Below are 72,089 nucleotides of genomic sequence, written 5' to 3' on the forward strand. Positions count from 1 at the left end.
GAGAAAGTTTCTCATTATTTTGAGATACTAAGTCATTATTTTGAGATACTAAGTCATTATTTTGAGAAAGTTTCTCATTATTTTGAGATACTAAGTCATTATTTTGAGATACTAAGTCGTTATTATGTGAAAGTTTCTCATTATTTTGAGATACTAAGTCATTATTTTGAGATACTAAGTCGTTATTATGTGAAAGTTTCTCATTATTTTGAGATACTAAGTCATTATTTTGAGAAAGTTTCTCATTATTTTGAGATACTAAGTCGTTATTTTGTGAAAGTTTCTCATTATTTTGAGATACTAAGTCATTTTTTTGAGAAAGTCTCATTATTTTGAGATACTAAGTCGTTATTATGTGAAAGTTTCTCATTATTTTGAGATACTAAGTCATTATTTTGAGATACTAAGTCATTATTTTAAAAAGTTTCTCATTATTTTGAGATACTAAGTCATTATTTTAAAAAGTTTCTCATTATTTTGAGATACTAACTCATTATTTTGAGATACTAAGTCATTATTTTGAGATACTAAGTCATTATTTTGAGATACAAGTCGTTATTATGAGAAAGTTTCTCATTATTTTGAGATACTAACTCATTATTTTGAGATACCATTATTTTGAGAAAGTTTCTCATTATTTTGAGATACTAACTCATTATTTTGAGATACTAACTCATTATTTTGAGATACAAAGTCATTATTCTGAGATACTAACTCACTGTTTTGAGATACTAACTCATTATTTTGAGATACTAAGTCATTATTTTGAGAAAGTTTCTCATTATTTTGAGATACTAAGTCATTATTTTGACTAAGTTCCTCATTATAATGACTTACAGGATCTTTTTTTTTCATCACACTGGCGGAAATGGGCTTCCATAGTTTTGTGTTAAAAAAAATGGAAAATTTCAGCTTGAAACCGTCGACAGCAAGAACAAATCCTGTACCCCTCTGAAACGGCGTTTCTCGGGGCACGTTCAAATGCCCCAAAACGTAGCAAACGGGAAGTTTAAAAGGAAACGGTAGTGCATTGAACGTCCTGTTGCAAAGTGTTTGTTATTACGCGGTGTTAGTGGCTGAGACCATGGGCTGAGACACGATTCAGGCGTGACGGGCGTTTGTACATAGCCAATGAAAATGTCACCCTGCACGGGGTCAAACCGGTGCAAAACGTTTCACACCTGTTGGGAGTAAACGTTTTGCACCGTAGCAAAACGGAGAAAACGTTGAACGTGCCCCAGCTGGAAGGCGCGATGTATGGCACTCGCAGAGGGTGGCGGTAATGTACTTACAACGCTGGTTGCCAACCGCCGTTAAAAGACAAGAAGAAGAAGGAGGAGGAAGAGGAGGAGGAGGCAGTGGACAGCCAAGAGGTTTTGGGTTTGGCTTGTTGGCGAGTGCTACAGGAGCCAACTGGTGCAGGTATTGTTATTGCATTTCTACTCTGTGGCAAGGTTGGATGTGAAACTATTATAGTACTAATTTAGTGTCTAAGTTACTTAGGATAAAGGTGGATATGAAAACAGCTCTCGGAAAGGAAGGGAGCCATAAGATCTGGCTCCCTTCAAAGAGCCGTAATTCCCATCACTACAGCCTTGGACCCGGAGGCCGACAGAGAGAACTTTATGGATATAGCTAGCTAAACTAAAACCTCTACTGGAGCTAAACTGGTTGAATGTTGAGTGTATCGTGGGCTGCCAGTTCCTTGTCAATACACTGAGTGAAAGTGAACAAATATGGAACGGTTTCACTTCATGTTATTGAAACAGTGCTGTTTGAGTTAGTATCTCAAAATAATGAGAAACTTTCTCAAGAGAGACTTAGAGAAAGTTTCTCATTATTTTGAGATACTACGTCATTATTTTGAGATACTACGTCATTATTTTGAGATACTAAGTCATTATTTTGAGATACTACGTCATTATTTTGAGATACTAAGTCATTATTTTGAGATACTAAGTCATTATTTTGAGATACTAAGTCATTATTTTGAGATACTAAGTCGTTATTATGTGAAAGTTTCTCATTATTTTGAGATACTAAGTCATTATTTTGAGAAAGTTTCTCATTATTTTGAGATACTAAGTCATTATTTTGAGATACTAAGTCGTTATTATGTGAAAGTTTCTCATTATTTTGAGATACTAAGTCATTATTTTGAGATACTAAGTCGTTATTATGTGAAAGTTTCTCATTATTTTGAGATACTAAGTCATTATTTTGAGAAAGTTTCTCATTATTTTGAGATACTAAGTCGTTATTTTGTGAAAGTTTCTCATTATTTTGAGATACTAAGTCATTATTTTGAGAAAGTCTCATTATTTTGAGATACTAAGTCGTTATTATGTGAAAGTTTCTCATTATTTTGAGATACTAAGTCATTATTTTGAGATACTAAGTCATTATTTTAAAAAGTTTCTCATTATTTTGAGATACTAAGTCATTATTTTAAAAAGTTTCTCATTATTTTGAGATACTAACTCATTATTTTGAGATACTAAGTCATTATTTTGAGATACTAACTCATTATTTTGAGATACAAGTCGTTATTATGAGAAAGTTTCTCATTATTTTGAGATACTAACTCATTATTTTGAGATACCATTATTTTGAGAAAGTTTCTCATTATTTTGAGATACTAACTCATTATTTTGAGATACTAACTCATTATTTTGAGATACAAAGTCATTATTCTGAGATACTAACTCACTGTTTTGAGATACTAACTCATTGTTTTGAGATACTAACTCATTATTTTGAGATACTAACTCATTATTTTGAGATACTAAGTCATTATTTTGAGAAAGTTTCTCATTATTTTGAGATACTAAGTCATTATTTTGACTAAGTTCCTCATTATAATGACTTACAGGATCTTTTTTTTTCATCACACTGGCGGAAATGGGCTTCCATAGTTTTGTGTTAAAAAAAATGGAAAATTTCAGCTTGAAACCGTCGACAGCAAGAACAAATCCTGTACCCCTCTGAAACGGCGTTTCTCGGGGCACGTTCAAATGCCCCAAAACGTAGCAAACGGGAAGTTTAAAAGGAAACGGTAGTGCATTGAACGTCCTGTTGCAAAGTGTTTGTTATTACGGGGTGTTAGTGGCTGAGACCATGGGCTGAGACACGATTCAGGCGTGACGGGCGTTTGTACATAGCCAATGAAAATGTCACCCTGCACGGGGTCAAACCGGTGCAAAACGTTTCACACCTGTTGGGAGTAAACGTTTTGCACCGTAGCAAAACGGAGAAAACGTTGAACGTGCCCCAGCTGGAAGGCGCGATGTATGGCACTCGCAGAGGGTGGCGGTAATGTACTTACAACGCTGGTTGCCAACCGCCGTTAAAAGACAAGAAGAAGAAGGAGGAGGAAGAGGAGGAGGAGGCAGTGGACAGCCAAGAGGTTTTGGGTTTGGCTTGTTGGCGAGTGCTACAGGAGCCAACTGGTGCAGGTATTGTTATTGCATTTCTACTCTGTGGCAAGGTTGGATGTGAAACTATTATAGTACTAATTTAGTGTCTAAGTTACTTAGGATAAAGGTGGATATGAAAACACGACCCGTTTGTTGTCGAGGCGTCTTTACAAACCGAAACCATGCTAACGCTAGTCGCTAATTTACACTAACTCTAACGTTAGCTGGCTGAAATCAATATAATCTACTCAGTGCTAGCTGTAAGTTAAGGCAGGCTAACTCTCTTTACAGAGATTTCAGCCTACTTAACGCTTGGTTCAGACTAGCCCCGTTGAGACTGGCACTACACTGCGTATGGGTGCCAGTCCTGAGGCGTTCCATTAAAACACCGGGTTTATAGAATCTTTGCGGCACTTTGACTTAATTTAGGCAATGTTTCCAGACCGAATTTTGCCATTCTGACAATCTTTCTGAAGTCCTCGAACCCTCTTCTGTTACCCGCGGAAATCGTATTGTTTTAGTATTTGCAATAAAGTATAGAATGTCACCTTCGTGTGGCTTGCCCTAGTTGTTTTCATATGCATGTCACTTTCATATGCTGCCACTCTTCTTCTACGCCTCTTCCCTGTCAGCCTTTTGGGAACAGGGAAGAAGCGTAGAAGAAGAGTAACGGCTCTGTTTAAGACGTACATATAAAAACAGCGGGGAGAAGGCACACAAAGGTGAGATTTTATTCTTTATTGCAAATATTTTCACACAATATGTTTTACTTGTGTAACAGAAAAGGGTTCAAGGATTTCAGAAAGCTTATTAGACTGGCAAATTTCGGTCTGGAAACCTTGCCTGCGTGAAGTCAAATTGCCGGAAAGATGCGACCAACACAGTTTTTTAACGGAACTCCTCGGGACTAACGGGGCTAGTTCACATGCAGCTTTAAATCCCCAGTGCACAGTAATGCACAGTATTTATTAAATGACTCGCTTTTATTCAATGAATCTAAGATAATGCATTTAAAATTGTCCAAAATATGGATTTATTTGTTCCAAATGGTGTTGCAAAGATATGGAGCCACTTGAAAAAAGTTTTGCCAGTTTTGCTGTACTGTGGGTGATGTGGGCACCAGGGCTGCAACTAACGATTATTTTCATTGTCGATTCATCTGTCGATTATTTTCTCGATTAATCGATTAGTTGTTTGGTCTATAAAATGTCATCATAAAATCTCATAAAATGAGGTATGGTAGGAATATTATTTGAATATTTCTGTTGTGTTTGACATCACACCTAACATTACCATTCGGTTCAATGAGATGAACATTCATTTGATTATTTAACGTGATTTTGCATACATGAACCATATCGTGATATATATTGATACTGAGAAAAATCCTTATGATTATCGTGATATTGATTTCAACCATATCGCCCAGCCCTAATATGAGGCTACAATTTCACAGTACGTCCACCTCCTTAGACTAGACTACACCACTGCTAGGTGTGCATTGTACCAGAGGTTCTCAACGTGGGGTCCAGCGAATTGTTAAACTTCAGCATTATTTCATTTACAAGAAGTGAACACAATTAGAGAATGTAGAAGAATGACTGTTTTGATCATAGTTTTTCTGTTATCTCTCAATACAATACAGATGGAATTCTGGACAAAATCATATCTAACAATAAAAATATTCTCAGATTTGGGTTCGAGAGACAAAATATAATCAAATGGGGCTCCGTGGTTCTATTGTGGACTAAATTAGGGGTCAGTGATATGAAAAAGGTTGAGAAGCACTGCATTATACCATTTCTTAAGTGCAGCAACAAGGGGATTAATTGGTTGCTTGTGTTCAAGGCTTAAAACAATTAATCTGAGTATAAAATTTTAACATTTCTATAGGTAATTCATGTAAAAATTTTAGCCAGCACTGGGTGGACACTGCTGTCACAGTGGTAAGTTAAAGCATTTCTGTCTTGCAGTGCATCATGTCACATCACGGTACAGCCTCGCACAGACCGCCTAAAGGCCAGAGCAGATCGTCTGCGGCCTCCATTTCCAAAGGACTCAAAGACATCTGCATAGATGAAGAAGTCAAGATAGGTGTGACCCTGTCTCTGGAGAAGTTCCAGTACAGTGAGCAGAAAGGTACTTGAGAGTGACCAGTGTTTTTGTTGTTTTTGTCATGGTGCTCAAATTTCAAAAATGGTCTTTTTTTTTATATTTAATTGTTCCTCCTCCTATTGAGCAGAAATGGAGTTTCCCTCCTCCCTGTCCAGCACTGAGCGGGCCTTCATTCATCGCATGGCACAGTCTTTGGGTTACATCTCCAAGAGCAGAGGGTAGGTTCTTCCGTCAGATCAAGTTTGCAGGGTTCCTACGCGGGTCTGGAAAGTCTGGAAAAGTATTGATCATTCCCAGGTCTTGAATAGTTTGGGAATTTGAAAAAAAATGTCTGGAAAAGTATGGAAAATGTTGCGGTTCAGGTCCGACGCACACATAATTCTAGCTTTTATGTTGTTGTAGAGCCACTGTGAGTCCACAGTTTTTGTTGATGTGAAGAATAATGTTCAGATAGAGGGACGCTCTTATTACCCAGCCGCTGTCAGCATGCATTATATCAAATACCCACCAAAATCAAATCCGGTCAAGAACATAGGGTCTGGGAAAAATATGGAATTTTAAAATGGAAATCGTGTAGGAACCCTGCCAATCATCTCACATATTCTGATATTTGTCGCTGTGAAGAACAGTCTTCATCTATACAGTGATATGACCTAGTTAGCAGGGGCAAGATGTCTATCTGTGTAAATCATATTGAACACCAGACAAAATCTTCAAAACAAATCAAGGTCTGGAAAAAGCATGGAATTTTTGAATTGAAAATGTGTAGAAACCCTGAGTTTAGCCAGTGCCAATTTTTTCTCTGGTTAGGGTTTGCCTCAGAGCCAGAAGACTTCAGTGATCTAAATTTACTTCAGATGAATGAGCGGCTCTGATTTGCCGTCTTCATTTGTTTCAGGAAAGGATCGAGCCGGTTCCTCACCATCAGGAAGAAGGACGGTTCGGAGAAACCCCGGCCCGCCATGCCGCTCACACTCTCCCACAATTCAGTGTACGCCATGCGCAGCCTGCTTCAGAAGTTTCCCGTCACCAATAAGGAGCGCGCCGACCTGCAGCCCCACGCCGAGAGCGGCATGTCTGTGACCGCGGAAGCTGGTGAGTGTGTGTGTGTTTTGTTTGTGTGTGTGTGAATGGACAGAAACTAGGGAATCTGTGTACATACTTAAATACCTCAAATACCACTGCTCATCTGAATACAGTGTTATTAGACTTAGGGCTAGGGCTGAACGATTTTGAAAAAATATCTAATTGCGATTATTTTTACTGATATTGCAATTGCGGTATGATTTGCGATATTAGAGGGAATGATCATTTTTTACATCATTCTTCTCATTTTCATTGAAAAACGTATTAAAATGATTACGGTGTGATTTTTGCAGGGGATCTGTACCAAACAAAGATGTTTTCTTAAGTCTGTAGAATATGATGTGTAGGCCAGGACATCTCTGCAGCACCACAATATTTTATTTAAAATGGTATTTTGACACATTTCACCTTTAACAAATATTGCGCCTCCTGCGATTTGAAAATTGCAGTAGGCCAGATTGCGATTTCGATAAAATTTCGATTAATGGCAAGTTTGACTGTGGTTGTTGGCCAGGGATATTCAAGTAAAATTCCAGCAGGTCTAGTCACACAAATGTCCTACATAGTGGTGAAAAGTAGGGTAGTGCACTGCTAATCGGCTATTGGCTGGTGCCAGGTGATGTCACCACCTGTTGTACTCTATGGAAGGTGGCATCATCTGGCACAAACACTATCCAATAGCAGATGAGCAGTGTAGTACCCTACTTTTCACCATTAGGTGTCAGGCTTCACCACAGATTTTGGTTTGGGGTGTAGTTACTCCTTAAAGTGGATACAGACAACTTTTCAACTTTCCCCCGTTGTCCCCCTGTAGCGTTTCCAAGTGGTATTGTTGTTTGCGCTGCTGTTGCAAAGACAACCGGATCTCTTTCTGTTAGAGCCTAGCTCTGTGCAATAGAACAAACCATCTGTCTGCTTATCAACTCCTTGATCATAACACAATATAGTAACTTTCACCACTGCTCATTTTAGAAAGGCCACTGCAAGAAAACCTGTTCTTTGTTTAGATTATCAAACAGACAATGGATCATTTGTTTGTTTCTGGCTGCTAGCGTTAGCGTTAGCTAGCGTTAGCAACATGGCTAACGTTGCTAACGCTAGCTACGATAGCTAACGCTAGCAGCCAGAAACAAACATAGTTAGATGTTTGTTTCTTTTGTTCTAGAAACAAACACAGATGTTTGTTTCTGGCTGGTCCTGGCTTCCTTGTAGCTCCTGGCTACTGTCCAAACTACTACTGTCCAAAGCAAGAAACAATCCCAATTTGAACTAGAAACCCTGATCTCAGTGCTATGATAGAGGGTAGAGTTTCCACTGTCACTGCGGTTGTTCCACCGTCCGCCATTTCCGCTACTGGGGATAGCTACCTTTTTTTTTTTTTTACTAGGGATAGCTATCGGACCTCTGTTGGTTGCGCAATGGATGACACACTTCCTTTGTGCCGTAAGTCGAGCCTTCCTTGTCCCGGCAGATCGTACCCGGTGGCAGACAGAATTGCATAGTGAAAGCAAGGCTTATAGGGAACCGATCTAAATGCCAATGGTGTCATTATTCTATAGCCGTTACACTGTCAATCATCATTTACTTCATAATGATAAGTTAAAGCAAAAAAGTTGTCTATAGAGTCTTTAACAATTGTCAATATTTTTTATAATTGATAGACCTACATGGTTATGGTATGTATCAAAACATTAAGTGAAACAAACTTGGCATATCATCTTTTTTTATTGTGAATGTTTAATGTACTTTCTTGAGTCAGTGCAGAAGTGCAATTTTTAATTGTAGGAAATAAGTAAGGCTAAAACAAAAATATTATAACAAATAGTAAAAAAGAAGCCACAAATGATAAATATAAGAACAAAGTGAAAATTTAGTCTTCTCAGCGCGAGACCTTGAGCCTAAGTTTTGTTAGCCGGTTTATTGGTCTCAAAGATCTAGTCTAAATGAAGAATGATAGGCTTGGTCCGGATATTAAATGACAACAACCTAATTAACAGTTAAGCATTAACTTATGATGGATATATGAGGCCAGTTTATGAAGGCGGATATTGAAGTGATGGCTCACACCAGCATGAATCGGCTTATCAGCATATCCAACCTGCAGGGAGACATCAAATAACCAATGTAGGCTGGAAAACCAAAGCATCAAATCCACCCATTCTAAGATTAACATTAGGATGCACTTTATTGATTGATTATTCTAGACTCATTCACTCCTCAGGACTGTAAAGGAAATACACAGGCCAGTAATTGTATCCACATCACATTCGATTTTTCAATTTCTGATATTTATTAAAATTCAGAAGATCACATTCGACATTTGCCAAACTTTCTTGTAACACAAGCTGGTCCAGCTTTGGCATGTTACTGTCCTTGTCAATAAAAAGGCCTCTGCTGGTGTATCTTTGAGGGTTAAAATGTTTCACATTAGGAGATGCACACATTTTCATGACTGTACCTGAAATGGGACATGAAATATGCTTGTTCAAATTCTAGCTACTTTTGGCATTTCTAATTGAACACATTTATTAAATCTGGTGTTATATCAATGCTCTCTATCACCTTTTAAATGCAACGGTTGCATGTAACGTAAAAGATCCACCAGTAAACCTGATCCTGGGGGAAGTAGATCATCTCTCCTTTAATATATTGGTCATATTGGTGAACAACTATGATCTGTAAGTCTGTAAATATACCTCTTATTTAGCATTTGCTCAAATCGAGCTCAAAAAGAAACAATATATTTGTTAGGTTTATATACAGTAGATTAACAGGATATTGCATTCAAAATATGAATTAATGTTCTTGAAATTCTAATACGCTTGCCAATTTAGAAAAAAAATAAAGGTCAGCTTAACATGACGGCGTTTCAGCCTTGATCATTTTTTCTACTTTAATCCCTGTACACAAGAGTTAATACATAGGAAGCATAATGTGGTACTATAATCGAAAACAGAATAAAAAAGATACAAATTCAATGAACAATATTCAGTACCGCGATAACATTTACAAATACCAAGGTGTACAGTAATATCAGGACACTGACCGATCCTCAAATGGAAATCGTCGTCAAGTGTGTATGCTTCTGCAACAAAAAATCGGAGAAAGCCAGTCATGAAGTGTATGATGTCCAGTCTTTTCACCGTCTTGTAGTACATCCCCGGCTAGGGCTGAACAATTAATCAAAATTTTATCGAAATCGCAATATGGCCTACTGCAATTTTCAAATCGCAGGAGGCGCAATATTTGTTAAAGGTGAAATGTGTCAAAATGCCATTTTAAATGAAATATTGTGGTGCTGCAGAGATGTCCTGGCCTACACATCATATTCTACAGACTTAAGAAAACATCTTTGTTTGCTACAGATCCCCACAAAAATCACACCATAATCATTTTAATACGGTCTTCAATGAAAATGAGAAGAATGATGTAAAAATGATCATTCCCTCTAATATCGCAAATCATATCGCAATTGCAATATCAGTCAAAATAATCGCAATTAGATATTTTTTCAAAATTGTTCAGCCCTTCCTTCTCGTCACTCGACACAGTGGTGGAATGTAACTAATTAAAGTCATGAACACATTAATGCATCAATAATATGAATACTTCTTCCACCACTGCTCAGATAACAGCCGGGACAAGAACAGGGCAAGCGGGTGCCTGAACAACGGCATTCCCCAGGTGCCCCAGAGGAGGAGTCCGTCGGAGCTGGACGGCTTCCGCCGCTCCTTGCCCGTGAACGAATGCCAGGAGGAGATCGTCCAGCTCATCAGGGACAATAAGGTGGTCCTGTTGGTGGGAGAGACCGGCTCTGGGAAAACCACCCAGGTAGGAAATCGAGGGGACTTCACGACACTTAACGAGATGTTAATTATGTCATGTGTATGTAGTGCTGTTTCAAGCACTAGGTTTAAAAACGGTGTCAAACATAGCTTGAAATTACCTAAACAAAGATGCCCAGAATATGAAGACATGGATGTGACAGTAAAGGTTCTAAAGCGACATGTTTTTGAGGGACACTTCTATTTCTCCCTGTGGGTGAAAACAGGGAAATAACGATAAAACTGAGAAACTTTGACTAAACCAAATTAAGGCTTTATCTTTACTGTGTTGGATTATCAAGTCGGGGCAATTTTCAAGTCTGTGGAAGTGTTTTTTCATATTGTACAAATATGAAATGATATACTCTAGTAATGATACTAGAAGGGCACTCGGAGAGCACAGACCAAAATGTAATGGGTTCTTCCTTGGCCCATGCTACACCCTTCCACCAAGTTTCATGAAAATCAGGCCAGTAGTTTTTCTGTAATCCTGCTAACAGACAAACAAACAAACAAACAAATGGCACTGAAAACATAACCTCCTTGGCGGAGGTAATTAGGAATAATGTAAAAGTAGAGGGGCAACTTAGATAAGTATGAACATATTAAGGAAATCCATAAGAATGAAAATATGAATGAAGAAGAATGAATATGAAAATATATGAATACGAGCATCTACATGGTGTGCAAAACGATCGTTTTGGAACATACTGAGACCAAGAAAAATACATTCTGTATGATATGAAAATCTATGAAATACATAATATATACGTATAAAAATGTAGAGCTGTATGGAATACATGACAAATGAGAAAACATAAACTGTATGAAAAATGTGAAATTACAGCATTAATGGAAAACGTGCAAAATCTGCGTGGAAAGACAATATCATACATGTGTCATCATACATATGTATACATGTTTGCGAAAGTGAAGATCTATTTTTCGTGTTTTTTAACAAAATAAACAGGGTTCCTACGCAGGCCTGGAAAGTCTGGAAAAGTATTAAAAATGAATTTGATCATTTCCAGGTGTTGAATAGTTTGGGAATTTGAAAAAATGTCAGGAAAAGTATGGAAAATGTTGCAGTTCAGGTCCGATACACACATGATTCTAGCTTTTATGTTGTTGTAGAGCCACTTTGAGTCCACAGTTTTTGTTGATGTGAAGAATAATGTTCAGATAGAGGGACGCTCTTATTACCCAGCCGCTGTCAGCATGCATTATATCAAATACCCACCAAAATCAAATCCGGTCAAGAACATAGGGTCTGGGAAAAATATGGAATTTTAAAATGGAAACCGTGTAGGAACCCTGCCAATCATCTCACATATTCTGATATTTGTCACTGTGAAGAACAATCTTCATCTATACAGTGATATGACCTAGTTAGCAGGGGCAAGATGTCTATCTGCGTAAATCATACTGTACACCAGACAAAATCTTCAAAACAAATCAAGGTCTGGAAAAAGCATGGAATCTTTGAATTGAAAATGTGTAGAAACCCTTAGTGTAGCCAGTGCCAATTTTTTCTCTGGTTAGGGTTTGCCTCAGAGCCAGAAGACTTCAACTTTTAACTGAAAATGTGTAGGAACCCTGAATAAATGAATTTCATATGCTGTCCCAATTCTTTTACCACCAAGTGTAGAGTTCATATTTGTTATCGCTTTAGTTATGCTGCTGATGTGACAGAGAACACATAAGCTTCATCGCTGAATAGAAACTACCTGTTGACTCGAGTCAAATTTGCGGTCCTCAGATCCCGCAGTTCCTGCTGGACGACTGCAGTAGGAACGGGACCCCCTGCCGGATCTTCTGCACTCAGCCCAGGCGCCTGGCCGCCATCGCCGTGGCCGAGCGGGTGGCGGCCGAGCGCGGCGAGAGCGTCGGCCAGACCGTCGGCTATCAGATCAGACTAGAGAGCAGGTAAACTAGACCAGAGAGACCCTTACCAGAAACTCCCACAACGCAGCCAAGGGGTTGCTCCTGTCGTGGAAAAACCTGCAAAGAAGTCAGGAGATTTGGGAGTTGTAGTTACGCTTCAGGTAGCTGATGCACATTCTCACGTTGTCGAAAACACACAGGACAGAGCTCATCACAGCTCAGTATCCCATGCTTTTGCAACCAACAGTTTCTCCCCAATAGTGATGTTTGAGGAAGGAAATAAATGAAGCCAATGATAACTGTTTATTTGGAGTATTAAAGAGTAACTAAACCCCTACCCCAACTCTTTGGTGAAGCCTGACATATAATAGTGAAAATTAGGGTACTGAACTGGTCGTCTGCTATTGGCTGATCTTTGATGCCAGCTGATGTCACCACCTGTTGTACTCTATAGAAGGTGACATCAGCTGGTACCAAAGACCAGCCAATAGATAACCAGATATCACTAGGTCGGCAGGCTGGTGGTATTTGGACATAGTTTCAGTATTCGGATACCTCGCTTTTTATGACAAAGAGGTGGGGTTTTAGTTTTGATTGGCTTATTTTTACTAACAAACATTTGGGATGTATTTATTTTTAACGGAGTTGTTGGCCTACCTATTTTCTCCACACCTCCCCCACTGTCAGTTTGTCTTTTAATGTATTAGGCTGCAGGTTGCTTAAAGCTTGCAAAGGTTACTAAGGTTAATTTAGGGCTGGGCGATATGGTTGAAATCAATATCACGATAATCATAAGGATTTTTCACGATGTCAGTATATGTCACGATATGGTTCATGTATGCAAAATCCCTGATATGGAACTTGCTGATCCCTGATATGGAACTGTTAACTTTGAATCCCGCAGGGTCTCTCCTAAGACACTTCTGACCTTCTGCACCAGCGGAGTGTTCCTCAGAACCCTTATGGCTGGAGATGCCAGCTTGTCAGCCGTCACACATGTCATTGTGGTGAGCACCCCGACCAGTGGCATATGTATAGGACATGCAATCTCTAATAACTGGGTTGGCTTTGTCCTAATGACAGGATTTCACTTGTGTCAATTGCTTTACCCTCCGATGGAAGTGCCTTTTGTTTCTAACGAGACAATCCCTCACCTATATCATTCTGTTGGCAGAAGCATTGCATTGCCCTGGAGGTATCGCATGCGCTGGATGGTTTTCTGCGTATGCATCAATAATGCATGCGTGAACTAATATTGTTCTGCTGCAACGATAATTGTTCTGCTGTTACGACAAATAATTATGTCTAACCAGTTTCATCTCAATATGTTTGAGTCATAGGATCTTTGCATAGAACTCCTGCAGCAACAGATTAAAGAGTAACTTATCCTAAAACCCAAATTTGTGGTGAAGCCTGACATCTAAAGGTTAAAAGTAGGGTACGTAACTGGCCGTCTGCTATTGGCTGGTCTTTGGTGCCAGGTGCTGTCACCACCTGTTGTACTCTATGGAAGGTGACATCACCTGGCACCAAAGATCAGCCAATAGCAGAAGGCCAGTTCAGTTCCCTACTTTTCACCAGTAGATGTCAGGCTTCACCAGAAATTTGGGTTTGGGGTTTAGTTACTCTTTAAGTATGATTCCAGTGATAGACTGGTAAAATCTCACAGACATGAAGTATTTCAGCTGGGCCTCAGTCCAAACCTAGGGCTTTATCAGTTTTGAGAAAATCTTAGTGGGACTTTTGTTTGCACTCAATGAAAAGAGATGAAATGCGTCATGTTAAAGTCACTCGCTTGGTGTTCAACCAGGACGAGGTGCATGAGCGCGATGGTCTCACTGACTTCCTGCTGACCAAGATGCGGGACGTGCTGCAGAAGATCCCCACTCTGAAGCTCATCCTCTCCAGTGCTGCAATGGATGTGGACCTCTTCCTTCGCTACTTCGGTTCCTGCCCCATTATCCACAGTAAGGCCCAGTTACCTTGATTCGTGTGAAATGTATAGCCGTATCAACTGTTACTGTTTTAGGAATTTACATCAATATTATCACGTGAAAACTAGCTTAGTGTTAGTTGACAAGCTATGGAATAGGGCTGGGCAATATATCAATATTATATCGATATCGTGATATGAGACTAGATATCGTCTTAGATTTTGGATATCGTAATGTCTCAATATGGCATAGGTTTTGTCTTTTCCTGGTTTTAAAGGCTGCATTACAGTAAAGTGATGTAATTCTGAGCTTACCAGACTGTTCTAGCTGTTCTATTATTTGCCTTTACCCACTTAGTCATTATATCCACATTACTGATGATTATTTATCAAAAATCTCATTGTGTAAATATTTTGTGAAAGCACCAATAGTCATCCCTACAATATTGTCGCAATATCGATATTGAGGTATTTGGTCAAAAATATTGTGATATTTGATTTTGGCCATATCGCCCAGCCCTACTTACAACTGAACATTTAGCCCACTTCGTAGAAAATACCGAGATATATATCGTGTATCGCCATTCAGCCTAAAAATACCGAGATATACGAGATATATTTTTGGTCCATATCGCCCAGCCCTACTATGGAATAAATGAAGCATCGCGTTAGTTAAGGCAGAACACTGAAGTCGTGCACGCTATCAGCTGATTGGGTATCAGTTGTCCAATCCAAGCTGACTCTCATCCCTAATCACATTCAAACAACATGAGGCAGTCTTTATACTCTGCCAGCTCACACTGCCATTCATTCATGCCACTGCTGCTGTTGACCCAAGTCAATGCAAATTCCATCCATCCAACGATAGAGATAGCTTGTGCAAGCTATCTCTATCGTTTATATTGGTCCATATTATGAATGATATGTCTACTATGCCTTGGGAGGTTTATTGTGCTCCCAGCAGAATCTCTCGCATGCTGCTTGGATTCATTGGGGAGCATCCTCAAGAGCAGAGCCTTTTCCGCCAAATACAGCTGTATAATCATTAGTGCTATAATAGTCCAATCTCCTTTGACGTAAGTGTCTCTGACTGAATTGTGTTTTTTATGGGAGCCAATACCTCTAATATTAGACAACACTTGTTTTATTGAGACAACAAAGGGTTTGGAGTAAAAATATGTTACATCATTAGTTAGCAAATCTAACCAGACCAATCTATTTTTGACCCATGACTATGCTTATCTGTTGAAGAAACAGAAAATATTGCTGACATATAGTGCTTACCTCATCAGATAGTTGACAAAATATGCTTACAATCTCTAAAATATAAAAAAATGATCTATTTCAACTACCACCATTACTAGTGCACGCAAGCTAACTTGAATAAAAAAAGAAGAAGAAGGTCTAGTCATAACCAACAAACATGTTTCACTGTTTTTACACTTTTACTTTTATTGCAAAATTGCCATACTCCTGGTCTTATCTGGCTTGACACGGATTAGGAATGGAAACTTAAGTAGCCAATCCCAAGGAGTTTCTCTATGTAACACTACCCAGAATTCATTGCAAAAATCATGCACATGGAAGATGAAATCACACAAATAAAACCACAAATATCAAATGCACAGTAGCCAACTAAATCCACACAATCCATATTAGAAAAGCGAGCCTCTAAACGAGCCGTTTGGACTTCCGTAACTTTGTGGCATCACAAAGGTTCGCTCATTATAATTTTTGTAAGAAATAATAGAATAACAAAGTGTTTTTTTCAAAGCGGTTGAGCGTTTGTCATTGTTTATTACTGGTGAGTTTTCCCTACCTGTAGCTGCCTGCTCTGCCATGTCTGTGGCGTCTCAAGTTTCTCTCAGTTAGCCAATCAGAACGGAGGGGTCGTTAATATTAATGAGCTTTAAAAACACAGCGACTGAAACAGCCTGTTCTTGGTAAGGCTCAGAGAGATGCTGGAAAATGAACGTGGAAAAATGGATTGAGAGTGTTTTTGGTACAGGACACCACACACAGCTTTTATGACATAAAATAAACCACTGGAAAGTGGAGAATATGGGACCTTTAAAGTGAAAAACAAACTAATACTTAATGGTAGTGTAGTTGATGGTTACTTTGTAATTCATTCAGTCTCATTCAAATTTGGTCATGGAAATTTGAAAAGGGGTCATGGAGAAGTCATGGGAAAAAGTTTGGCATTTCATCGGTGAAAGGGTGTGGGAACCCTTTGTATGGTTACATGATTATCGAGACTTGCTTATATTAAGAGTCTGTGTTTTTTTTCCATTGTTTAATATAGTCAAAGGAAGACTGTTTGAGGTGAAGCAGCTCTTTCTGGAGGACATCCTGAGGCTGACTGGCTATACCAATAAGGACATGAGGAAATACAAGGAGGAGATGCAGAGAAGTATGTAGCCTTTATCCATCAATCCTGTATTTGTCGTGTTGCTTAAAATCAGTCTGGGCAGTGAGTTGCAATGAACAAAAGCATATTTAAATTGCGTTGTCTAAATAAGTTTTGTGTGTGCATGTGCATCCCATGTGGTGCTCAGAGGAGAAGAAGCAGAAATCTCTGACTGAGTGGTGTAAGGCCGTGGAGGACGGTTCTCCCCAGGAACAGCGGAGGAGCAAGACGTCGGCGTCTGGCGTCTCCCAGGACAACAGCCACCTGGAGGGGGGAGGGGACGGCATCTTCAATGAGTCGGTAAAGCAACACAACTCCCCGCGATGCTTGATCCAAGCGGCTCTGTTGAATTCCATCATCAGCTTTGGCATGATGTACTGTATGTAGAGAGAGAGATTTCAGGTAGCGCAACACGCGCTCTGGCAGCCATGTTGGAGGCGTACTGCTCATGGACAGCAGTCAAGAAGAGCTGATTGCATTTCCAAACTTGGAGTAAAAAAAATATATTTGCATACTTTGTTTAATTAGTCGTTTCAGCTTCAGCAGAAACGACTACAAATTACATTGTCTGAGCCACAGGACTTTTAAGTAGGTTAGTGATTCTCAACCTTTTTCATATCAAAGCTAAGCATATCATACCTAATTTCATACACTTTAGGGCCACGGACCCCCATATGATGAGATTTTGTCTCTTGGACCCAAATCTGAGAATATTTTTATTGTTAGATATGATTTTGTCAAGAATCCCATGACTATCTGTATTGTAGGTAGAGAAATAACAGAGAAACTATGATCAAAACAGTCATTCTTCTACATTCTCTAATTGTGTTAACTTCTTGTAACACTAACACTTCATCAATTTGCTGGGGACCCCCTGGAACCCCCTCAAGGACCCCTGGTGGTCCCCAGACCCCGTGTTGAGAACCACTGGGTTAGGACACCATGTCACATGTTTAGGCAGCCTATCATTTAGGAGGATTTTTTTACATAAACATCAGCATCAATCAATAATAGACCTTGCATTGGAAAATGTTTTAATAAACAATTTTGTCATTTTGCCATTATATGAGCAGAAAAATATTACTTTAATAGAAAAACTATACCTAGGGATCCCCAATAAGATGGATAGTATAAAGATTCGGAAAACTGCTCGAAAAATATTTTAAAACCTTAGAAGTGCACTCTATCAGATTACACAATGACATCACAAGGACAATGAAACGCTATATACACAACCATCTCTTTTCAAAAAATACAAACTTTGTCTTTTATTAGGGAGTTACTCCATTTTTTGCCATGAATTTGTATTTCCTAATGGAATTCCAAAAAAGTATCTACCTACAGTAAATGTCTTATTTTTTTATGTGTATTTATTTTACCTATTTATAACCTATTCTTTGATATTAGTAAATCGGTAGTAAATATGCTTGTAATGCTAACAATTATTTTAAATTATAAGACTGTTATTAATAGTTTTGGCGAGATCTGCTAATGCGTGATTTAAGAGCTTATAAGTGTGCTGTGTTGTGGTCACAGAGTGAAAAGGAGAGGGCCCACCTGGACCCGTGGCTGCTGAAGGAGATGGACACCTGCATCTCCAACGTCTTCCTCAACCAAGACGCCGACGCATTCGTTCAGCTCTTCAACCTCATCCTCAACGAAAACGTCAACGGTACGTCTTCCGTCCAATAGGCCTGTCACACTGGCATAGCTTTTACGTATGTTTAGGGTCATTGCCCTGCTGGAAAATGAATCCTCTTTCACACACCTTTAAGCCAGAATGGATGGCATGCCTCTGCAGAATAGAGTGGTACTTCTCAACCAGCTCCAGAATAGGCGAAACATCCCCACCACATCTGAATTTTTCCACCACCATGTTTTGTACATTTTATGCACTGTTGCATTAATCTCTCTTATGGCTGTCTCCTCACATGAGCTCTCCGATTGCAACCGTAAAGTCCAAACTTGTATTAATCTGTAAAAAAAGACTTTCTTCCGGTCTTCACATTGGTATTTTGGTGGTGCTTTTGGAATTATTTGGCCCATGCTAAATGCTCTAAAAATTTTAAGCAAATGAAAGATATGTGGTAACACTTTACAATAAGGGTCACTAAGTTAAGGGTTAGTTAATGCTTAATAAGGGTTAGTTAATGCTTAATTAACAGTTAACTAATGTGTAATTTACTAATGGTGTTCATGTTAACTAAGGTATTAATTTATACATGATTTAATAGTTTATAAAGATGACTATTAAATAATGTATAAATTAATACCTTAGTTAACATGAACACCATTAGTAAATGATTACCAGACACATTAGTTAACTGTTAATTAAGGGTTAGTTAATGCTTATTAAGCATTAACTAACCCTTAACTTAGTGACCCTTATTGTAAAGTGTTACCAGATATGTTATTGTGCCAAGTAGGAATACAATGTATTATACAAGTAGGAATACAATGTATTATACAAGTAGGAATACAGTGTATTCCTACTTGGCACAACTGTATTTATATGAAATTTATAAAATTAAAATAACAGAGTTATAGAGTTGTAGTTATAGTTATAGAGTTTGCATAAGTATTCAAACTGTTTTCTTCATTTAGGCTATATTGCCATACGAGTAAAATGTGCTCAATATTTTTTATCATCTGTTCCTCAGATGTCATTTTTAGATTATATTTAGCGTTTTTAGTGTGTTTAGTGTGTATTTAGGCTGTACTGAGTTGTACTTGTATACTTCTACTCAGTGGACTACATGCACAGTGAGACGAGTGCCACACCTCTGATGGTGGCGGCGGGTCGAGGGTTCCTCAGTCAGATGGAGCAGCTGCTCAACATGGGGGCCAGCATCAACATCAAGGCGTCAAATGGCTGGTAGGGCGTCCATTATATTTCACACAAAAATTCACAATCGGCAATGAATCGCATTCATCCTGTACTGTTTCCTTGTTTTGAAAGGGTTCGCCAAATCCAAACACTTCTTTTCATTTCATGCGAGCTCAGATTTTAACACTTCCGGGTGCCTTTACAAAAAGCTGTAGGTCTTGCAAGTCTCTTTATTTTCATACCCACTAGATCATTAGTTAAAAAATCTCCTCAGATATAGAACAAGTGCGACCTCTCTGATTGCATTGGGCAACAGTGTGTTCATGTACCCTGCCTAGTTTCCCTTAAAAGCCGGGAAAACGCATCAAAGCGTGTGTCCGGGTTGGGCCAAGGGTGTAAATAAAGAAAGTGTTTTTTGTTTCAGGACTGCTTTCGACTGGGCCAAGCACTTCCAGCAGACGGAGGCCGTGGATCTATTGGAATCCTACATGTAAGAGTGCTAGTTATCACTACAATGCACAGAACATGTCATTTATGTAATGTGGATGGACTTCTCTAAATCTTTTCTCTTAAAGCGGTGCCTCACATTTACCCTCTTCCCACTGAATGATTTGCCCCTCTCATTCTGCTTTCTCTTTTCCTCTCTTTCCCTTTCATGATCATTCTACAGTCGCAGGAATATTGTAACGGCACTAAAGCCCTTTAATCTACTGCTGTAGTTATATTGGAATTTGCTCTGGATAAAAACATCATCATCATCAAATGTCCATGAGCAGATTATCCCTATTTTAACCCCCCAGCCCCTTGCAAGAACTGAGCAAAGCAGACGAGGCGGCCCTGGTGCAGTCTGGGAGTGCGGAGCTGAGCGCCGAGGACCAGGAGCTGCTGCAGTTCTACCACCACAGCTTCGACGACGATCGGGTGGACCTAGACCTCATCATGCACCTGCTGCACAACATCTGCTCCACCTCCAGTGACGGTGAGGGCCAGGGAGCGTCTGCACATCTACAATGCAGCCACATTATTATAGTAAACTGCAAGGCTGCAACAAAAGATTTTCATAATTGGTCAATCTGACGGCTGTTATAGCAGTTGATCAGTTCAAGAAGAAACCTAAAATATTCCATGGCATCATAAGCATCTGAAACGGAAACTAGGGCTGCAACTAACGATTATTTTCATTGTCGATTAATCTGCCGATTATTTTCTCGATTAATCGATTAGTTGTTTGGTCTATAAAATGTCAGAAAATGGTGAAAAATGTGGATCAGTGTTTCCCAAAGCCCAAGATGACGTCCTCAAATGTCTTGTTTTGTCCACAACCCAAAGATATTCAGTTTACTGTCATAGAGGAGGAAAGAAACCAGAAAATATTCACATTTAAGAAGCTGGAATCAGAGAATTTTGACTTATTTTTCTTAAAAAATGACTCAAACCGATTAATCGATTATCAAAATAGTTGGCGATTAATTTAATAGTTGACAACTAATCGATTAATCGATTAATTGTTGCAGCTCTAACGGAAACTGTCGCTCATTGCTACCAGTTAGCATTTTGCGACAGTAATAATCACAGTAATAATCTGTTTAAAAGCGGCGCTCACCCCCTTCCGTTCCTGAAAAAAATTCTCGTAAAGGCGGAATCGATGAAGTGAGCGAGTAAACTTGAGCTGCAACGATTAATCGATTAGTTGTCAACTATTAAATTAATCGCCAACTATTCTGATAATCAATTAATCGGTTTGAGTAATTTTTTAAGAAAGATAAAATTCTCTGATTCCAGCTTCTTTAATGTGAATATTTTCTGGTTTCTTTCCTCCTCTATGACAGTAAACTGAATATCTTTGGGTTGTGGACAAAACAAGACATTTGAGGACGTCATCTTGGGCTTTGGGAAACACTGATCCACATTTTTCACTCACACTTTCATTTTTCTGACACTTTATAGACCAAACAACTAATTGATTAATCAAGAAAATAATCAACAGATTAATCGACAATGAAAATAATCGTTCGTTGCAGCCCTATGTTAAACGAGTAAACTTGTTAAACTAGTAAACTTGCTACCTGCCTCTTCACTTGTCATTGTGGGACATGCAAACTTCAGCGGGAGAAAATTCAGCAGTCCAGCAGCTTTGCTGAGCTTTATTTACAAATGTGTTGCGGTTTCTGTCGCCCTCTAGTGGTCAGAAAATCGCTTATTGCAGCTTTAAATGTGCGCTGCTCAGTCCTTTCATTGTTTTTCATGATTGGAAAAATGTTTAAAGGCTCTGGAAACCCACACATGTGTTTTCAGTTATTTTGGCTGATTAGACCTCTCTGAGGTTGAGGTTAGGTGGAGCTATACTGGGAATTTCAGTGAGTCAGCAAACTCCTACTAATAAGAATCATAAAGAGAGAAGTTGTCTCGCCCCAACATGTGCAGCAAAACCAACAGGAGGGTCACAGAGATGTCAAGTCAAGGATGTCTGTACATGCCCAGACATGCCCTGACAAGAGGTCTGATCAGCAAATTAACTGAAAACACCTGTGTGTGGGTTTCCAGAGCCTTTAATGTGTCCCCAGCTTTAGTTGTAGTTGCTGACAGGTTGCAGTCAATTTCAGTTTCAATTTAAATGAGCTTTATTGGCATTAAATACTACAGTATCTGTTGCCAAAGCAAAACAGTGATAATCAAAAAAGTAGCAATAACAACAATAAAAAAATATTTGAACAGTAGAAAATTGCAATTATTATTATTAGTTGTGCAGTCTTTCTGCACTGTTGTTCAGTTTAGCAATAGAACCATATGCAGTGGCTGTCAGAGCACATCCTGATACTAGAGGAATGAAAACAGGGGACTCTGAGAACAGGATTGCCCTCTCTGCCAGATTAGATGTACAGAAGCACCATATCATCCGCAAAGTCAATCCCAGCACTATCATGTCCAAAACCTATAGAGAATCCCTTGGCATAAAGTAAACAACAGCAAGTCATTCATTTACAGTTATCATTACATTCCAAATGCAATATAATAAATGACCTTATCATTGCATGTTCTCTATGCCAAAGCTTATAAGGTGGTAACTCAGTAGTCATGATGTTATCCACTGTAAACCAATGACTTGTAACATATTTTCTTTTCTGTCTCAAATGATTAGAGCTGTTGTCTGTATCCCCAACTGTCATAGATAAACACTTGCACAAGACACTCACAGCTGACAAGCATGTACAGTAGAAGCTAGTTGTTTCCCAGAGTATGAATATTGTACTGAATATATGTGAATTTGAATATCTGATGCGTTGAAACAGATGTTGAGTCGACTGAGACATTGCCTTAGAGCAGGTGGAAGTTGCAGCAAAGGTGGAAGTTAGTTCTGACCCAAGAGAAACGGGCCTTTTTCTTTTTGATGTTGCAATGCTTTGTGCCATAATCTTAGGTAAGCATTCATACAGAAGCCCAATTCATATGTCAAAAATAATGATGTAGTTACTCTTATCCCTAAATCCTAATATTACTGAACCATTTCTAAACAATTACAGGCCAAATTATAGGCTGATTCTGTTCCAGTTGATTTTTTATTAACTTGATTTTTAATTTCAGAATTTTTGCATCAACATTCAATTTTCAGTGCAACCGAAAGACCTGAGTAAAAAACGATTAATTTCTGTATTGGGCCCCTTTCGGCAATTCATTGAGAAACAGGGGAGCCATATGGTGGTTAAGGTTGGGAATCAGTTGCCTAATGAACATGGCATTTAACTCAGCCAGAGTTAACCGTATATTGATGATATTTCATATTGATTAGAATGTGATTTTTTTTTTTTTTTTTTCCTGGCCTTAAGGTGGAGTTCTGGTTTTCCTGCCTGGATACGATGAGATTGTCTCACTCAGGGACCGCATCCTCTATGACGATAAGAGATTTGCCAACCACTCTGAAAGGTAAATGTGAACAAGAGGTTAAGGATCTCCTCATATGTACAGTATATAAAGGAGTTAGCTGGATAGGTTTGTTGACAGTTTGACAAAAGCCCTGGATTTTCTGTTCCTTCAAGCAAGCTTAAAGGGTTAGTCGAATAATTTCCATAATGAAAAGAGTTAGATACTGTGTACACTCAAAAATGAACATCGGTGGTATTAAGACTAATCTTTCAATTCAAGACTTTCAACTGATTTTCCGACTCACAACACTTTCAAATACACACTTTCACTTTCCCAATACTGCCCTGCATAATGAATTCAACTGCTTGAAGTTTTGACTCAGTGACTCAGCACAAATTAGTTTTCTAACAAATTCTCTCAAATTCTCACACACTCACACACACACACACATTCTACCAACTCATTACCTTGCTCACTTCCCCCTATGATTTAATTTCCTGCATTAGAGCTATTTTAATTAGTTTTCCTGTTTTATTCCCATGTCATTTTATGGATCATCTTGTTGATCAACTTCAACTTGTCCACCATGTTGTTTCTTTCATTCTTAATTTTGATTGCTTCCCTGTTTTTTTTATATCTCACCTACACAAACTGTAATTGCATCTCTTGTTCCTGTGCTGTTAGCATTTTTTACCATCGTGTTTCCTTATCACTTCACCTTCTGTGATGTATTACTACTATACACTAGCTTAAACAAAGCCACGTTATAGGAGCAGCATAACATGTCTAAGTGGGTATCTCAAGGATGTCTGTTGCCTGCAGGTATCAGGTGTTCACCCTCCACTCAAACATGCAGACGCTGGACCAGAAGAAAGTGATGAAGAATGCCCCGCCTGGTGTCAGGAAAATAGTGAGTCTTCTCCCTTAACTTCTCATTTAACTCTTCTCACTCACCCTTTCCGTGTGTCTTCTCGGTATAAAAAACACATTCCAAATGTTAGGGGAGTCGCAGTCTAGATAAGGTTGGTTTTGCGGGGATCAGGTGTGGCCTTCACTTGTAGCTATTTGTAGCTATTCCACTGCTATGGAAAAAATAGATTAAAGGGGGGGTATCCTAGGATGTGGCAATTCTTAGTATTTATGGTGATTTTGGTTCTTGGAGGTATGAAGTAATCGCAGAAAAAAAATTGAATCATGTTACTATGTCATTTCCCCACAGTCACCAACTATAAAACACGCCCTCTTGTACAAGCCAGTCAGATTTTGCTCCAGTTTCTATGTAGAAACTGGACTGTATAAAATCAACCAATCAGTGCTAAGAGGAAGGCGGGCCTTCCAGAATGGCCAGCCAATCAGAGCAGTAGCTCATTAGCATAAGATGCTGCTTACATAAAACGACTTATTTTCTTGTAGGTGGGAAACAAACACAGGGAAGTGAATAGCTAAAGCTATAAGTAAACGATTTTTATTGAAAAAAAACTTAACAGATGTATTTTATAGACACCAGGTAATTATATAAAATTCCTGAAAAAGCAAATGATACCCCTCCTTTAAATGGAAAAACTTTTCTCAAGACACTGAAAGATACTGTTAGTCATTATTTAATGTTTTCCATTGGTCTGGAAAAAAAACTACTTGCTTCAAATAATGACTAGTGCCTTTTCCAGCCCAATGGAAAATACAAAAATTTGTCTAATTCAGAAGCCAAGTAAAATTGAAAATATTGTCCATGACATTTTAAAGACAATTTATTTTGTTATTTATGTGGTCAGAAAGAAGCTCTTAAAGGTAATAGATTTTTTTTTTCTTTTTAAACAAACAGCTGTGTACTACAAGCGTCACTCTTATCAATCTGAAACCGGTAAAAACAAACCAAGCAAGGAAAGATAAGATTAATACTCAACAACTTCATAGACTTCCACAGTCTATGCTTCCATACCATGCACCTCACTGCCATAAGTGGTGGTGGATAACACTTGTTTATGGCACATACATGTTGTTATGACAGTTGGTGTAAATGGAGCAGAGGTTTGCAACCCCACTGCTCCAACTCTGCTGCCCACTCCTCATACCTAATCCTTAGTCTACCAGTGTGGTGCACTAAAACAAAGTCTTTGTTTTTGCCCATTCGCGAATTGAATTTAGATCTTTAATGGTGTGTGTGACTGGTGATTTTCCTTCTCCTTTCAGATCCTTTCCACTAACATTGCTGAGACGAGCATCACTGTCAACGACGTGGTCTTTGTCGTCGACGCAGGAAAGGTCAAAGAGGTGCGATCCCTTTTTAGTGGACTTGGGTATATAAAAAAATATGGATAATAAAGGATGGATAATAAAGGCTAGCGTCTCTCAAAGGTGGTGAATGAATCAACTAATATACTGTAATGATTTCCCTGTTGTAGAAGTCCTTTGATGCCCTCAATCACGTAACCATGCTAAAGATGGTTTGGATCTCGAAAGCCAGCGCCCTGCAGAGGAAGGGAAGGTGATGTCTCCAGTGTCCATATTCTCACTCTTCCATCTCATCAACAGATTTTTTTTAGATTGGTAGTGAACTTTTGGAATTTCCCGACTGAAAGGGATCTTCATTTTATCCTCCATTTTTTTTAACAATGCATATCTATTACCAGAATGGTTCTAAACAGCTTTAATCTAAATCATCATCATCAAGTCCCTGTGTCCACAGAGCTGGGCGATGCAGGCCAGGGATTTGCTTCCACCTCTTCAGTCGCCTCCGGTTCAAAAACATGATGGAGTTCCAGGTCCCACAACTGCTGCGAATGCCACTGCAGGTACACAACACACACACACACACACACACACATGCACATAGATGGTGCATGTTTATCGTTCAGTGGAATCATATCATGATGATATGAAGATATTTTGATATCGTGACACACATTTCTGCTGTCTAAATTGATGATGACAAGCAAATTTTACTTAAACTCTTATAAAATGAGGTATGGTAGGAATATTATTTGAAAATTTCAGTTTTGTTTGACATCACACCTAACATCACCATTCGGTTCAATGAGATGAACATTCATTTGATTATTTAACATGATTTTGCATACATGAACCATATCGTGATATATATAGATATCGAGAAAAATCCTGATGATTATCATGATATTGATTTCAACCATCTTGCCCAGCCCTACTACATGGGGTGAAAAACAACAAGTAAAGTGTCTGAGTTACCAATCCAACTTTAACTCGTCATGCTTCTGTTGTGAAGCTACAGGATTGAGATGTAATGTTTTTTAGCAAAGGGCATCAATGGCCCCATCACTGGAAAGCATCACAAGGATACTATCTCAAAACACAGGTCAAATACAGTTGGGGAATAACATGCTAATAATGGCCAACAACACTAACATTATGATGATAAGAAACCTAGTATTGTCAAAGAGAGATTCATAAGAGAAGATATCACCTTCTCCAGTCTGGTGGCCATAACCTTAGTAAACACCTTATATTCCAAGCATAGTAGGATGATGGGCCTGTAAGATCTGTGAAGATCTGGATCCTTTTCCAAAGAAAAAAAAAAAAAAGTCAATTCCCGCACACACTTATCACCTCTGCATTGATTTATTAAAAAGAGTCGACGTTTCGGTCACAAGGACCTTTCTCAAGACATATCAATCATAAAGTGACATAGTCCTTTTGATATTACTAACAAGCAAAACATTTTTTTAGGTTAGTGGTGTGTATATATACAGTACTGTGCAAAAGTCTTGGGCATATATCAAAGAAATCCATAAAGCGAAGATGCTTTCAAAACTAATTAAATGAAAAGTATCTGAATATCAAAAATTTACAATAAACAGCAGTTTACTGACACACTAATGCAGAAAACAAATAAACATCTAAGACTTCTCAGAAATTTATATAAAAAATCTAAGGTGCCTAAGACTTTTGCACAGTACTGTGTATATATATATATATATATAAGACATAGCCCAAGTCTACAGTATACAAATGCCCCATGGGGTCCTATAACTTCAAATTCATCCATGTACAAATATACAAAATATATACAGTATATACCAAAACACATTTTCGGGAGGACATGCCCACCCAAAAAATGGGAAACAGAAAAACAAAAACACCAAAACAAAACGACAAAAGGCAAAAGAAGTCCATCTCTATGTAAAATAGTTTATACCATGATAGAAAAGATCTGGATCCTTGCCTCATTTTTTGTCTGAAAGTGTTCCATTTCAAGGTTTCTAATCTCAGATTCTAGTGTCTTTGTTTTTAGAAGGTATTGTTTTAATAACCTTACTTTTATTTTGTTACATTTTACTTCCCTTTTGTTATCCAATTTAGTTGTGTTGTCTGTCATGTGGAGGTGAGATGTTTCTCTAAGCAATTTTTTATTTTATTTTTTTTTAAATCTCACCTGCACAATTTATACTCTCTGCATTTTACCATTTCTATATGAAACTAAACATACATACCCAGTCAAAATATGAAAGTGTAATACTGTTAATATTTGTGGTCATGATTTCTGCTTCAGGAACTGTGTCTCCACACCAAACTGCTGGCCCCCATCACCTGTCCCATCGCTGAATACCTGTCCAAAGCTCCAGAACCACCTCCCATCCATGTAGTCAGGAACGCTGTGCAGATGCTCAAGGTAAGAACCTCTTTGCTCTTGCTTTCATACCTTGTGTTGACATCATGCCACAGAGTTGATTATGATGCTGCTATAGCGCCACCTATTAGCAAAATGCCACCAAATTTTGCAAGATCACTCGGAGTTAGCAGTTTTTCTGAAATAGGCCCCACGCTCAAAACTTTGAAAATTAATATGACCAAACGGAAAAGACGTAAATGATATGCTCTGAAGTGTTGCTAGCAAAAATACTACTTCGACAAGAAAACGGTTACAGAAATCAAATGGACATCAGTGCCATTAGAGAAATAAATATACGTAGGTAAAAACAGACCGAGTTAGAAAATCCTGTATTAAATGTAAACAGGAACAATTATGTGAAACCCTATTCATTTTCCCTACGGAGAAATCGCTATGGAACTGGAAGTCCATATTTGGGCATGTGGGCGTCTGACTTACGAGGTCTATAGGAAATGACTGAATGAGACTGTGACTATAGGGAATGAATGACCATAGAAACACTATACTGGTAACACTTTAAAATAATGAATGTTTATAAGCCCTTAATAACGAATGAATTAATGATGAGTTAATGTGGTTTTAATCATCAATTTATTTTTATAAATGATATATCAATTATATCTTAATTTATAACAAATTAGTACATCATTAGTAATTACACTAGTTAAATCTTTGTATTTGATTTATAAGTCAAGAATACTTTTGCTAATACATAATTTGTCATAATTTCAATAAATTTAGGCGTGGATGTGATTCTAGTGTTACAACTTCATTTTGAATTTATCTGAAACTATGTTTATGATACATAGTACTAACACATTCTTGGTGATCCAAAGCAAATTATTAATTAGTTTGACACCAAACATGACTGGGTTATGTACATTTACGAATGGAGATAGTTGTATGAGCATAAAAAGGCATGTTTCACACTTTGTAAAACCCAGTGTGTAACACCCAATGTATTTTTCAGCAGTTCGACCCTGGAGAACTTTGCCTAGCTCCTTGTTGCCCGTAGTTGTCTCTTTATACTGACATGCACTAAGACACAAAGAAACCAGCTGAGAAAACCTACAGGAAGGTGAAGGTAGATTAGCTCTGTGCATGCTTTGGGTGGTGACTGGGTAAACTTGAGCACAATTGCAACTCCCATTATAAAGGGTGTGTACACTTATCCAAACAAGGTGTTTCAGTTTTTGATTTTCAGAAATGTGTAGCTTTTCAGTAAACAAAATGGCTTAATTGGTTCTCATTTCAAGTCTCATTTCTCACTCACATTTTGATTAGAACTATAGGTTTTGGTGATGTTCTGCACTTAAAAGCTATTGGTCTTCTGTTTGTCATACTCTGTCCTGGGAGTCCCTATTGATCCTTTACCATTGGTATCGGCAATTTTTAACTTAAAACCTGCTTTGTGTTTGTATCGACGTCCACCGCTCCCTCCAGACCATAGACGCCATGGACCCTTTTGAAGACCTGACCGATCTGGGGTATCACCTGGCCGACTTGCCCGTGGAGCCCCACCTAGGCAAGATGGTGCTGTGCGCCGTGGTGCTCAAGTGCCTGGACCCCATCCTGACCATCGCCTGCACGCTGGCCTACCGCGACCCCTTCGTCCTTCCCACCCAGGCCTCGCAGAAGAGGGCGGCTTTACTCTGCCGCAAGCGCTTCACTGCCACCACCTTCAGTGACCACATGGCCTTGCTGCGAGCCTTCCAGGTAGGTGGGGTGGTTTCGCATTAGGTGTCAACTTTGGGATAAATATGGGCCTTGGTTTTACCATCTTCATTTCTCATATCAATATTCAAATATACCGAACTACACCAAAAAAAGCTGTTGACAGGATATGAACCCCATGAATACCCACATCATTTCAATATTCATATAACCGTGCCCATTCCTAGTTGTAGTAGTAGTTGTTTGTTTATTGTTTATTTAGATCCCCATTAGCTGTTGCAATAGCAGTAGCTACTATTCCTGGGGTCCACATAAATATTATTGACAATACTTATGTGAATTGATACATACGGAGCCCCTTTGGGGTCACATGGTAGAAAAAAAACCTCAAATCCGTTCGCATGGATTTACACATCAAGTTTTTTTATTGTACCATGTGACCCCAGAGGGCTCCGTAAATGTTCTCGGCTTGTAGCATGCGGTTGGGGGCTGTAAAACCCTCTGGATCAGGTGAGCTAAGCCGTATAAATGTGCAAAGGAGAATTTGTAGAGCACCACACTACTACACCAAACCCCTTACTTTTATCCCTGAAATGTCCTTCATTTCTCCATTACATAAACATTAATTATCCATTAAAAATAACACAACTTTAAAAAAGTAAGGTTAGGCTATCATGGGTTTATAAGGGATTTATTCATGCATGGTTGATGCACAGAGACACTAGTAATTAAGGATTTTTCATGCCTTTTGTTCATGGTTTACAGCATTAAGAGGAAATTAATAGTAATAGTAGATGCATATAACATACACCTATACATACACATACATACATACTGTATATATACATATACACACACATACATACATACATACTTAAACATACATATAAACTACACTTTTGCAACACACAACTAACAAAACTTTATAATCACAAAAAAGTAACTTCTTTCACAAAAACTAAAGAAAAAAAATAAAGATGCTGTAATTTACAAGAGAGCTAATTTACAAGTCAGGGAGATAATACATTATGAGAAGATAAAATAATAAGAAGAATTTGTACAATTTGTAGAACAAATTTGTACAAAACAATTTGTACCAATTAAATAATAATAATAATGATAACTTTATTTATATAGCAACTTATATAGCGCCTACATAGCACCAAGGAATCTGATCGTTAAGGAGTCATTAAGGAATCGGCATTGATAAAACTGATAAAAATGAATAAAAAACATTGATAAAATTAATTGCCAACCCTACATAGAACGATGACAGAGACTTCAGCTAATGGCCATACAACCACTACAGTGCCTTATACATGGCCATGAACAAACCTGTTCGTATCACTATTAATAGCCTATTTTTAATTTGGCACCTCATAATTAATAATGCATAAAAACATTTGGATGGAAATCCAGCTGATGTCCTTTTTCCTCTGACACTGTTTCTCTTGTCCGGTGTTAGGCATGGCAGAAGGCCCGCAGTGATGGTTGGGAGAGGTCCTTCTGTGAGAAGAACTTCCTGTCCCAGGCCACCATGGACATGATCATTGGCATGAGGACGCAGCTGCTGGGACAGCTCCGTGCCATTGGTCAGTTACAGTTGACTCCTGTTTCCTATTTTCCATGATGATCAAAAATTGGCATTGTATTTGGGTCAATGAAATATTTTTGTATTTTCGCAGAAACTACAGGAGGCATGTGTGTTCAGGTTCTTTTTATTTGTTAGGGTTTGCACTTTAAACATTATAAATTTTAGTGTTGCTTTTAAAAGAAGATATTCTTCAAACTCTAGTTTACAGTAAAATACAATCAATGTCATATAGCATTCGTAAAAGTTGCTTCATATATTGCACCACAGTAGTACTGTCATAAAAATTTAGTATGAAGTTAAAGAGTAACTAAACCCCAAACCCACCACCTGTTGTACTCCATAGAAGGTGACATCACCTGGCACAAACACCAGCCAATAGCAGATGGCCAGTGCAGTACCCTACTTTTCACCATTAGGTGTCAGGCTTCACCACAGATTTGGGTGGGGTTTAGTTACTCTTCAAGAAACGTTTTGGAAATTTATTGCAAAATGTGTGTAGGGAACCCTACTATAATTTATTAGTATGAATAATATTCGTGTTACTGCTTTACTTTCACTTTGGGTCCCAGAGTATGAGCATTTAGGAGAAATGGGTCACCTGAAAAAAAAAGTGTGAAAACCACTGTTCTAGATTGTACGATGTGATATGACCCCTTTGGAATGGAATGAGGTTATACTGCAGCAGAGTCATAATCGATGTGTCCCCAGGTTTCGTGCGGGCACGCGGGGGCAGCGACATCCGTGACGTGAACCTGAACTCGGAGAACTGGGCGGTGGTGAAGGCGGCCCTGGTGGCCGGCATGTATCCCAACCTGATCCACGTCAACCGCGAAATCTCCTTCCTGTCCAGTTACAAGGAGAAGAAGGTCCGGTTCCATCCCACCTCCATCCTCAGCCAGTCCCAGTTCAAGAAGGTAAGGAAACATGTCGTACGGTTTACATGTAATGCTGTCTTCACATTGTGGCCTTACAAAAAAAGTACCTTTGTCACCTGTCTCTTCCCTGTCTCTCTTCACTGTAGACATATTTGATAAAGGCAAAAATGATCTTCAGAAAAGCCATAGCAAATGTCTTCTCATTGTGTCTTCTCAGTGCTTTTGACATGAGGTCCAACCATTTTAAGAAATTTTTGAAATAGAATTCTCACTGTTGAGTAGAAAGCCAAGGCATGGAATTAAAATAGTATAGCAAAACTAAAATTGAATGGTACATCATTTTCTCCCAGAAAAGCTTTTACAAACTCCTAAAATGTTCAGCCAAAAGAAGAAAGCTCTTGCACTACTCGACACTACTTCATCTACATTGAAAGACAAGACTAAAATAGCTGGTGTACACAGGTATGTAGGTGCATTTTGACAGATATTCCAACATCCGGTTTGTATTGAGGGACTATCATAGGTATCTTAAGGACACACTTCAGCATCCTTCGAACATAATCGCGCAAGGACCGTTCTCTCAATCATAACTTCTCAAAGTCATTAGCATAAACTCACCAAACCCGACCAACAAAGCTTTTTCCATCAAATTGATCACTGACTGGAGATCATACATGTAGTTTACCCTCCCATTTCTTTCTTCTTTTTTTTTTATAAACTTTATTTTCAGATTTTCAGACATACAAAAATACAACAACAACAACCACATTAACAAAATTATGGAGACAGGACCTAAGAAACGTATGTGACAAGACAGGACCAAAATACAAGGTCCTCCCAAATGTAAGAAAAATAATGTACAGCCGTTATCGTAAAGATAGCAAAAAAAAAAAAAAAATACATCCAGTAAGTACCATATCTGTTGTTACCACCTTTAAGTCATAGTTCAATCACAGTATCATAAAATCCTGACTGTGGTCATGCAAAGGATAGGTTTTCTACAAACTCCATAAAGGGGCGCCATACCAGGTTCAAGTTTTTGCGAGATCCATGCATGGTGTACCTCAGCTTCTCAAGTTTCAAGTTTAACATAACTTCCTTCACCCATAAGAAAGATGGAGGTTTTTTTTTTTTTTACTTCCAACCAAAAAGAATAAGACGACGAGCCAAGAGTGAGGCGAAAGCAATTGCATTTTCTTGATGAGTGGTGACCCTGTTTTCCAAAGGACATACACCAAAAATAGCTGTGATTGGATTTGGATCAATAGTAATGTTACATATATTTGAAAAACACTCGAAGACGGATGTCCAAAAATCAACCAGAGATGGACACGACCAGAACATATGACCCAAAGTAGCTGGGCTTTGATGACATCTTAAACTGGGGGTCTACTGATGGATATATTTTTGCCAGTCTCTCATTGGAAAGATGAAGGCGATGAAGGACTTTAAATTGAACGAGACCATGCCTTATACTGAAAGACGAAGCATGTATATGACTTATATGTGGTCAGGTAATTCACAGCCAATGTCCTCCTATTTCTTTCTAACATTGTTATTTCCTAGTCACAGGACAAAAGTGCTGCACATGAAATCAATGGGGTTTTTTTCTGTTCAGAGCCCCCCAGCCAAGGAACAAGTGTCGTCCGTCCAGGACCTCCCCACAGACTGGTTGATCTACGATGAGATGACCCGGGGCCATAGGATAGCTAGTGTTCGCTGTTGCTCCATGGTCTCGCCTGTCACTGTGGCCATATTTGGGGGCGGCGCCAAGCTACCCAGCTCTGCCTTGCAGGAGCCTGCTATCCAGAAAGGTACTTGTAACCCGGTCCATGCTACATGTGAAATTGGTGGGTGTTTGCTTGAGCCAAGAGTGGTGACAATGCTAATTTTTCCACATTGTAAAAAAAAATTTTTTCATAGTCTCATATTTTGTGTATCTCTGTATCTTCATTTATTTTCATGCTGCATATTTCCCATTTATTTTTCTTCTTAGTATGTTCTACTGCTGTCATTTTGCACACTCAGAATATATGCTATAAAATCATATATTGCTGTTGTCGGGTGACTATAAGTTTATCTAATTGGTTTTCAAAAAGTTTCATAAACCCAAGGGTTGAACAATTTTCTGTAAAGGAGCCTGGGTAACACTTTATATTAGGGAAAACATATTGGTTCATCATTACAAACCATTTATTAGCACCTTATTCTGCAATATTGTATTCTATTGTGTTCTACATTATCAAAAGATATTCTAAGTATATCTTTTGATAATGTATTGTAAACCAATAGAAATGTTCAAATGATTCATATGAATCAAAGCATACTAAGAGGCCAATGTGCAACAACTTCCTTTCCGACTGCTATAAGCACTAATTAGGAGGCTACTGAGGGAAAACCCATAGTTAATGTGATATACTTGTAGAATACAATAGTGCAGAATAAGGTGCTAATAAGTTGTTTGTAATGATGAACCAATACACTACTAAAATGCATGTTAATAAGAAACTTATTAATAGTTAATATGTGTTCCCTAATATAAAGTGTCACCTCCAATAATCCCCATTTTCACCTGACAGTGGCAATATATTTTTCTATTTTCATTCATATATTTATACTCAACATGTGTTGAAGGCTCCTTTTGACTGTCCTCAGTTTTGACATGAGACTAAAGGTGATTTTAGGTTGGAATTGAAATTTTTATAGACTTGCTTTAATGTCATATTTTATAGTTTGTTTTTGTTTTTTTTGTTTTTTTTTTATCTTTTTCTAATGTTTCTTTTTATTTTTAAGCAACTTTTTCTTTTGAATTTCCTATTTTTCCTATTTTTTATTAAGGATTCAGTTAACTCTGTTTCTATAGTGCATTATAAACAAAGTTCCTAATTATTTTTCCTGCTCAGCAGTACAAAATATCCTACTTTATGTCTGTCCAGTCTGCTTTAGAAGCCTATAAATGCAACTGAAAAAAAGCCTCTGAACTGGAAGACACACTCTTTGTCTTTGTCTTTGTCTTTGTCTGTACTGGTCTTTCCTTTAGACAGTGCACTGAATGACAGTAGCGACAGTGAGATAGAGGACCTAGCTCAGATGAAGATCGACGACTGGCTCAACTTCCAATTGGACAGAGAGGTGAGATCACTGTTGATCACTGTTGATTTTCTGGTCTTAAAAATGCATTCTTCAGCACACTGTTTTTTTTTCCCCAGAGAGAAAAGTCATGCAGAACTATATTCTAATAGGGTTACAGTGGTTTTCATGTTAATGTCATTGGTGAAATTGGTCTCATACGTCTAACTGGTATCAGAAAGGTCCCAAAAAGTCTTGGTAACTGTAATATCAGAGTTATCTATAGAGGAAATGCAGCATTGCCATTTTGCCATACGTTGTCTATCTTCTTGCCAGGCGGCAGGACTGGTGTTCCAGCTGAGGCAGAAGTGGCACAGCTTGTTCCTCAGGAGGATCCGGTGTCCTTCAAAGCCCTGGTCTCAGCAGGATGAGGCCACAATCCGCACCTTGGTCACTGTAAGTCAAGTCTCAACTTTTATTTGTCCCAATGGGTAATTGATTTTTGCAGTAAGTATTAAAAGCATGACATAAAAACGTAAGACTGAGAGGCACCGATGTGAGGTGTCGAGACTAGGGCAAGCAGCCGAAGACGATTGTCATCATTTTCATCATCGCAACCACCTCCATCACCATCCATATCATCAGAACACGTGTGTGTGTAGATCAGTGGTTCTCAAAGTGGGGTCCGGGGAACCCCAGGGGTCCTTGAGGGGGTTCCAGGGGGTCCCCAGCAAAAAGGGGAATAATTTATTTTCACTATAATTCCATCCATAAGTAACACAAAGACAGAATGTATGACTATTTTGGTCATGGGTTTCACACCCTTTCTGTACTAAAACATCTAAAAGTAAAAATCTTATCAGATGGGGGACCCTGAGACAAAATCTTATCAAATGGGGGTCCGTAGTCTAATTTGTGTCAGTTTAGGGGTGCTTGACTTGAAAAAGTTTGAGAACCACTGGTGTAGATAACACTTGAAGCAGATTGATATTGAATCCGATCAGGAAGTAGGTTAATGCCAGGTGTAAAGCGGGTCACACTGCCTTCCCCAGGTGCTTGCAGCAGAGGAGCAGGCAGCAGGCCTGCAGCAGCCCACAGGCATTGGCCAGCGGCCCCGGCCTATGTCATCAGAGGAGGGGCCCCAGACCTCTTCAAAGAACACCAAGAGCACCCCCCAACTGCCCACCTCCACAAATACCAGCTATGACAGGTACCCTAGTAGTACAAGGAATATTATCATCGCCATGTAACGCATCATGTTGTTGTCTTGTATTGTATTTGGTATTTGGTTCTTATAGCAGGGCGAACTCAGCTGTGTATGTTTACAGGGTTTCTCACAGGAAATCAAATAAATAAAGAGCATGCACAATTTACTTCATATTAGGGCTGAACAATTAATTGACATTTTATCAAAATCGCAATATGGCCTACTGCAATTTTCAAATCGCAGGAGGCGCAATATTTGTTAAAGGCGACATGTGTCAAAATAGCATTTTAAATAAAATATTGTGGTGCTGCAGAGATGTCCTGGCCTACACATCATATTCTACAGACTTAAGAAAACATCTTTGTTTGGTACAGATCCCCGCAAAAAATCACACCGTAATCATTTTAATACGTTTTTCAATGAAAATGAGAATAATGATGTAAAAATGATCATTCCCTCTAATATCGCGAAACATATCGCGATTGTAATATCAGTCAAAATAATCGCAAGTAAGCCAGTAAATGCAGAGTGAAAGACAAAGTCATGGTTTGCAATGACATAAAAGACATAATCTGGGATAATTATGCTTACTTAGTTAACTGCCAATGTTTTAGTATGCTGATTTTCACTTCCTATATATATGTTTTCTATTCACTGTTTTTCTTCATATTCAAATTTTTCTCTGATTTCTTATATAATGCATATTTATATTTTTTGTAATTTTTCACTCCTTGTCATTTTGCAACACATCTCATATCTTCTGGTGTATCCTCATATTGTGCATATCCTCCATTTGTAATTGATCTCTTTCAAGCGAGACAAAGATAGGAAGGATTTGACCAGGCTCGGCTGTTAAATTACTGACATTACTGACGCCCAGACACGGTCCACTTTCCCTCAGGGCCTCTAGGGCGTCACCGGCCTCGGCCCCGCTCCACACAAAGCCCTACAGCAGAGAGGAGGCCCCGCTGCACTTCAGCCACCACTCGGACGACCCGCAGTCCTCCAGCAACTCCTCAGGCTCGGTCGGCTTCAACAGCCCCTCCAGCAGCCCCTCCCCCACCTCTTCAGCAAAGGTATTCAGGACCCTTCCAAGCATTGTTAAATGACTGAATATAGTTATCATTGGCTTGCTTAAGTATACGCTACCAGTCAAAAGTTTGGACACACCTGATTGAATGTACTATGTTTTTCATGATCTTAAAGCCATTTTGATCGAAAGGCTTCTGCTTAAATGCTTGAAATGTGTTTCTTAGACAAATATGAATAGGGAAGTTGATCCTATGTATGAATTTCTTTCCAAAGCCTTTGCCTTTCCATCAAGGCAAATGGCGGATACTTTAAAGAATCTAAAATATAAGATAGTTTGGATTTGTTTAACACTTTTTTGGTCGCTGCATCATTCCATTTGTGTTATTTCATAGTTTGTAAGTCTTTACTATTATTCTAAAATGTGGAAAATAGTAAAAATAAAGAAAAATGTGGTGTGTCCAAACTTTTGACTGGTAGTGTGTATGTAATAAATTAATTCTCATTCATATTCTCATATTATAGTTTATCATTTATTATATACTGCATAGCCTACATTTAGATATTTTCATATTGGTTATATTTTTTATTCACGCTAATGTTCTCACGATATTTTGCATACTTTACATTTACTTTCATATTTTTCATTCATATCTGGGCTCACCAACTGTCCCAAAACGGTCCCAAAGTCTGTTTTCAACCGTCCCAAACTATACACTGACAGTTCCAAAACAATTTTTCTTTGTTCTTTTTAACATTTTGAAAAATACTATTGCTGAGGAGTGTCATCCCAGCACCAGTGCTGATGCTGACAGCAACTAACTAATAATATGGTGAATGAAATCATTGATAAGATGCATCTAGAATGGTCATCTGTTCATATTGTTGCTGCAGTGCCATATACAGTAGTAGGTGGTTGAAACACATAAAACATTGTACAATGCAATTATAATACATCAGTTAAATAAGGGACTGAAAATTTAGTAAATGTATCATTATCAGTTGGCCCAGCATTCATCGAACAATCAAGAACTGCATATCAGCATTCCATGGGTCTGACCCATAGGGCTAGTGCCAGGGGTGATGACGTCATGTTTTTCTTTCTGTTTGATTTGCAGAAACAGACATTTGATGGGATGAATTTTATGACACTAAGACAATTAAGATATAAGATAATTTGGTGCGTCCCCTTTAATTTTTGTATTGTCCCCGGGATGTCGGGACGGCGTCATTATCTACTCACCCTCATGTCAGTTGAAATAATAATATAAACTTTGTATGTCAGTATAACACACAGCAAGTCAGAACAGCTCCGTAGCAGCCTTCTCCAAAACAACTGTGAGTGAATGGAGACAGTTTCTTTCCAACAAGGACCATAGAATTACTCCAAGCAGTATAATCCCAGTGTTCTGAAGCCAAACGATTGCACTCTCATCTCCTAGATCTAAGGCATTTTAACATGCACCGTGACAAGCAGATGTTGCCTTCAAATGCTGTCGGAAATATTGTAATTACAGGTAGAGCACACTTGAATGAGCCAATGAAGGGATAAAGACAAGTTGAACTTTACAACTTTTAGCCAATAAACTTCTAAAATAGTCACTAAAAAAGCTACTTTTGCTAGCGTTTGCTCTATTTGTGTTTCTCTGTTTTGTTTCTTTGCTGCTCCAGTGAGCCATTTTCCCCACGGGCATCAAAGTTGAATCTAATTGAGTGATGGATTTTCTTATTCAGCTGCATCTCTCTCCTCTTCCCAAGCAGTGCTTCAAGCCTCCATCCCCACAGCCAGCCTTTTCATCAGTACGGTACTTTGTGATGAAGAGCAGCAACCTCCGGAACATCGAGATTTCCCAGCAGAGAGGTATCTGGTCCACCACGCCCAGCAACGAGCTCAAGCTCAACAAGGCCTTTCTGGACAACAACCTCATCTTCCTCATCTTCTCCGTCCAGGGTTCCGGACACTTCCAGGTTAACACGCCTACAGCCGATGCTTGAAAATAGAGAGAAATGCTTTTACACAAGTCTTGAATGCTGTTTGCAGACATGCTTGATGATCTTTGCTAAACGTGTAACAATGTGTATTTTTCGGAAAAACATTCAGTGGGTTATGGTGGGTTTTGTGTTATATTAGTGAATTGTAAAGTTCATTGGTTGCTGGCGGTCATGTTGTTTATCCAATTTTGCTTGAAAACTGTTACAAAATGTATCTAATTAGGAATTTGACTGGATAAAATATCCTTTAAGACCCATGGAGAACACCTCCTATTCTATGATGCCTACTGAAACCACTAACCCTAAAACTATGCACAAGGAGATGACACATATTCAATATGGTCACGTGCCGATAAGCTATGGTAGACACACGAAGCATAATGAATTGTGAGGGAAAAGTTCAACAATTTGTTGAGGTTGTTGGTTTGTTGTCTGTCTTGTCAGAGTTCAGTGTCCTGATTGAGTCACTGACAGAAATGAAAAAATGTGAGGGGGGAGAGCAATTCAAATATTTAAAATAAACGTACATTCCAGTTGATGCATGGCTCACCCAAGTATGGGTGAATAAACCCTGAAGAAAAACATGGCAAACAAATAAAAGTCTGGCTGGATTCCCTAGAGTTTGTGACTCTAGGGCATATAGCACTGTCATTCTACATAAATAAAGATGATTCTAATGATGTATTTTGTCTTTTTCTCAGGGCTATGCTCGCATGGCATCAGTCATCAGTCGGGAGCACTGCCAGGACTGGGGGTTCATGGGGCTAGGGGGGGTTTTCAGTGTGGAATGGATCCAGAAGGAGAGTCTTCCCTTCCAGTGCACCCACCACCTCCTCAACCCATGGAATGACAACAAGAAAGTCCAGATCAGCAGGGATGGACAGGTGAGAAGATGTCACATGCTCATTCATTTATGTTTTATTTATTTCTCCTTTATTTAACCAGGTGAGTCCCATTGAGATGTCCATCTCTTTTGCAAGGGAGCTCTGGCCAAGAGAGCAACAGGCCAATATGACATAACATGAAATATAATGCAGAACCACAATACAACAAGTTACACATTATACATTCTCACGTACACAGCCAAAAGCCTCAGTTTTACCGTCTGCAGTAGACTTTTATCCAGTTTTGCGTCTTTCTGGAGCTGATTCCAGGAAACATGGAGCATAACAACTAAAAGCCATCTTCCCAAATTCCGTGGAAGGGCGAGGGACAGTGAAAAGTGGGAAGTTCTGAGAATGGAGGTTATAAGAACTTGTGTTCCGATTTGAAAAGGTGATTTGAATAGCCAGGGAGTTGCCCTGTGACGGCAGTAGGGAGGCTTCTTGTAGCACCCAATAATGTAATAATTTCCTGAAAATTTAATAATGCCTGAAAATGTAATAAAACTCAATAATGTAATAACTTGACCAATAATGTAATAAAATGTCCTGACTTAGATTATCGGTAAAATTTTATTACATTATTGGTCAAGTTATTACATTATTGGGTTTTATTACATTTTTGATCATGTTAAGTACAAATTGTATTACATTTTCAGGCGTTATTACATTTTCAGGAAATTATTACATTATTGGGTGCTACAAGGCTGGTTAAACAGGTGTCCACATAAAAGCTTTGCTCTGCTGCCTCCTGCACCTCTTTATTTGTCTCCTTTGTCTCCAAGCCTCATGCTTTATCTTGTGGTGTTCCCCAAGGCTCGATTTCGGGGCCAATGTTATTTCACCTTTACATACTTCCTCTTGCCGATATTAAGAATTCTAACATTTGCTATCATCAGTTTGCTGATGACACACAGTTATACCTATCTAGAGCACCTGATGCTCACAAGTCTGTCAACTCCTTGCTATAGATCACGTCAACTTGTGGATGTCTCAGAACTTCTTGCAACTAAACCAAGACACAACAGAGGTTCTCATCATTGGTAATAAAGCACAGAGATATGACGTTTTGCTTCATCTTGACTTCCTATTCCTGAAGGCCAAGGATCATAAATCACAAATACATTTTATTATTATTATTATTATATATATTGCACAGCAGGGGCTGCTTGTGGTGCCAAAAGGTAGAACTTGCCACTCGCATGCAGCAGGGATTCCCTCTCTCTTCATGTTTGGCCACAGAAACCTAAGCAAGGGTGGATCTTCAGGCAGCTGTCTGACCTGATGAAACGAACCTTTTATGTCCCGCTGATGGCGAGAGGATGTTGTGGAAAGATGAGGAGGACTCCTAGTGAGGAGGGGCTGAGAGTAGGACCTGGCAAAAAAAAGCTTGATCGTTGAGGCACATGTCCTGGTACCTGAATGAACAGCTGAACACCAACCATCATGCAATCATTAATGAATAAGTAATATTTGCTTACTGGTCTTTTCCTTCTCTCTTAAAAGGAAATTCCATATTCTAGCTCTAAGGACAGGTAAGGTTGTTGCAGTATTGCAAGCTGACAAAACCTACCAATCCCAGGATTCATAGCTCTGAAAATGAAACACTGAAACCTTGTGAAGAGTGTGTAGTAGCTTCACATGTAAAGATTTTGTTATTTCATTACACCTAACCATTAATTAGACCAATACATCTAGACAATTAGACAATTACATCTGTGCACTCTAGAGTCCTTATAATGGTCAGACCTTTTTGTTATTAACTTTTTGGGTAACACTTTACAATAAGGGTCACTAAGTTAAGGGCTAGTTAATGTTTAATAAGGGTTAGTTAATGCTTAATAAGGGTTAACTAACCCTTAACTTACTGACCCTTATTGTAAAGTGTTACCACTTTATGTATTAAACTTTTTTTTTTTTTTTGCAACATAAGCCTCTGTTTGGACAATCTTATTTTTTTCCAGATAGCACACGGATTCGGGTAAAGAAAGTTTGGCAGTATCAACGATTTTCTTTACAAAACTGCAAAATCACTTTCAACTTCAACTGATTAGTAGGAAACGGGCACAGGTAAATAATATTCGATGTCTGCAGGTGTTTAAAAAATATTTTAAATCCACCAAAATTAGGAAACATTAGGTTCTCTGACTGAGCTGTTTTTTACTGTTGAGCAACAGCAAAGTGGTCTCCCCACTTCAAAAGTCATTGTCAATTGCTTTTGGAAGGGGGGGGGGGCGGCAGTTTACCAGTGTAATAACTGCATTTTAAACAATTTCCCCATCTCTTCTTTGTCCCATCTAGGAGTTAGAACCCCAAGCCGGTGGCCAACTGCTTTTGCTTTGGGAGCGAAACTCTGGGAGTCAAGGTCAATAAAGAGGTACAACATTGCCACTGTCAGCAGACAATCTATAAAAAGTATTCATGGCCACCTTGACTTTTTCCACATTTTCTCACGGTATTCTTGCGGTACTAAAATTGGCTCACAATACATTTGGGATTTTTGGTGTAAAATGTAACTGTTTTCTATCAAGGTGGAGAGGAAATTAGAGAAATTTGATGTGAAAGTATAAAATTCCAATAACAGAAAAAGTTATTTGAATGAAAAGTAGGGGGTTCGTGGTCTAATATGGGGTTCTTTGCGGTTCCAGGACGTAAAAACAATTGAGAATCCCTGAGAAAAGTCTCCTATTGGGCTTATGAAAGCCCTTCAAACCACCATTGGATAAATTCAAAAATGCATTGTGGTCAAGCTGAAAAAAAGGCTGTTTAATGATTAGTAATTTGATGTTTTATTTCTCTTTAGCCATAAAGACTAGAAGGACCTTACTATCTGCTACTGTCAAGCCAGCAAGATAATGAACTGAAGTATGTGAAACACTCATGAAGCTCAATTCCCAATGGTGTACTCAAAGAGCTCTCTTCAATTCCTCACTTTTTTTTTTTGTCACCGCTCTACAACTAGGTCCTCACAAAGGTTTCGTTTTTTTTCTAACATGAATTTCTGAAAGTTTCCATTCAAGAAAGTATTCACCTGTTCAGATGCAATAATGTTATGTTCACGTTCCAGTGTAAACCGAATGAGCTGAAATGGAAAGAGAATATTTACATGAAGATTTTTTAATTTTCCAATGTTTTTTCAACATTTCAATGAAATGTTTCAAAGCTTATATTCAGGATGTGATAAACTTGAGTTTTTAAAAAATGACCAGAGATGTTGATTAGAAATGATAAAAGATATATGTAGATATGGCAATTTTGCTACTTTTTTGGTTCCATAAGTCCAGGAGCAATTACAATTAATTACTACCGTTTTTCATGCTGACGTTATGGCATAGTTGTTTTTTATGACTGGGTTCATTCAATTCATTGTTATGCTATGTGTACAGTATATACATTACATAAAGAAAACATTTTACAAATGCTTCCTAGATGAAGAAAAAAAGCCTTTATTTATGTAGTTAGCATTTGGACAATGAGTTTTGAATTGAGTTTTGAATAAGTTCATTTAAGCCATCTTTACGACTGTGTTGTTGTAATGAGAATAAACTGAGATTTCATCTTGATGCTGTGTTGCTTGGCTTATTTTCAAGGAATGGGCAATTTGCTATTGTAATTATTGATCATCCTGGTGTCAGTGATATTCATTATAATAAATGCTTACATCAGAAAGGATTATATCATCTTTATAACTCCTGCTGCTAACAGTTAATCTTGCAACATCAGACAACACTGAAGTTTAAGTGTGAGCATCAAACGGTTCTTTTCTAAAAATCAACCTTTCTTTGGATCCCTTTTCAGCAAATGACAAAAGTTTTTGTTTTCTGTAAAATAGAGAAAACTCTTTGCTAATACTTTTTTTGTTTGTTCCTTTCTCATTTTGCTTACAGCTGAATGCATTTCTAAAGCTAAAGTTATATAGCCTATATACCTATATACTCTGGAACTATTCTCTAGACCTGTAGATATTTTGGGGTTTTTTTTCCCTCTAATACTGATTTCCACAGCTTCCCATCAGCGCAATTAGTCAGGCTCCAACAGAGGACCATTTGCATAGTATATAGATCCTATTCATATTGTTTAGGTTTATATACTGTGTTTACATATTAGGGCTGTGAAAATGAACATGTTAATTTTTGTTATTAATTTGAATTGCAGGCAATAGGCAATTTTTTCCAAATGTTCCAAGATTAAACTTTCAGTAGTGACAGAACATTGTATGTATGCATCTAAGTTTGGGATTACAGTGCAAACAAAAGGACAGATTTGAGCCCAGGACCCTCCAGGGAGACAACACTGTAAACCACCGAGTTACTGCGCCACTTAACCAAAACCAACTGCTAATAGCATTTGTAGCAAATTCAGGAGACACGATTTAGCATAAAATGTCATCCAGCCAAACGGCATATGGAAATTGTGAAAATGTGGGAAGAGAATTTAAAAAATAAATACAGCTTGTAAGCCAATTAAAGTTGGGGCCACTCTGCATTGTGTTATGCAACAGGAGGCAGCGCAGAGGTGAAGCATTCAAAGGAGGAGAAGTCTTTGATGCATAATTCTGTAACGCTTTAGATTATAGCCCACTTATTATGGAGCAACTAGTTTGTAATTATGGGATACTAATAAAATAATTATGGGTACAATGCTGTGTTACAGCAGAGTAACAAAACAATAAGTGGAGGAATTAAGGGGGTAACAATTTTATAATTATGAGACTTATGTGGTAGCTATAAGTCTTTCAGTAACACTTTAAAATAATGAATGTTTATAAGCCCTTAACAAACAATGATTTATTGGGGAATTAATGAGTTAATGATCAATTCATTATTGTATATGATTTGCATTACCAAATGTACTGTGAATGTATTACTCTGCATATCCAAGTAATTTAACTGTTTAACTAGACGTGTAGTCTATTGAAATAGCATTTATATTTTAATGTAAGGAAACATGAAAATAAAATAACCTTTTTAATAATTTATGAGGTAGAATTAACCCAACATTCTAGTTAATATGAACCAACATTTGGATGGAATACTCAACCCATCTTGCTGTGTGTTTAACAGATTGTTAATAAATATACTAACAAATATTTTACAATAAATTAATAAAACCTGTGTAAATACTTGGAGCATTTAGAGATTATCTGTTAATGATGAACAAATTATTTGTTCATCATTAAGAACAATAATGACTTTACATGCCCCTAGGAAGACATGCGCACTACATTAGGTAATGTTTTACAAATGATGTATTTGCAAAAGTATTCTTGACTTTCTTGGTTTAATTCAATAAGATGTTCATCAGATGGTAAGTTCAGTTTATGGTGTGTTATTGTTAACAATTTAAATATGGAAATGCATTTGGAGCCGGTGCTATGATGCACACAGGCTATTGCTCTTATATTTGGCAGGCCAACAATAGTATGAAATCGTTTTATTTGAGTCTGTTCTACTGTAGAATATGGGAATTTGATATATTATGGTCTTCAAGGCCGCTCCAGTAACAGCAAAAGCACTCATGGGTCTTTGTATCATAATTCATCACTTAGATCAATCAGCTAAACCTGTTCCCAATTGAATAGAATTCCCAATGAATTTATTCATATAGGCCCAGCAGCTGTTATTTTGGGGGAAGGCAATGACAGAAAAAAGAAACAAAGCTACAAGATACTCACTTTATTAACATTCACCTTGAAAGTCATAACACTCCACTGAAGCCAAATCACAACTTGAGATCACCAACTATACAATCAATGACGAACAACTCTCACCGACTTCAATGTGTGACCATAACAAACATCACAGTTACTTACAGAGATTTCAAGTCAAGACTTTGTCGTCTTACATTTGAACAGATGCGTGTATGCGACATTCCCTTGAGAAAATGATCTTTGCTAGATAGTGGGTGGATTGGGCGACCGGATTTTCTTAAAACAGTGATTTGATTATTAAATTTGCCTGTGTTCAAAAAGATTAAGAGCCATGGAGTCTAAAACGGTGTTCAACTGCAATGACCAGACATCCCCCTACAATGGCTCCTTTGTTATGGGCCCTTTCGTTATGTTCAGGGTGGTCCAATGCAGCGGTTCTCAACCATAGCCCATGATTAGTCCCTCCTCTCTTGTTGGAGGTGCCGATCGATCTCGGAACCCATCGTCTATCGGTCTGACGATTAGACTCTGGGGGGCGATTGCCGATATTTCGGGGTTTCCGGTGGAGCCATCGGACATCCGGGCCAAGACTTCCGGTCATTGATTAGCAACTTGAGTCGCGAGAATGGAGTCGGAGTCGAGAGGCGACGTCTCGTATGCAGATATCGGTTTATAGAGATTAGCCGTAATGTCGTCTGGACCTAAAACACCTACAAAAAGTTATCGATGTTTGTGTATTGTGCGGAGAAACGTTCGACTCTCGCGTCTCAAGTTGCTAATCGGACTGTAAACGATGACCGGTGCACGGAAGAGGAAGAAGTCTTGGCCCGGATGTCCGCTGGCTACACCGGAAACTCCCGAAATATCGGCCGTCGCCCCCCCCAGAGTCTAATCTGTCGTCAGACCGATAAGACGACGGGTTCCGAGATCGGGCGCCGATTCGTGAAACGAGCTGCTCTAACGGTCCGGTCGGAATGAAAACCTGTAGACTCGAGAGTCAGGATGGAACACGGGTTGAGAACCGCGAAAGGGGAACCGACCGGGAGGCGGATCGGCTTTCGGAGACGAACCGGAACGATGCGGACAGAACCGGAACGCGGGTTCGACATCGCGACGCGGTAACCGCAAAAAGGCCGATGCTCGCTCCGTTCTCAGGTTCGTGTTCTGTTACATTCTACATTCCTGAGTAAAATCTCTAGTACTTTTTTTTTTTTTTTAGGAATAAAGCATAGAACATCGTACAGTGCTAATAACTATCCTCGCTTCAGCTCTCGCAAGCTGCCCCAAGAAATTCGGAACTCGGCCGGAACAAAGTCCTTAAAATTGATACAACATGATAAACAATACTGCAGTATCGGACCTGAATTTTCTGCTCGAGCCAAATTCGGAAAATCCATGCCGTTTGATCTTTTTCGCCTTTTAAAAAGACTTGATACTTGAACTGTGTAAACCTGAATCTTAACTTTGGGTCCGTGCACATTTTCCATGTCGATCTCAAGCACATGATTTGCTCTATTCAAAAGACAAAAGCGAGAGGATTCAGCCTTAGACAAAACGAAAGACAGTGCCATTAAGTTGATTTCTCGTAAACAGAATAAAAAAATACCGCCTCTGAAAGAAGACCGAGAGAGGTTAACAGGACTTTCTTAACACTTATGAACACTTAAGAGAAGCGTGTTGTGACCAGTTGGGAGTATTGCCTGGATCGGGTTAAAAAAAACCACCGGGGCGTGAAAAACGAATGCTCTCCCGTTCGGAAAGAAAATTCGATCATTGAGGTACCCTCGAGCAAGGCACTTGACCCCCCAGTTCCTCCAGTGGAGCTGAGTCTGATGCGCTCAACGGCTCGACAGAAAATGTGTTTTGTTGTATAAACGAGAAGGAGGGCAATGCTGGGAAAAAAAAGGCATGTTCAGCAAAAGCCTTACCTGGATAAAAAGGTAAAAAAAAAAAACATAAAGTCTCTGAGGCCGAGAGGCTAGCATGATGTTACAGAAGAGAGTCGGCCACATCAGGAGTCGAAACATTTCATGATGGCTTCCCTGTCGAATTTGAAATTCAGGAAGGACCTGGAGGACAGCAGGTGCTCACAGTCTCTGTTGTGGCCGTTGGTGGAGCTGCATGGCGCTGAATCTGGGGGAAGAAAAGGTAATATATCCTATGTATGATTTTTTTTTTTTATTCCAGCCTATAATCTTCTCAGTAGGTCTAAAGATATGGTGGATGGATGATCTTCATTCCCCATTTGGTTTGTTGGTGTCCCCTGTATTCAGCTGGATGTATGTTACCTGGGCTGTGAAAACGCTCCTACCCCTTATAACCGTAGTGTAGCAAGCACACACAGTGTCATAGACGAAGCACACTATACAGTGCAGCAGTACTGCAGAGAGGAGGCAAGTGGATGATCCTGGTTGTGTGTTGTCTGTGGACATTGCCATGCCTCTAACGGCCACTAGGTGGCAGACAGGCTAACCCTGAGTGAGTGAATCCTACTATAAAATGAGGAAAACTGTCCTTCTGTCTGTCTGTGTGCATCCATTTTGCTCCTCAATGGGTTGGCCAATCAATCTGAAACTGCACATGGGCATTGAGCATTGGCATAGGCAGGGACTGACAAAGCTGATTTTTCCATTTTCCCAAATTTACACTGTTTATTGCGCATAAACAGCGTAAATCTTTGGCAAGTCTGCACGGAGTTGTGGTGCGCGCATCCCCGGGTATGGACTAGTGAATGAATGAATGAATGAATGAATGAATGAATGAATGAATGAATGAATATGTGAGTGAGTTACTTTCTGGATCCATGACGTGCTTCACATCTAACAACATGGTGGAGGAGCCGCCGAAATACCAGGGTATGCCTGTACAGACAAATAATGTAATAACTACCGATAATGTAACAAAAAGTTGATCATGTAAAAAAAATAAAAAATAAAAATAATAAAAATAATAATAATACCTTGCACAAATAATGTAATACAATTGTTAATAATGTATTATTACATGTTATATCGTATTATTACATCATCATTATTATTATTACATTATCCTATTATTACATTATTGGCTTGTTAACCATTTTTTGGGGCAGAATAATGTAATAACTTAAACCAATAATGTAATGCCACTCTGAAATCTCTTCAAATGTCTTTTAATCCTTCCAAAATAAGAGCATGACTGGTCATATGACACACTTAGTTTCAAATAAAAGCAGTCTAAATTAAAATTAACAATACATTGGTATTGTAAACAAACGATTCAAAGTTCCAAAATAGAAATCCTGTAGAATTATTGACAGTTTTCAGTCTTTGCATGAACAGTACTGTTGCCAAATTGCTAGTTTGTCCAGGAGACAATTTAACCTTCAATGATTAAAAAAAAAAAGTTATTGATGTACAAAGGATAAAAAATTAAATAAAACATTTGAAGAGATTTCAGTGTATTATTACAATATTGGCTGAAGTCATTATATTATTCATTACTGGCTTTATTACAGTATCTGCTGTTATTACATTATCGGTATTTATTACATTATTGGGCTCTACAGTGCCATCCCGCATTGCCTTTGATAGAGGAGGTCTTAAACAGCAAAATTTACATTAGTTAACAGTTGTTATCTAGACCAGTGGTTCTCAACGTGGGGTCCGGGGACCACCAGGGGTCCTTGAGGGGGTTCCAGAGGGTCCCCAGCAAATGGATGAATTGTTAAACTTAAGCATTATTTCATTTAAGATAAGATATTCTTTAATGCCCCTGTAGGGAAATTTGTTCTGGTCTCCGTCCTGCAGTTCCACAGAAGATAAAATCATACATACTACATAGTAAAAAACGTCAACATCTTACATATTTTACAAATTACATATTCACAAGAAGTGAACACAATTAGAGAATGTAGAAGAATTACTGTTTTGATCATAGTTTCACTGTTGTCTCTACCTACAATACAGACAGTCATGGAGTTCTGGACAAAATCATATCTAACAGTAAAAATATTCTCAGATTTGAGTTCGAGAGACAAAATCTCATCAAATGGGGCTCCGTGGCTCTAATGTGGACTAAATTAGGGGTCCTTGATGGGTTGAGAATCACTGATCCAGACTACTGCTATCGGGAGAACTAGTCTAGCCCTACTAATTAGATCTCCCACCTCATTTGCAGTGCTTGGAACAGGCCGTGCAGAGCTGTGCATGTCTGAGCCTGACAAAGCTAAAACCCAGTTGGTTTGTTATGCGTTTCAATTATATATCAAGCTAATGAGGCTAATGTTATGTTTGTTGCTATGCTGTGCTGCTGTAGTGGCAGTATGCTGTTCATCTGTTGTGCAAACTGTGGCAAAATTTAGAACTTAAGACTTGTTGATGCAAAGAACAAGTACTGGGAATATTTCCTATAATTAATAAAAGGCATTTTATTTCTATGGCATGATATACTGACTATCAATCCTCTCAACCCTGGTATTGTTTGTTTATGGTAATTATAGCAACCATACCTTTCTCAAAATTGTCCTGCAGTCTTCTGGGTTGAAGTCTTTTCTCCTCTTTCTGTGGGAGTAGCACAGAGTACATTGCTTAAATGAAACATCATATCTACTTTAAGAGCACCTGCATCACCAATCTACATAAATTACAGCAAACCGTTTTAGGAAGGTCAAAAATTCTGCTTGCAGAGTAATCACAATGGGAGTTCCATGCTGAGACAACACAAAAATCTATCTTAAATCAATTTGCCATACTGTAAAACAAAGAAATACATGAAATTGGTGTAGATAAAAACATTAAGTAGTTTAATAAATTACATTTGTTACATTACATAAATTACATTCACAGCACAGCATTGTTTAAGTTTTACTTAATAAGCCAAAATCTTAAGATAATTTGACTCTTACATGCCAATTCAGACCTGCAGTCAGCACCTTAGAAACTGGATCACTACTGGGAGTCTCCTATGACGGAAGTCATTGAGCTTTTCAGTACGAGCCGTTCTACTGCCAATGTTTGTCTATGGAGATTGCATGGCTCTGTGCTTGATTTTATTGTATTTACTTATCAAGAATGGGTGTGCCTGGGTGTCCCGGTAGCTCAGTGGACTAAGGCATGTATCATATAACTCTGAGGTCCTGGATTAGAATCTGGCCCAGACCTTTGCCGCATGTCATCCCCCTCTCTCTCCCAGTCTTTCCTGTCTCTCTCTACTTTGAACTATCCAATAAGGCAGGCCTATTCAACTCCGGCTCGCCAGTCAAGTCCCACCGGCCCGCCGATCAGTTCTGTTTACAAATTAATAAAATTTAAAACCTTAAGAAAAAAAAAATCACGAGAATAACGGACATTTTTGCAACAATAAATCCTTCAAACCAGCAGAGCGCTCCTGTGTAATATAAACTAGATCCTGTTCTACATACTCCGGTAGGTGCAGTGTTGCCAACTTGGCGACTTTGTCGCTAGACTTAGTGACTTTTCAGACCCTCCTGGAGACTTTATTTCTCAAAAGCGTCAAGCGACAAATCTGGAGACTTTTTCTGTCCATGGGAAGCAATGTTAATGTGTTGAATCCCAAAGCATTTGGCAATAAATTGGTACGGCTGATGCTTGTTTTCTCTACTTGCTTGTCTAATCCAGAGAGGTCTGATGATCACAGCGCTTCCCACACACAGTGTAGCTCCTCCCTCTGCTGAGAGCAGGGACTGTAGGATAGGGCCACTTGTAATTGCTACCGGCGTACGCCGAAATTGGCCCGGGTGGGCGGAGTCAGCACTTATATTAAAACGGGCTACGCCGCGCCGTGCATAACAAGTGCAGCATTATATATTGATATGCAAATTATCATTTATCACACTGAAGAAAAGAAAAGTTGATGCCGAAAATCATCAATTCAGCAGCGGCTGGACTGAGAAATATGTGTAAATAAAGAAAAAGAAATTAAGCACTTGGCCTAATTACTTAAAGAATGCCTATTCATTTTCTTTTTTAATTTATGATTAGGCTACTTTTGCAAAGTAGCAAAATAAAAGTTTTGAAAATGTGGTGGCGCGTTGTGTCAAGTGTACATACATAATGACAATTTCTGACAATGTGGCCACCTGGACAATATAGTTGAATAGTCCTGCAATAAGGCAAAATGCCCAAAAAACATGATCTTGAAAAAAAAAAAAAAAAAAAAAAAAAGAAGGGGTGTCAGCTTAAAAAGGTTCTGCATTGATTTAATTGCTTTTTCATCCACTGTATTACAGTCAGAAGTCAACAAACGATTTTGTAGATGAATGGAGACAAATTTTCATCTTTAGGCTATTTGCCAAATAAATAAGGTAAAAAAAATATTTATAAGTAGGCTAAAACTTACTGGGAGTTATTGTTGTATTTAAAGTGTTTTAAATCAAATGCAAACTCAGCCCTGCTGCACCATTCCCGCCCGGTAGTTTTGCCCTCGGTTGATATCGAAATCCCCTGATTTAGTCTAAGAGCTATAACTTGCCTATTTTTATTGTCCATGAAGATTTGAGACATTGTAATAATCAAGTAGCCCAAAGAAATAGGAAAGGAAATACGAATGGTGAATTGACAACATCTGCGCTTTTCTCTTTTCACCAAGGATTTGCGAGGCATTGCAAGCACTCACCATGTACACACACAACTTTCATATTTTTGCAGATCAATTATTAAGGCAGGATATATAGGCTATTATAAGAATAATTCACCCAAAAATGAAAATTTGGTCATTATATACTCACCCTGATGTCAGTGGAAACACTAGTATGTTCACATAACATAGGCCTACAGTTTAGAGTTCCAAAAAGGGCAAAAATGACCATAAAATGACACGTGCAGCTCTTACAGTATAATCCAAGTGTTTTGAATTTTGAATCCAAACGATGGCACTGTGGATGAAAATGTCCAATATTCACCTTATTATCTCCAAGATTTCATACACTCTATGCTGCTTTCATGTGCTCCTTTTAAACTCTTAACATTGATACACTTTTACTTAATAAGCCACAATCTTAAGCTAATTTAAAAAGAGTCTATGTGCAATTTCAGGTCCAATGCTGGCCTCTATCGTTCAGCCTTATCATTGCAACACCACTCTGCCCTCCGTAGAGTGAGACCATCATCAGAATAGGGGCACCAGTTGGACCGTTTCAGAATCAACAACAATTTGCCTCCTCCTTACTCTGCCACCCAAGGGTCTTAACTATGAACTACTACTACTACTTTTTTTTTTAGATTTGATGAAAGCTATTTATTGCATTGGTTATTTAGTGTTTCTGTTTTTCCATCTAGGGAGGTTTTTGAGTCTCATATTGGTCATTTCCTTGTAGGCTTATGACTATTTCTAAAGGTTTGGAGACTACATGCTTTTTGAGATGTACTTAAAGGATGTAATTTGAGATGTTTGAGATTTGTTGTTGTATATTTATATACTCTTATATTTGCCCTTATCGTTTTTGTATGGATTGGATTAATGCTTTATATTGTACTTTGTATTTAGGGTCTTTTTCATTACCCTTTGATTATTGAGTGGTTATATTGTAATTTAAATGCTTAGTATTACTATTTTAAGATAATATGTGGATCTGATTGTAACTGATATATACTGTTGTGATTTTGCCTTCATGTGACCTTTAACAGCCCTTCTGGGTCATGTGTTCAGTTACTCACTATGACTAGCAAACAATATAGGACAGGTGTTTTTTTGTATAGCTGAGGATGGTCTTATAACTGGAAACATATGCATTTTTTTTGGAATAAAGTAATTCTTGCAAGGCAGTGTGTAGGACTTATTTATCCAAAATTCAGAATCATGTTTGACCTCCCTGTACTTACTACGACTTGCCATATGAAACCAAAATGACTGCACTTACTGTTATGGTTTTCACCTGCTGGTTGCTGACTCCATTGCCATTGGCCCCTTTCTTCACGTTAGGAGAATCCTGACATTTCCTCCCACTGGCCTTCACATGTGGGTTCTACAGAACGAAGTACATCAATTACAATGTAGCCATGGTCCTATGAGTGAGGCAACTATCTCTCTAGCCAGTTACATATTCCATATGAATAGGGAGTTTGCCCACCAGGCTAGGTGACATGGATAATTCTCAAGACATGCCAGCTGTGTGCTGGTACCCTACACAGCTGGAACACATATACCATATATAAGGAACGGGCTCACGTGGAATTATTTACTACTGGGACATGTTCCAATTCCAGATTATAAAGTAGATACAGCCACACAACTAATATTAACTCATTCTGCTACTTGGTATGGTTGGACGTTAGTATCCACTCCATTGTCTTTTGATGTATGATCAACTGAAACCATTACTGTCCTATCTAAATACTATCCACAGTTGGCTGCTTCTCTACTTCAGATGAAACCATTGGCTAATCATCATGTAACAGCTTCTTATTTCAACACCTCTTTTCCAGAGTCATATGTTAATCTTCTAGTGATTCAATCTTTGCTTGACCAAAAGATCTTGGTGGCAACTCAAAGCCCTTGTAATACACCAATGTTGCCCATTCCAAAACCAGGTAGGCAAAATGAATGGAGATTTGTGCAAGACTTGAGAGAAGTCAAAAAGATAGTTCAACCAATTACACCTGTTGTCCCAGACACAAACTCTCCGCCTTCTTTTCAATACCACTGCATCTGGACAGTCGGTAAGGGTCAGCAATACACCTGGACAAGGCTGCCTCAAGGCTACACTCAGAGTCCTCCTATAGCCTATGCCGCTGCTGTCAAGTCAGACTTGGACTGCCTTGCTTTGTACATATGCCCGCTAGTCAAGGGTCCAAATATCGACTTTGTCTTGATATGTCTTCAAAATGGGTTGAAGCTTTTCCCACGACGGATGCAAACACTGTTGCGAAATGCCTCATGAAAAACATAATCCCGCGATTTGGTATACCACAAGGCATCAACAGTGACAGAGGCTTACATTTTATAAATCATTGCCAAGTACATATTCCATATAATCCAACCTCCTCGGGACAGGCTCAAAGAAGACAAAGACGTGCCAGAGCACAGGACTCAAGTGGCCTGATCTCTATCCCTGGTCCTATTTGCTGTCAGAAGTTCTCCAAACAAAACAACAGGCCTGTCTCACCATGAAGTCCTAAAGGGAAGGAGCAAGCCTGCCACTAACAACCCACAGAGCTGCCCTGGTTTGGACTGATGAGCAAACTTTAACTTGTGCTCTAGTGCAGCCTTTTTTTGTCAGCCATGGCCAATAGGAATGGAGATGAGTACTCGCAAAATTACATCCTTTCCGTGTTTGTTGAGAACCGGGTGTTCTTAGCTCTGGTATTATCGCATTAGCAAACCTCGCAAGGCCACCGTGGCTGCACAAGGTTTGTGTGTGCGACAGTGCGTGACCTCCATCTCATGAGGTGTGGTAATGCAGAAGCTAAATACAATGGCGGAAGACTCGATTTGAATTAAATATTGGATAAAATTTCGTTTTTTTTCCACTCAGAGCGATCGTATGCCATCAGAAGACTTACATAACTCTGCATGAGCTGTATGGAGTAATTTTATGGTTATTTTCAGGGGGGTTTTTTTTTTGGAACTCTAAAGATCGGTCCTCAAAGACTTCAGTTGTTTCTCACATACTCAACCTGGTTAACATTTAGATTAGGTGACTAGTGAAAGGTGCTGCTTGTTTGATGGTGCTGTAGATCTATAATGGCACAGTCTGATGGCCTCTACAAAAAACATTTATGGGTTAGCCAATGTGGGAATCAAGAGGTCAGTGTTTCCACACAAGCCCATCTGCTATACAGCATGTGTGAGCTGTGTCAGCTCACACATGCTATATAGCAGTACTATATGTATGACGTCTTGGTTAAGACGTCATACATATGGTACTTGAAGATGGCTAGACAGACATTACCAATACAGTATAGAATACATTTGTAGGCACAAAGTTATGTCTATAGTATGTTGTCTTAACTCTCCAAGAGAAAATCAAGATGAAGCATGCTAAATGGATGGAGAAACTTTTGGTGATCTTTCTGAACATGTATATTAACTTCAAATTAATTCAACACAGCTGTGTTTATGCTATCAAGGCTGCTCGTCTCTTATAGGCACATCCAGATTATAAAACAACCAAGCAATTCAGTGAGTCAATGTAAGATCACAATTCAGGCATTGCTTTACTCAGTCTAGCCAATACATGTAACAATTAACTATTCGTATAGTATAACTGTGAGATCAGCAAATTCAATTTGCAGCAATGTAAATTCTCAAATGTTATGACCTGGTTGAGCTCATATTGGGTCAGCTGTCCAAGGGCCTTCTGTTGCTTGTGCTTCCCCCAGTTGTCTCCTGGAGATGCTTCAATACCCTGGGAGCGCCTATATTTTGACCTACATGAGGGAAAAGAAATACAATGTAGAGCATTTTCTATTGTATTGTGTGGATGTTCTATTGTTGACTTAGAAAGTAGTGATATCCAACTCTTGACACTATAACTTGCATGCACTTCTGAACAACAACACAGCATGAGAGCACCAAACTGTGCTCTGATGAAGGCTCTGTGCCGAAACGCGCTAGCCTGATGATGCCAAAAATTTAAAAAAATGGCAAACTGAGACCGAGTCTTGCTGTGTTCTGGATTTTTGGAGTGCCGCTATCTTATATACAGTTGTGCTCATAAGTTTACATACCCTGGCAGAATTTGTGATTTTTTGGCCATTTGAATGATAACACAAAAACTTTTTTTTCACTCATGGTTAGTGGTTGGGTGAAGCCATTTATTGTCAAACAACTGTGTTTACTCTTTTTAAATCATAATGACAACAGAAACTACCCAAATGACCCTGATCAAAAGTTTACATACCCCAGTTCTTAATACCGTGTATTGCCCCCTTTAACATCAATGACAGCTTGAAGTCTCTTGTGGTAGTTGTGGATGAGGCTCTTTATTTTCTCAGATGGTAAAGCTGCCCATTCTTCTTGGCAAAAAGCCTCCAGTTCCTGTAAATTCTTGGGCTGTCTTGCATGAACTGCACGTTTGAGATCTCCCCAGAGTGGCTCAATGATATTGAGGTCAGGAGACTGAGATGGCCACTCCAGAACCTTCACTTTATTCTGCTGTAGCCAATGACAGGTCGACTTGGCCTTGTGTTTTGGATCGTTGTCATGTTGGAACGTCCAAGTACATCCCATGCGCAGCTTCCGGGCTGATGAGTGCAAATTTTCCTCCAGTATTTTCTGATAGCATGCTGCATTCATCTTGCCATCAATTCTGACCAAGTTTCCTGTGCCTTTGTAGCTCACACATCCCCAAAACATCAGCGATCCACCTCCGTGTTTCACAGTAGGAATGGTGTACCTTTCATCATAGGCCTTGTTGACTCCTCTCCAAATGTAACGTTTATGGTTGTGGCCAAAAAGTTCAATTTTGGTCTCATCACTCCACATGACTTTGTTCAAGAAGTTTTGAGGATTGTCTCTGTGCTGTTTGGCGTATTGTAAGCGGGATGCTTTGTGGCATTTGCGTAGTAATGGCTTTCTTCTGGCGACTCGACCATGCAGCCCATTTTTCTTCAAGTGCCTCCTTATTGTGCATCTTGAAACAGCCACACCACCTTTTTTCAGAGAGTCCTGTATTTAAGTTAAAGTTATTTGTGGGTTTTTCTTTGCATCCCGAACAATTTTCCTGGCAGTTGTGGCTGAAATTTTTGTTGGTCTACCTGACTGTGGTTTGGTTTCAAAAGAATCCCTCATTTTCCACTTCTTAATTAGAGTTTGAACACTGCTGATTGGCATTCTCAATTCCTTGGATATCTTTTTATATCCCTTTCCTGTTTTATACAGTTCAATTACCTTTTCCCGCAGATCCTTTGACAATTCTTTTGCTTTCCCCATGACTTAGAATCCAGAAACGTCAGTGCAGCACTGGATGAAAGATGCAAGGGTCTGTCAGGAGCCCAGAAACTCACTGACCTTTTATACACACACACTGATTACAAGCAAACAGATCACAGGTGAGGATGGTTACCTTTAGTAGCCATTCAAACCCGTTTGTGTCAACTTGTGTGCATGTTATCAGGCCAAAATCTCCAGGGTATGTAAACTTTTGATCAGGGTCATTTGGGTAGTTTCTGTTGTCATTATGATTTAAAAAGAGTAAACACAGTTGTTTGACAATAAATGGCTTCACCCAACCACTAACCATGAGTGAAAAAAAAGTTTTTGTATTATCATTCATATTCTCTGAAAAATTGCCAAAAAATCACAAATTCTGCCAGGGTATGTAAACTTATGAGCACAACTGTACCTAAAAACTGTCCCAACCCCCTCTGTAGCTTCATCATTACTAAACACCTGCCTTGAGGAGACAAAGGCCTGGATGAAACAACTTCCTGCAGTTAAACAGCTCCAAAACTGAGGCTAATTTAGTTGGCACCCCACACCAGGTCCAGCTTTCTCCCATAACTCGCATCACCTTTTCTGGCCAAGACATTCCCCTCTCCTCATCAGTCTCCAACCTGGGCATTCGGTTTGACCCTTGACCTTTGATGCCCACGTCAAACATCTGTGCAAAACCTCGTTCTACCACCTCAGGAACATCTCCAAACTCTGTCCCGTGCTTAACCCGTCAGACGTGGAGAAACCCGTCCACGCCTTTGTCTCCTCAAGGCTGGCTGCACTTCTCATTGGGTCTACTAGCCGGAGCCTCCAGAAGCTCCAATACACCTAAAACAACGCTACCAGGATCCTCATGAGAGCGCGAAAACATGAATATGCCATACATGAGGAGGCTTACTTTAGCCAGGTCACTGTACTGCAGGACTGGTGTCGGGCAAGTAAACTGGAAATGAATGTGGCCAAAACAAAAGAACTTATAATACAAACAAAACCAAGGGGAACCAGTAACATCCTCCCTGTCATACTCAATAACCAGCCTGTAGAAGAAGTAAAACATTTTAAGTACTTGGGCACAATCATTGATCAGTCTAGGGCTGGGCGATGGACCAAAAATCATATCTCGGTATTTTTAGGCTGAATGGCGATACACAATATATATCTCGGTATTTTCTACGAAGTGGGCTAAATGTTCAGTTGTAAGTAGGGCTGGGCGATATGGACAAAATCAAATATCACAATGTTTTTGACCAAATACCTCGATATCGAGACAATATTGTAGGGATGACTATTGGTGCTTTCACAAAATATTTACACAATGAAATTTTTGATAAATAATCATCAGTAATGTGGATATAATGACTAAGTGGGTAAAGGCAAATAATAGAACAGCTAGAACAGTCTGGTAAGTTCAGAAAATGACATCACTTTACTGTAATGCAGCCTTTAAAACCAGGAAAAGACACTTATGCCATATCACGATATTACGATATCCAAAATCTAAGACGATATCTAGTCTCATATCACGATATCGATATATTGCCCAGCCCTAGATCAGACCCTAACTTTTAATGAGAACCAGCGATTGTTTTTAATCAGGAAGCAGAGGAGCTTTGGCGTTAGCCATCACATACTTGAAATAGCATACAGGAGCCTGGTTGAAAGCATCTTATCATTTAACATAACAGTTTGCTACGGCAACTTGAGTGTAAAGAGCAAAAACAAGCTCTCCAAGATTGTTAACATTGCAGGGAAGGTGATTGGCAAGTCACAAAAACAACTTTGCAATATATTTGACAGTGTTGTACACAGGACGGCTAAACATATACCTGCAGATACCTCACACCCACTACACTCAGAGTGTGAGCTGCTCCCGTCTGGCCGTCGATTCAGCGTCCCAAGGGCCAGCCGGAACATATACAAGAAGTCTTTTATTCCCTATGCCATACAGGCATTGAACACAGAATGACTGTATCAGGGAACACTTGTATTTTATAAGATTTGCTCTCTGGTATTATTTCCTGTATATAACCTATCTGCTGCTACCTGCCCATTTGCACTATTGTATGCTGTATTTGTATGTTTTAATGGCGTGTTGTGCTATGCGTAATGTATGTACTCTTGTTGTACTTTGGAAGAAGCCAAAGACAAATTTCCACTGAGGTGGACAATAAAGTCAATCAAACTCAAACTCAAATATATCACACCCGTCCTACGCTCACTACCCGCCCCCACAGAAAGGACCGGGGCGGAGATTCGAACCCACGACCTTCTTGCTGTGAAGCGACAGTACTAACCACTGAGCCACAGTGCCACCAATAAGGCCTTTCCTCTTTTTTTTCCTCTCTGAACTTATTTACTCTGTAGCACTTTGAGGTTTACTTGTAATCAATTACAAATAAAATGTATTATTATTCTTATTATTATTCTGTATTTGCAGCCCTCCTCTGCTAGTCTCTCTTCAACCTGCTCCATTGTCTTCGCTATTGGCATACATTAACCGGAAACAGGCAGGAGGAAATACGAAGCAGGCCACTTTTAAAACTAAGCAAAATACTTCTTTGTTCTGCACTGCCTATGCAACTTGATCTTTATTCTCTTTTTATACATTTTAATTCTTTATTTATTCTCTCTTCTTATAAACTTTATTATTACTTTTTATGTTTTTCCTGTGTTTCTTATTAATGTCTTATATACTGTACCTTGTGTAAAGCACTTTGACTTGCCTTCATGTACGAAATGTGCAATGTAAATAAACTTGCCTTCATGCGTGTGGCACACTCTTTAAAATTTTTAGTAGTTTCAAGGTATATGAATCTCTGCATATAACAAATTTAAGACTGTTGCTTTACTTTTGTCTGAAAACCCAGTGGGAGAGCCTAAAGCAGGACCAAACGAGCACCCGAGTAAGGAAAACATGCAAGGGGTTTCTCAGTTAGACTAAGGTATCTAATAAATTACCGAGCATTGTCCAAAGGTTTGCCTGGAGTGCTGCCGTTGTTCGCAAAGTCCTCATCACTGTCTGTGGACTCGCCCTTCAGCCTGGCAATCCATTCACGGAGTGGTCTGTATGGGTGGAGCAGATTTTTTGCTATTAATAATAGTGAATTATTAAAGTGAAATTCAACCCTTAAACACATTTTTCAAGCTGTAAACTTGTTTACTGAAACGTATCAATTCTGGACATGAGTTCAACAATTCCGAGACAATATCATTATCACTGCCCCCTATTGGTTGAAAAGGAAAATAGCGCAGGTTAAACTCAGTGTGTCTCCATAGCATAGCTAAACTTATTTACAATTTTCAAAATGTGTAGTAGGCACACATATGCCATTTTCACATTGCACATTCTAAACCTAGTGTTAACCTTAGCCCTGGGCTAAGAATAGGCACCAGGTTATCTTGGCACTGTTTTACACAGATCAAAATTTCACTCAGGGCTTACCTAGGCCCAGGGCTAAGTGATTCAAATTTTGCTGTGTGAAAGCCTTCTTAGCCCCAGGCTAATGGTCATCTTAGCTGGGGCAAAGAAGATTCTAAACCTGCCCTTAGCCCTGGGCTAAGCGAATGTTTAAAGCCCTAAAGAGTACTGAAACACACTAGGCTTTTGACACAGCACTTAGCATGGGTCTTCAGCAAATGCTTCCTTAGCCCTGGGCTAACTTGTGTTTTAGCCCTGAACTAACAAACATTTCACACAGGCAAACTGAAAAGTGGGATCACCCCGACTTTAGCCCAAGGCTAGCTGACCCTACTCGGGAGCAGGGTTATCCCCAACTTTTCAGGGTTATCCCCAATAAATCATTTAAAAACAGGGTTCTGTTGGCTGTGTGAAAAGGGTTAGAAGGCTTAAAATTACTTGTGTGTTGTCCAATCAAATAACTTCTCCTTCACAATGTTTCTAAGCAATGCTGCATGGCATCCCTAGGCTCAAGTGTTTTTATTACCACGGAACATTATATAATTTTTATAATTATTATTATAACATTATACTATTGTGACAGCAGTAAAAAGCAAAAAGAAGAAAAATAAAAAATAAAGGAAAAAGAAAACATGTCGTGATCAGTGACATAAATAACAGCATCTTGGAGGCTTGCCACTGGTGGAAAAGGTAAATCCGTTCTTTTCAAAATCTCCACTCAGGGTTATGATAACCCTAGGCTATTATGCTTAGCCCATGGCTAAGAGCAGGTTTAGAATCTTCTTAGCCCAGGATAAGATAGCTGTTAGCCCGGGGCTAAGAAGGCTTTCACACTAGCAACATTTTCAAACATTCCAAAGTGGGTTAACCCAGACTTTAGCCCAGGGCTAGCTGGCCATGGTCAAGAGCAGGGTCAGCCCCGACTTTTTGGGGTTACACCCAGAAACACTTGGTATGACATTCTAGAATATTGGAACAAGTTGCGTAGACAGTAGACCTGGGGCTGACAATAATCAAGTGTAAATCACTTAGTCATAGGCGTAGGATAGACATGGGCTAAATTTTATCTGTGTGAAAAGGGGCCGAGATTACCCGGTGTCTATTCTTAGCCTTGGGCTAAGAATGTGTAATGTGAAAAGGGCTCAATGTAAGGTTTACTTGTGTTAGCATAATTGCAGTAAATGTCCAGTTACTAAAGAAGCTGTGATTTGGCAAAGTTGAAAATGATCTATGTTTATATCTATATCTATTTGTATTTAAAACAATACTGTACACAGAAGTGAAGAAATGAGTAGCTGTTTGAGTGCAACACACTAGACTGTTTTGTTGGTTAGTTAAGCAGATTCCTTATTCTACACTCACCTTACAAATGGAATGGCCATGAAAAACCTGTTGGGGGCAAGTCCCAGTTTAGACTTGGGAGTCATGTCATTCCTGTGACATGGCAGCTTCTCAATAGGGAACCACTCAATGTTCTACAAGAAAAACAGAGCAAGAAAATGAAAAACACACATTTTTGTCCATTACAACAGGCTGTAAATAAAAAAATGTGAAAGTGGAAATGTGAAAAAAGGAGTAACTGTACCCTGATCTCTTTCCTTGTTTTGGGGTTAAACTTGGTATCCTTTGACACTCCTGTTATGATGTATAGCCGGGCCAACTGGTCAGTGATTTTCTGCTCGATGTACATGTCTTTGCAGATGCGATCCTTGATGTCAAAGCCCGTCTCCTCCAAAACCTAGGATGCAGATTTCGAAGGAACCAAAAGCTTTAATTGACTGTACACCGCTAGAAATGGTTTTGATCGGTCAAACGTTTTTCCATTTAAGTTGAATAGCAATGGGGATTTTACTCACTTCTCGAACTGCACAGTCATGAGGAGCTTCATCCTCGTTGACTTTTCCCTTTGGAAAGCCCCACCCTGACTTTGCAAGATAGCCCTGAACAAGCAATGCCTGAGTGGAAACAATATATCATGGGTTAGGGCTGGGTGATAATTCAATATTATAGTTTATCATCTTTCAGTGGAATCATATCGTGATGATATGAAGATATTTTGATATCGTGACACACTTTTCTGCTGTCTAAATTGATGATGACAAGCAAATTTTACTTAAAAACTCTCATAAAATGAGGTATGATAGGAATATTATTTGAATATTTCTGTTTTGTTTGACACCACACCTAACATTACCATCCCGTCCAATGAGATGAACATTAATTTGATTATTTAAAATGATTTTGCATACATGAACCATATCGTGATATATATTGATATCGAGAAAAATCCTTATGATTATCATGATATTGATTTCAACCATATCGCCCAGCCCTATCATGGGTGCTGTACACAAGTTAACTGCACCAGCTACTATGGCTTTCTTTCCATAACGCTATATATCAACTTTGGAAAATAAATGTTACCCGATACACTTGATAATAGACATGTTACTACTCTGAAAATAAAGGATAGCCAATGGTTTTAGAGATATTTAAAAGTAAATTTGTGGATCTCTCATTTAAAAATGAAACTCTCAATCCTAAATTTATATAAGATTTATCAAATGTTACTGCTACATATCACTGCACACAAACTACTCACATTTTCTAGCGCTTCATCCAGAATAATTGCACCGTAGGTAGGGACCCCCATCTTGTATTCCTTCCACTGTTCTATAACTTTCTGCACATCCTCCCCATGGGGCAACAGGAATGGACAGTGATGGAAAAGTTCCACGTCATCAAGGACAATAAACAGCTATTAAAAGGGCAACAGCAGTTCACATTGGTTGATCAACATGATGCCTAGCAAAGTGGTCTATACGGTTGGTTCACATGTTAAGGATATCAGCTTTGGCGAAATCCCGGATCCCGCACTGAGGTAAGCCTGGCGTGTTCTGCATGCTGAAGTCCAAGTAGAACCAGTGGGCCAGCTCGATCTGGAAGCACACCCGAATGGCGTTGTCCCTCTCCTCGCTGGGGATGTGGAGGATGAACCGACTGGGGAGAACAGAGAGGTGGAACGTTGTCCATGCTGATAGTTTCTGGTGCGCACTTAAAAACTTAAAAGATTGGGGTTTTTTTGTCCCCTTAGGGACTCCGTACAAAGAGGTAGACGTGTTTGGGGGGGGGGGGGAAATGAGCCAAACTCGAAAACGCAGCAGCATTTGGATGCACTTCAGCAATAAAAGCAACGATAAAGCGGACTGCAATATTTGTTTTCTAATACTAAGTGTTGCATGAATTGCATTCAAGGCAAGGCAACTTTATTTACATATACAGAGGGTAATTTCAAAGTAGTAATTTCACTGAAAAGGCAGAGGGATATGGCGTCACCTTGTGTAATGTTTACAGTGCAGATCATTGACATTAGGTCTGGCAATACGAGTCATTTAGTGCTGCTAAACCTAGTCCACACATGCGAAATTAAATTGTATTGGTGGGATGTCTAAGTCTGAATCTGATCCAAATCTTACCCTATCATTATCCTAGTAATTATTTCGCAGATAAACCTAGTAACCCCGCCCCCTAAAAAAAAAAAAAAAAAAAAAGAACAATGAGCCATAAGATCCGGCTCCCTTCAAAGAGCCGTAATTCCCATCACTAGCTGAACCGTTGACGTTTCCAGTAATAAGCCAACGTTCATTCTGTGTTGTGTATCGGCTTGACAGCATCGTTCAACACAGTAGCAGCTCGGGGCCTAGGCTATATCTGTCGCATCACCTGAGCCCAAGCCGTCAAGACAATCGCGCGCACAAGCAGCTAAAGTCGTGCCTTGCAGGAAAAACTAGTTTTTGGAGTAATGCGTCACGAGGACGAAATAATTGCGGTTACGTTTCCGCTTACCTGCAGAGGTCGTCCAATACGCCGGAGGGGATATCCACTCTTTTTGTTTCCATGTTGGTTAAAAACACCCCGACATCGCAGAACAATTAGGAGGAAAAGCCATGAGAGCAGAGCTTAGCTAGCAAGCTAAGTCACTCACTTCTCAGCTCATCCTCTAACTTCAGTTCAGGTAGTCATGCCCAGCTAAGTGGACAACTACCGTTAAATTCCAAAAATGAATATATATAAATAACTAAATATAGGAAGGGGTCTTAGCTAGGTAAAAACTATCCCTCGTAACGGAGTCTAGTGGTGTTTACTTAATGTGTAGAGCTGCGCTTGTGTTCCTTCAGCCGCTTGTTTTCCGCCAGCCTGAATAAAAATAAGACTTCCGGTCTGATTCTTTCAGAATAAAAGCGTAATTTCTACATTCAATTCTGCGCTCAATTTTGACAAAGAAAAACACACATTTAGGGAACAAAATGCCACTATACAATCTGTACAATGTTTTTCTATGCTGAGAATTGTTGTAATCATTTAGCTGAAGGTTCCCCTCTACATTTAAACAGAGATTTGTCATTTTTGGACTACTAGGTTACACAGATGAAACACTACACAGGTCACCTTTCATTGCTACTTGACAAGTTCTAGACTTCAGACTTTGTAAAGCAAAAAGGTTTTGGACTTATTCATATGAATCCATGCGCAGCCTGGCATCAAAGCTGGATTATATTAAAGTTTGGGCTCAACAAACAAAAGATGATATTTTTGTATTTTCAGAAACTTGGTTGCGTTTTGTCGGACCCTAACCCTAAACCTAACCCTAACTCTAACATAGTGAGGACATAGGGTTCCTATTCTAACAAAATAGCTGAAGGAAAAATGAAAAAAATAAATAAGATTTAAACAAAATCAGACAAACAATAAAAGGAAAAATACAAGTGGAGAATGAAAATACTTTCAAAGAAAAACACTTATTTTTTTACTTAGAACATAAAAGTGAGGACATACCTCTGACACTGAGGGTTCATAGTTTATGATGTTGAGTTTCAACTGATAACAAAATCAAGCATTTGCAAGCACTTCATTCAAAAATTGAATGACAAATGTGACTGGTCGCTTGAATGCAGAGAATGCTCGCTAGTTAGAGCATTCTCTGCTAACAAGCGCATGGCATGGTCAACTTAAAATGTGTAATGCAACTTGCTAAATGTCAATAACGTTGGACAACTTATGGATAAAAAGAAGAATACCAAAAGTTGCACCAGCCTGCAAACAAGTTGAACGTTTCGCACATGTGCAATGTGCTTCCTCAAACTTCATTCCTCTTCTTCTTTAGCATTTTATGGCTGTTGGTTCCTCAAACATCAGTTTAAGCAATAGCAATTTAAACAAATTTACCACAATATCCTACTTTTGACGTGCACCTTTTATACATTTAAAGCCATTTATGATATGTTTAAGCATTTTTAGATATATAATAATTTCTTAACCCTATTGGCTAAAAGTGGGCTATACATAACCAAAACAAGACAAACAGATTCTGACAAACATAAAGTATTATCTTGTACATATGGACTTCTCTTGTGCATATTTTGGATATTTAAAGATGTTTATGCATTGTTTAAATATGTAATAATGTTGACATGACGTTGAAATCACGTCTTGTGCTCTTGTGTTCATGAATAAATTATAGGGTCATGCCAGGTCCTATGTTCCCAGGGTCCTATGTTACCAGGGTCCTCTGTTCCCCAGCTCTATATATATTCATAATGGGAACCTGAAAAAGATGTTCCCCAGCTCTGTATTTGCTTAATATGACATGGGCTATTGTGGGAACTCATCAAAGGGGTTTTCTGTTCCCCAGCACTGCCGTATGGCTCAGTATAATAGGCCTACACTTGAGGGAACTTATCAAATGGTTGGAGTCATGGAATCACCAAAGGTCATAGCTTAATGCTTCCTTAGGTGAAAACTAGCCTAGTATACATGTTTTTGAATCTAACTCTCACACTTCACATCTGTCTTCTAACTGATATAAAGAAAAAACATGACATCATGACTTAAGTATCTAATTTACTCAATACCCGAACACAGTAGGAGGGTTAATGTGTGTTAACAGAACATTGAACTGGGGAACATAGGACCCTGGGAACATAGGACCTTGGGAACATAGGACCCTGGGAACATAGATAGATTAGATTAGTTCACCCAAAACTCATTACCTACTCACTCCCATGCCAGCTGAAAAGTGAAGTTTGTTAGTCCATATAACACTCCTGGAGGTTCCCAGCACAACACTATAGCAACTCTATAACAAAAAATAACCCTAAAATTAACATTGTTTGAAGTCTATAGCTGCACTTTTCTTTGTGTGTGTGGAGGATGGCAATGCTGTTCAGTCTCTGTGTTTTAGTAGTGGAACGCAAGTATGTAAGTATAAAGGATCAAGCTGTGACATCGTCAAAGTCTTGCTGGGACCATCCATCTGACTTTGTGGCAGAAAGTAGAAGGTTCTCCATAGACTGATAGCATTGGAATGTCTTCTGATCAAACCTCACCTCAATCTGTGTAATCAGTACATCAATCATTTCATAATAGCTCTGTCTGTAGAACTCAAGTCCAAGTTCAAGTTCCGTTTTATTGTGATCTCAGCTGGATAACTCTGCATATATACTGTACATCTAAATATACAGAGACTGTACACAGTGACACAAAATATCGTTTCTCAAGGCTCAAGGTGCAATAGAGATGTAGTGCAAGTTAACAAGATAATAATAACGATAAAGATAATAAACAAATAATAAATAAAAAAATAGACAGACAATATAATGTTCAGACTCAGATAGAACAATAAGAACAACAATACTAATCATAAATATAGTGCAAAGAATATCCGACAGTAATAAAAACTTCAATGGCAACATGATAGCAGATGTAGGGCCTGTAGGGTGGTGAGTGGGGATGGAGAGGAGTTTGTGGGCATGGTTCTTTTCAGGGTGGGCATGAATTTTTGGGGGGACCCAGGGAGTTCAGGAGCCTAACAGTCTGGGGGAAGAAGTTCTTGCTCAGCCTGGCTGTTCTGGCTTGGAAGCTGCGGAACCTCCTTCCCGACGGCAGCAGGATACTGCAGCTGTTATGGAAAATGTCCTGAATCGAGGGGAGAGCGGTTCCAATGATTCCTTCTGCTGTCCTCACTATTCACTGCACGGACTTGCGGTCTAGATTGTTACAGGTCCAGTACCACACAGTGATGCAGTGAGTCAGTAAGCTCTCAATAGTGCCCCTGTAGAATGTAGTCAGGATAGGGGGTGGGAGTCTCAGTCGCTGCAGGAAGTGGACACACTGCTGAGATTTCTTTATGGGTCCAGGTAAGGTCATCTGTGAGTTGCACCCCAAGAAACTTGGTGGTCCTGACTCTTTCCATGATGGAACCGCTAATATGCAGTGGGGTGCGGTCAGGACAGGCCTTCCTGAAGTCCATGATCATCATCTCTTTCGTTTGAACTGGATCTTCCTGTACAGTCATATGCCAGCAGTGTAAACAGCAATGGACTGAGCACACAGCCTTGGGGGGTGCCAGTGCTCAGTTTGGCGGTTCTGGAGATGTTATTGCCAACCCTGTGGTCTTCCAGTCGTCCAGAATCCAGTTGCACTGTGAGGTGTTGAGGCCCAGCCAGGATAGCTTCCGTATCAGCTTCTGTGGAAATGACTGTATTGAATGCTGAACTGAAATCAATGAACAGCATCCTAACGTAGGTGTCTTTTTTTTATCCAGGTGTGACAGGGTGTTGTGCAGAGCAAGGGATATGGCATCGTCCGTGGACCGGTTTGACCGGTATGCCAACTGGAAGGGATCTAAAGAGGCAGAGACACTGGATTTTGTGTGACCCATGACTAGCCGCTCAAAGCATTTCATTATAATGGGTGCGAGTGCCACAGGGCAGTAGGCATTGAGACAGGACACATTTGTCTTCTTTGGCACTGGCATGATGGTGGCAGTTTTGAAGCACTCTGGGACAACTGCCTGGCTCAGGGAGATGTTGAAGATGTTGAGATGTTGCCAGTTGGTCTGCACAGTCCCTGAGCACACGACCAGGTATATCAGGTCTTGCGTGGGTTGACTCTACATAAAGTCCTCCACAAATCAGCTGTGGACAGCCAGAGTACCTGTTTGTGGAGAGGGGGGATAGTCTTTCCTGGTGACACATCATTTGGTGCGTCAAACCAGGCGAAGAATTGGTTCAGCGTGTCTGGGAAAGACACTCGCTGTTCTTTAGGCATGTGGTGGTCTTATAATCCGTGATGGCCTGAACGCCCTGCCACATGCGACGAGCGTCTTTAGTGTCACTGAAGTGGCCGTGGATCTTCTTGGCATAGGCCCGCTTTGCTTTCTTGATAGCTCGGGATAGATTGGCCCCAGCTGTCCTGAGGGCCACTTTGTCACCTGATCTGAAAGCAGCTTCGCGCACTTTCAGCAGAGCACGGACCTCCGCCGTCAACCAGGGCTTCTGGTTGGCACGCGTAGTGACAGATTTGGTGACAGTGACGTCTTCAATACATTTGTTTATAAAGCCAGTCACGGTCTGTTGATTTTCTCAAACAGTCCTGCCAAAGAGCTGAAAAAAATCCTTGTTGTTCTACAGCTGGGGAACTTGCAAGATGGAACTAAGTGTCTCAATTGGCGTCAAGATCTTCCCAATCAACATCAAGCCAAAGAAAAACCTGGAGCTTGAGAGCACTTCATGTAGTCCACTTGCCTTATGTCCAGCATCAGTTTTCGCTGAGGAGCAAATACTCAGGTATTTTCACTGTTTTGTAGTGGTGCATTAGTGCTCTCACTGCCTCCACACGTCCTGCCCACCTAGTTGGGTCAAGCATACCGAGCTTTCCAGAGGCAACTGAACAATCCAGCTCATCCTCTGTCATCAACGCCCGCTGAGCTTGATTGAAAGCAGCCTCCCACTTTGCTGTGTCATGAATCCACTTACAGTATTTCTTTGATGTATTCAATGGCATCCCTCCCTATTGAAACAGACCGCACAGAATCTTGTACAGCCAAATCAAGTGAGTGCGCAGTGCAATGGACAAACATGGCTTTCGGCTGCTCAGCCATAATGCAGGCTTGGACTCCACTGGCACAGCCAGCCGTGGTGGCGGCTCCATCGTAGCACTGGCCACATAGATCTGAGAGTTCTAGATTAAAGGAATAGTTCACCCAAAAATGAAAATTCTGTCTTCATCTACTCACCCTCATGCCAGTTGAAACAAAGGTGAAGTTTGTCCATATAACACACAGGGAGGTTGCCAGCACAACTCCATAGCAGCCTTCTCCAAAACAACTGAAGTCAGTGGGGACCAGTTCTTCAGAGTTCCTAAAAGACCTACAGTATATTTACACCATCATTTAGTGCAAATCTTAACTACAGCTGATTGATTTGCAACAAATAATGGTGTATAGGTCTTTCTATTCACAGTGTGATTGTTTGGCTGTTTTTGTTTTGGAACTCTAAAGAACTGGTCCCCATTGACTTCAGTTGTTTTGGAGAAGGCTGCTATGGAGTTGTGCTGGCAACCTCCCTGTGTGCTATATGGACTAACAAATTTCACCTGTGTTTCATTTGGCATGAGGGTGAGTAGATGATGACAGAATTTTTCATTTTTGGGTGAACTATTCCTTTAAATCAAATGAAAGCATTCTTAATCAGTGATACAATAGTGGCTGCATCTTGAGCAGGGTTTTCATAGAACCCCATGAAATCCTCATGAACGAATGAATGAAGTCATGTGAAACGTGTGATCACATGCATTTTGTTCTTTTGTGGAAATATCAGTTGTACTGTGTCTGCTATCAGACTAAAAAACCTGTTATTTCTAATGTTAGATAGCTCTCTTGTAATGTCTGAGGACATTATTTCAAGAATTGAATTCTGTATCTCATGACAGCAGTATTTATTTCCCCTGTGTAACCAAGATTTCAACACTGCACTGTCCCTTGCTCATAGTCTCAATAATGTGAAAAACAGGCTTTCGTCATCTGTGCTGTGCCTGAATGGAAGGCCCTGTTCAGCAAGAAACTGAATGGTTTCAAGGAAGTTTATAAATGCCTTGTTTGCTTGTGCTTGCTCTTTTTTGTTTTGCTGACTGTATCTGTGCGGTCACGGATGTTCTTCTTGTATAGTGAAGCCATTTTAGAGTGGCCTCCTTATGGGCTGAAGATGCCTCATGACCCCTGAATCTTTCTGGTCCATGCTTCCGATTTGAAAGGCCTTTAGTGGTGAAAGCGTCACTGTTTCATTTTGAGAATGTTCTCATTTTCGGTTCCATTGCTACTCTGCATGTGTGACAAAAATGCCTTTCCATTATTCCACTCTAACCGGGTCCATATTTTGAACCATGAAGGTTTGAACACTTTCTTTCCCTTCTCCTTTGGGCCTGGCAGGTCTGCACTGGCTTTGGCTGATCTTCTGATTCTGCTCCTCCTGTCCTCTCTTTCAGGTTCTGTTCTGTCCATCCTGTCCTCTCTTTCAGGTTCTGTTCTGTCCCTCCTGCCCTCTCTTTCAGATTCTGTTCTGTCCCTCTGTCCTCTCTTTCAGATTCTGTTCTGTCCTTCCTGTCATCTATTCTGGCTTCTGTTCTGTCCCTCCTGTCCTCTCTTTCAGATTCTGTTCTGTCCCTCCTGTCCTCTCTTTCAGATTCTGTTCTGTCCTTCCTGTCATCTATTCTGGCTTCTGTTCTGTCCCTCCTGTCCTTTCTTTCAGATTCTGTTCTGTCCCTCCTGCCCTCTCTTTCAGGTTCGGTTCTGTCCCTCCTGTCCTCCCTTTCAGATTCGGTTCTGTCCCTTCTGTCCTCTCTTTCAGATTCTGTTCTGTCCCTCCTGTCCTCTCTTTCAGATTCTGTTCTGTCCCTCCTGTCTCTTTCAGATTCTGTTCTGTCCCTCCTGTCCTCTCTTTCAGATTCTGTTCTGTCCTTCCTGCCCTCTCTTTCAGATTCTGTTCTG

The 72,089-nt window shown here is 39.3% G+C and overlaps 2 protein-coding genes across 9 annotated transcripts; one reads left to right on the top strand and one right to left on the bottom strand.

The window, feature by feature from the left end:
* The first annotated feature begins 12,221 nt into the window (after positions 1-12,221).
* ythdc2 (YTH domain containing 2) lies at positions 12,222-43,856 on the top strand. 3 transcript variants are annotated; one of them, XM_071515348.1, is made up of 27 exons: positions 12,222-12,367; positions 13,230-13,332; positions 14,136-14,292; positions 16,564-16,671; positions 16,817-16,968; positions 18,205-18,340; positions 19,417-19,543; positions 19,920-19,985; positions 20,296-20,474; positions 23,320-23,416; positions 24,179-24,266; positions 25,547-25,627; positions 25,759-25,841; positions 26,043-26,148; positions 27,882-28,001; positions 29,445-29,717; positions 31,141-31,267; positions 31,978-32,183; positions 33,763-33,958; positions 35,185-35,276; positions 35,550-35,669; positions 36,266-36,423; positions 37,301-37,496; positions 39,208-39,417; positions 40,143-40,325; positions 42,624-42,699; positions 43,126-43,856. In XM_071515348.1, exons 2-26 carry the CDS (start codon positions 13,288-13,290, stop codon positions 42,693-42,695), a joined length of 3,378 nt encoding a protein of 1,125 aa, XP_071371449.1. In that variant the 5' UTR covers positions 12,222-12,367; positions 13,230-13,287; the 3' UTR covers positions 42,696-42,699; positions 43,126-43,856. The 3 variants fall into 3 exon arrangements, with proteins under 3 accessions (XP_071371449.1, XP_071371450.1, XP_071371451.1); XM_071515349.1 differs by having other exon boundaries at positions 39,211-39,417; XM_071515350.1 differs by having other exon boundaries at positions 12,223-12,367; positions 37,322-37,496.
* A 2,141-nt stretch (positions 43,857-45,997) lies between these two features.
* On the bottom strand, positions 45,998-65,449 carry dcp2 (decapping mRNA 2). Of its 6 annotated transcripts, none has more exons than XM_071515353.1 (12): positions 65,111-65,449; positions 64,113-64,264; positions 63,867-63,994; positions 63,121-63,219; positions 62,850-63,002; positions 62,627-62,739; positions 60,805-60,909; positions 56,231-56,339; positions 53,846-53,935; positions 50,462-50,513; positions 48,765-48,833; positions 45,998-48,105 (listed from the first exon to the last, which is right to left on the bottom strand). In XM_071515353.1, exons 1-12 carry the CDS (start codon positions 65,161-65,163, stop codon positions 47,984-47,986), a joined length of 1,245 nt encoding a protein of 414 aa, XP_071371454.1. In that variant the 5' UTR covers positions 65,164-65,449; the 3' UTR covers positions 45,998-47,983. The 6 variants fall into 6 exon arrangements, with proteins under 6 accessions (XP_071371454.1, XP_071371453.1, XP_071371457.1 ...); XM_071515352.1 differs by having other exon boundaries at positions 53,831-53,935; XM_071515356.1 differs by lacking the exon at positions 53,846-53,935.
* Between the last annotated feature and the right edge of the window lie 6,640 nt (positions 65,450-72,089).

This window comes from Centroberyx affinis, unplaced genomic scaffold (assembly GCF_046629955.1).
Source record: "Centroberyx affinis isolate AG114_WGS23_722 - 3 ecotype Tasmania unplaced genomic scaffold, CSIRO-AGI_Caff_v1 ptg000345l_1, whole genome shotgun sequence".
NCBI classification, from domain to species: Eukaryota; Metazoa; Chordata; class Actinopteri; order Beryciformes; family Berycidae; genus Centroberyx; species Centroberyx affinis.

Bases quoted from the DNA above. Each gene is read 5' to 3' on its own strand.
- ythdc2 (XM_071515348.1), top strand. From the start codon at position 13,288: ATGGCTGGAGATGCCAGCTTGTCAGCCGTCACACATGTCATTGTG. The intron at 24,267-25,546 runs GTGAGTCTTCTC...TTCTCCTTTCAG, and splicing joins CGCCTGGTGTCAGGAAAATA to ATCCTTTCCACTAACATTGC. The intron at 28,002-29,444 runs GTAAGAACCTCT...CGCTCCCTCCAG, and splicing joins ACGCTGTGCAGATGCTCAAG to ACCATAGACGCCATGGACCC.
- dcp2 (XM_071515352.1), bottom strand. From the start codon at position 65,163: ATGGAAACAAAAAGAGTGGATATCCCCTCCGGCGTATTGGACGACCTC. The intron at 50,514-53,830 runs GTAAGTGCAGTC...CTACTCCCACAG, and splicing joins AGCAGGTGAAAACCATAACA to AAAGAGGAGAAAAGACTTCA. The intron at 48,106-48,764 runs GTAACTCACTCA...TTCTTCCCCCAG, and splicing joins GCACGTCATGGATCCAGAAA to ATTCAGCGCCATGCAGCTCC.